A 72,089-nucleotide genomic window follows, 5' to 3' on the forward strand; every position below is an offset into this window, starting at 1 on the left:
AGAAGAATGCCAATGATCATTATAGCTAATTCACACTCATAGATCCTATATGACAAATTATTTTATTCAAGTTGTACATGCAACTTAACTGGTTATAAGTATCAGTCAAACTTTTGAGTTGTAACAACACATGCAATTACCTTTATCAACTTTTTTTTTCTCATTTGTATTTAACTTTTCCTTCCATTCATTTTTGTTGAATGTCTGTAATCTGATAACCTCTAGTAAGCAGCTCTTTTGTCGTTCCAGTGTCGCCCACACGAGCTGCCGCTAGCAACAAATTCCCTGTTTCATTGCCGAGGATTTCCATTTCTCCTTGAATAAACTTCTTCAGTGGACAGTCGCTCAGATTTTGGTCAGCAGAGCCCAAGCCTGCAGCTGACGCACACAAGAAAAGCAATTTTGTTTCATTGGATCCACACTTCTTTCAAAGTAATTTGGCCAGGGCTATTCCGTCTTCTCCAGTGTCGGCTTGGATGGGGTAATGCAGAGCCATCCTACCGTCACAATCTCTTTCAAGGAGCGGCTGCGCTCCCCAATGCAATAGAACTGTCACGGCACCGTGGTGTCTCCCTTTTGCAGGTTTATGGAGGGCCATCTGTCCCAGTTAATCAGCTCTCTTCACGTACTTCCTGTGATCCCGCGATTGATCAAGGAGAGCGTCCAATTGAAACACTTTGCCTTTTGAAGCAGCCATGTGTAGTGGGGTTAACCCTGTGCTATCTATTAAATCATCTAGGGGAATTTCTCTGAACCTCATCATAAATACGATTTGCTTGATTATATCAGCATTTCCTTCCTTTCCTTGAGTTGCATCATAAAGAGGGCTTCGACCGTCTCTATCTTTTATGCCTATTGAGTTTTCAAAGACGGCCCAGATATTTCCGTTTAACGCCGCGCAATGGACAGCTGTGTTTTCCTTCTTATCCCGCAAGGCTATAAGCTCTATACGCTCTTTCAAAGCAACATGGAGAGCTGTTAGCTTCTCTAAGTCTTCTCTCAGCACACAAGCTCCATAATCTAACGTCTTCTTGATGATAATAGTATTCCCTTCTCCGGCAGCTACTTTTAAAATCAAAACATGAAAGCCTCCGTGCCTAGTTGTTGTGATGAAGTTCTCATGGAATTTGAGGGAGACTTGAGATATATAATATAGAATGGATGAGGAAAGGATGAAACTCGTTTGGCTCACGGTTGCATGGGGACTCTTGTGTTGTAGCAGTTTATTCATCACTAATGATAGACTTGTGTGCATAGAAAATAACACATGAAATGCACAAAAGTGATCCTATACTAAATCCCAGTGCTGCAAGCAAGCTGTGATTTAATTCTTCTATCATTACAAAACATCTCAAACTCATTTGATTTAAATTCTTCACTTCTATCTGATCTTTGGAATTTTAGACTTTTACCTGCTTCTTTTTCCACTCTAGCCAAATACCACTTAAACATTTGAAATGCATCAGATTTTTGCTTTAAGAAGATAACTATCATCATCCTAGAATAGTCATTAACAAATAGTATAATGTACTCATCACCTTTATAGCTTTGTACATTAATTGGTCCACATAAATCAGTATTAATTAATTCAACTATCCCTTTTGAAGTATAAGTCTTACTCTTGAAACTTGACTTAGTCATCTTGCCTAACTGACATTGTTTGCATATTTTATTCTCAAGTTTCTTCAGTTTTGGCAAACCTCTTACTTTTTTCATCTTACTGATACTGACTAGATTTTCAAAATTAACATGATGTAACCTTTTGTGCCACAACCATACATCATCAAATTGAATAACTGAAAAAATAGCATCATTCATATCCAGATAAAATAGATTACCTCTAGTCTGATCACCATAATCAATTAAATCTCCATTAGCATCATATATCCTAACCTTTTTATTTTCAAACTCAACCTTACATCCAATACCATTCAATTGAGAAACACTTAGCAGTTTGTAATTTAGTCCTTCAACAAATAAGCATTTTCCGAAATGATATTATCTATCAACTTAATTGAACCTTTTCCTTTAATAAGACATGGCGCAGCATTCCCAAATCTAACACTATGTCCATCGTAATGTAGTACGGAATTGAACTTACTTTTGTCTCCTGTCATGTGATTTGAACATCCACTATCAATGATCCACCTCTCACTTTTGTTCACATAAGAAACAAGTGCAGTTGTCCCATCTTCATCAGATTCATCTTTCATAGCAACATAGACAACTTCATCCTCATGATTGTCAAATTCTTCATTTGATTCTTCCTCAGCAACATAGTAGACTTATTTTCCTTTGTCCTTATAGTCTTTGTTGTTCTCATCTCTTCTTTTATATTTTTCATACTTGTCTCCACTCCTATGGTTCTTCTTCTCTGGACATCTAGTAGCAATATGACAAATTTCATTATAATTAAAGCATATAATGGGCATCTTACCTTTATATTTCTCTTTGCCTCTATAGGATTTCTTAGCCAGCAGTTCTTCAAGATAATCTATATCTTCCTCATATGTACCACTATCACTAGATACATACTTTACCTTTTTTTTCTTTTTCATATCAAATTCTTTTAGTGATCTACCTTGGCTTTAAAAGAAGATTCAACACTTTCATGTTTGAAATTATCAAAGTTAGAGAGTTCAAAAGTAGTAAGCCTACCTATCAAACTTTCAAGAGTTAAAGCATTTCCAGGTACACGTCTCAACTCTTGTATAGTAGAAACTCTAATAGCATAAATAGGTAACAAAGTCCTTAATACTTTACTCAACACATTATCATCATCAATATTACTAGTAGATCATCTTATGGTATTTACAACTTCTTTTATTCTATTATAATACTGTGCAATACTCTTGCCTTCTTCTATTCTCATATCATCAAACTTACCTCTGAGACTTTCAAATTTCGCTCTCAAAACATTTTTGTTTCCTCCACAGATGGTCTGAAGTGCATCCCACATCTTCTTTACAATGTCACAAATTTTAATGTCATCAAACTCAGAATAACTTAGGGAAGATGCAATTTCCAACATTGTCTGATTGTGCTCCTGCTTCCTTTTCAAAACTTCAACAGTGAGGGATCCAACGGGATCAATATGTTCCACAGTAATAATACTCAATGCATGATCAAGTTCTCCTAGGTCTAGCTTCATCAAAAATTGCCATGCAGGAAAGTTCTCATTGTTAAGCTTGGCTACATCTCTCTTAGGCATCTTGATCTTTAACTTATAATACCTTGAAGCTATCTCTCACAAGCAACTAATGCTCTGATACCAATTGTTAGAATAATTTGGAATAACCGAGAGGGGGTGGGGTGAATTACTTATCCAAGGTCCAAAAATATTCCCAATGAAATTAATCAATGCTTAACACAACTTGTGCATATATCACCTTGTCTTAATCCTTGAATGTGACCATTAAATCAATAAAAACTTGTAGTTTAGTGTCCTATGTCAAAATCAATTAGCACAAACGTAAATATGAAACACAATAGAATCATTCACACATTTAACACTAGGATTTTATGTGGAAACCCAATTTGGAAAAAACCACCAGTAACATGCTACTAATTCTCACTCTTCTAAAGTGATGCCTTTTAAGAGGTCAACACTATTAAGGGTTACATAACACACTGTTAAATGTGATTCAGTTAAAGGATTTTAATCACCCTATTAGGAGTGATCTTTGTTAGAGGACTTTAGGCCATTCCATTAGAATACCACCTAATTAAAGGATTTGCAAATGACTGTTAGGTCAACCTTAATCTAAATAATTATACCTAGATTGATACAATTGTAAGAGAGTAATAGTAAGGCTTGATCTAATAACTAAATACAACTTACTTTGTAGATTATAGATCATTGTTTAGTCCTCGATTCTTCTTGGCTTCATTCACTTCACCTCTAATAGCTTGTTCTCCCTTCAAGAATACATTCTCTTAAACCTTCTTGCTTTGCATGCCAAATTGTAGATTCTTTCTTTACGCCACCATATGAAATAACACCCTAAACCTCTTGTCCAACTTGGGTTCTCAGACATGCCAATTGTTTCATTTGGCCTTGCATTCCCTCTTAAAAAGAATTTAAATATTTTGTCGCTCAACCACTTCCATCCATTTTATGGTTAGGTATGATTCATTGAATCTACACATCTCCTTGTTCTGCTTCCTTTAGAAGCTTCTTCAAGAATCCTCTTTGAATTTTTCTCAAAATAGTTTACCTTGAATTTTGTGCACTACCTCATCAAGCTTATCTTCCACATGGTTCACATAATCCAAGAAATTAACCTTTTCGACTTAGATTGATCAAATTCATGATAAATTACATAATGTTGTCACTTGACATCAACTGTCATTCTATTGCTTGACACACACTATCTTGCTTGGCATCCTTTATCAATTCACTTGACACATACTAAAGTTTAATGGTGCTTGCCATCAACTAAACTTCACTCAGCTTCCATTAAGTTCCACTTAGCTTGGCACTATCTATAGTTTACTCGACATACACTGAAATTCTTCTTTGCTTGGCTCCAACTAATTTTTTGCTTGGTTTGCACTGACATTACTCAGCACCTACTATGCAATTTATTAGGCTTTGCAGACTTAGTTCCTTTTAATGTGTTCTTTTGAACTTAGTCTATGTATCCATCTTTTGCAACCATAAGTAGATAGTCAATCCACTATATCATCACTATCTCAACTAATCTTTATACTTCTTTTCCATATCATAACTCAACAATTCCTCTAGGTGCTATTGTTACCTCATTTGATCAAATCCTCTTCATCAATTAGATAAATGATAGTAATGTGATCATCTAAGAAATTGTCTCTCCAACAAGTAGTAGGTTTGACATCAGTAATAAAATAATGATTGAAACACATTCTTGTACTTGTATGAATCTTGATCAACAAAGTGTATGGTATTCAATGGCCAATTGAATGAGTTAGACTTAGATAGTATAATGTTGGCTTGATTTTTTTTACATAATTTGATTTAGTATTGAGACCATGCATAAGTAAGCTAGTTTGTTAAGTGAACTAGTATTAACTGAGATACTATAGTTGTCACCAAGTACTTGATGAAGAGTGAAGGATGTGTAGTTTTCACCAAGCAAAGCTGGTGCTAACTGAGCATAGTATTGATCAAGAAAGTTATAATGTTAATTGACCATTGGAAAAGGAATAACAATTTTAAGAAGATGTATCTAAGGATGAAATTTGATGAAAATAAAGATTTTTTGAGATGTTCAAAGGATAAGGATTGAGTTATTTATGAGACCAATGGCAAGAGTAACTCAAGTAAGACCTAGTGAAGATGATTTGAAATGAAGCACAAATTTTAAGGTGAAGGCATATTAATTGAGTGTCTAGATTTAATGAACCTTAGATAGATTAAGACCTAATCATTGTGATTAAGTGGAAAAAAATAGACCTAATGGAGTGGAAAGATTTTATTTTTTTTTAAAAAGATGAGTGCATTGTTTATTAACGTTGATCAAGCCGAAGAAGAAGTTGATAGCTATAGGATATCTAAGTTGAACTATATTGTGAAAATTAGGGTAAAAGTACAAATCTGTGTCACCTTTTATGCTAACTTATCAAAATGACTAAATTTGAGTATTTATATCTAAAAATCATTTTTTTAAGCATATGATCGAGATAAATTTTATTCTAGCTAAGTTATATATTGTTTCACACTTTTCCAATTGGAAATGTCTATTAAATGTATGTTTTATACTAGTTTGTATATAATCGCTAAAGAAATAAAATTATTTTATAAAAGTGGCATTTGAATAACTCTTACTATTTTTTATGATGTTTTTTAATAACATATAAACACCATTTTATAGAGCTCAAAGTCAAGAATATTCTCATATAGAGTTTATAGTGTTTTAATTACATATACTATATTGCAATTAAAAAATTCTACAAGCATGTATTTTAACAATTGAAAAGATGTTAGTTCATATTAAAAAAAATTTAAAATTATATGAAATTCTAGAGGAGAGAGTCCTCTTCTAGAGTGTATAATTTTTCTCCTAGCTACGATAGATTTATTCTAAAAAATGTGGTGAGAGATGAAAACTATCAATTTCAGGTGAGTTGAAATTTCAATCATTGTAAAAGAGAAAATATACATCTTAATCCAATTTTTATTTCTAATTTCTCTCGATATATATGTTATCTACAACATAGTCTAAGATCAAAGGGAAATAAGTTTATTTCCATATAGTTTTGTGGTGGGAAGTACAACCCTAATTTTTAGCTTTTTTCAGCAGCTAAAAATTTATCTATAAAAATTAGTAAGATATATAATTTCTTATTCCAAATAATTATTAAAAATTATAATCCTAAAACTGATCCATTTCTACACATTTCATTAGTCAACTCCATTTTCAAATTCAAAATAATAATACCAATTTTATATCATTGAAGGTTAAGAGTTATACTTTTGTTAGCCTTTTCCATTACAAAAGGGTGACACAGGTTGGTGCTTTTACCCATCAAGAAACAAAAGTGTTAAGTGGATGACTTATTGAGTGGATTAGTCAAAAGGGATAAAAAATGATAGAGCTTAATAGAGATATGAAGAAGGCAAGGTGGTCCAGTTAGTTCATGTTTTTTAGAGTTGCCATTTTTACTCATTATTTTTAGTTTACTCTTGTTTTCATGTTTTTAGTTCGAACCATTGGTTTTGTCAATTGTCAAACTTGAAAATGAAGTTGTATTGACATTTTTGTATCCATTCAACTTTGTTTTTCACCAACCTTCCCTTTGAGATAAATTGTTGACCAAGTTCTCCATTATAGCTAGCTTTAATCGAAAGCATTTTATTTCAAAACATCATCTTGTTGTGGTTCAAAAGGTGTCTTGGTATAATAGACAAGTTCTTTTGTACTCTTTGAACCTTTTGTACCCTTTGTACCAAGTTCAAAGAGCCTAAGATGCATTCAACTTTTTGTACCAAAGGAACTAGTTCATGGGTTTGATGTTTCTTTCATTCCTCAAAGAAACTTCCCTTGGAGGATCCACTTGACATGCCACATGCACAAGTGGTGCATGAGACACACAAAAACTAGTTGCCCCATCATGATTAACATGGTTGTAGGTAACATCATGATTTGAAAAGTGAGTACAGGCAATCAATGGTCAAGTAAATTTTTTATTAATAATCGAGTCAAAGTTTTGATTTAAGGGTGTGAAAGAAAAGATTTGGTATGTGTAGAGAGGAGTAATCTTTTGAAGTACTTGCCTCCCAATTTAATGCCAGTACCCATTCTACCCTATCATCTTTCCTTCATAGCATGCCAAAAATACTTCTATCCTTTATGTAATTAATGATCATGTCCTTGTTTCCAAAATGCATTTAAAGGAAAGTTCTCTAGTTTAAAAAGAAATACATTAAGTTTCTTTTTCTACTCAAAACAAGTAGTCATAGGAGAGAAATGGAGAAAACCAGCCTTCTTTCATAGTTGAAATGGTCATCATCTTCCAGGTAGTCCTTCCATCTTCTTGTTACTTTTTCCTCTCACCCATGGGGTGAATCATATTTGTGATTGTTTCGTTACTTTTGTATTCAAAATTGAGCTCCTAAAATCATGAAGTGTACATTACACATATTTGGAAACACTCATAGTCTGTAATGTAAATTGCCCAGTATAGTTGATACAAACTTGCTAGGGGTTGATTTGGGAGGGGTTTCAGAAATATTGTGTAAAAGTCTAGCCCAACCTTTCTCCACTAATGTGTTAGACACAAACTTACTCATGGCTTCCACTTTCACCCCATCTTATCCTTGCCAAGAGTTTATTCAGGAGTCTATACATATGTACAATGTGTCTAAAAGCCATATATTGAAGGAAGATGGAAGTATTTTGTTAGATGTCAATAGAGAGACTATGCCTAGCTTGTTTCACCTAGAAGAGAAGAAATTTTCTGATCTTACCCTAGCCTTATCTGCAACTAGATTATCTAATGTCATAGAAAGAAGTTAGATAGAATCTTTCTATAAGGGTGGTTCAAGGTTGCCCAAGATTTTGAAGAAAATCCAAATGACAACTTAGGTCCAAGACATAATGGTTCTTTTACATAGAATTTGTGGTTCCCTTGATGTCTTTATTTTTGAAAATTGTTTGTACTTCTATATTCAAATTTTGTGTTAATAGGTTCACAATTTCTAGATTGGGCAAAATTAATTGATAGTTCACTTAGAAATTAGTTGAAAGGTGCTTTAAATCTAGAGAAGTATTTCTTCATGTCATCTTACTTAATGTACATGTTAGCTACCACTCAAGATTTGCAACATTTTACACACAAACCCTAGACTAAAGATATCACCATATATAGTTATTTCCCTTTGTTACATAATGATAAAGTATTAGATGATTTTAGAAGGGTTTTGACATATTAGTCAATTTTTTTATTAGTGACACACACTTACTTAGATTCTATATAGCTACCAAGCTCATTGAATAGTCTACAATGTTTGCCATATAATTTTGTAGCCATCGATCACTACAATTGCTACCAAGTCTTTTAGACTAATCCTAGTGGTTACCAATAAAATTAAGTCAGTGTGAAGTCTAGCATTTCAAATCGAGCATTATAGTATACACTAAGTTTATCAATGGTTATCAAGCATTACAGTTTCTACCAAGTTCATAGTTCATGTAATGCGAAGCTAGTGTGAACCAGGCTTATGGTGATAGTGTTTACCAAGTTCAATCATGGTAAACAAGTAATTCAGTTTATGCCAAGTTGCATAGTATCTGCCAAGTCACTATTGCAGACCGAGTTCAAGGCTACTTAGGGAAATCAGTATGGACTAATCTTCTATGTCTATCAAGTGCATGACAATGCCAACTAATGAAAGTGGATGCCATGTATCAGAACTTTACCAAGTCAGTCTTCAAAACCCAAGAGACTTTGTAGTATTAGTGTTAACTTGTATGATGGCCGACATTGAAATTCTATAATTTGGATTGCTATATATATGTAATGTAATGTATCATATCCAAGTAAGGAAGTCAGAATGCGAATGTGAAAAGTTCAAGTCAAGCAAGAGATAAAGAGCAAACTGTGAAGGCCATAGTAGTATAAGGAGCAGCAGAGACATATCTATCACATAAAGGTGATCAGTATACCAAGGAATCTCTATCAGAAAACTTAGTTGCAAGTTAGAGATCTAATGATTCATCCTAACACGTGAACCAATAAAAATCCTTTAACAAGGTAGACTTAACAGTCTTTCATAAATCTCTTTTCCGAGTGCATTTTTTATTGTGTGTTTGTGAAACCTCTAACAAGGTGGACCTAGCAATCTTAAGTGCTCCTAACAGGGAAGATCATCAGAAGTGATCAATGTAAGCCTTAGCTGGCCAACTTTATGATGCAGTATTGAATTTTATGGGTATCATCCCCACCCCAATTTTACTTTCTATTTGGAAGGTGTATGGGTCACCAAATCTGTGTTGTAGTGTTGTGGATGCTTTCATGTTTTCAATTTCTCATACATGCAATTAGATCAGATGTAATGAATTAAGTGCTAATTGATTTGTTGGATTAAGAATTGAAACTAGTAAATTTTTAGAGGTTACTAATTCACCCCTCCCCTCTAAGTAACCCAGCATAGTCTTGAATATTTCCAACAATTGGTATCAGAGCTTTGTGATTCTTAGGAGAAAGTTTGACATCTTCAGCAAAGATCAAGGATTATGGAGATATTCAAACTTGACAAAGCTATTGACAATGAAAAGTTAGATCTGGAAATGGCCATTGCCCAACTCAAGGAAGAAAAGGAGAAACTCTCCCTATCCTTGAAAAGAAGGAAGGAACTTCCAAATCAGATGAATGATTATCTCTACAATGAAGAAAAAAATGAAGACTTTTCCCTTCAAGAAGCTTAGATGAAGAAAATAATGCAATAAAAAAATTCCTAGAAAAGAATGGTTCGCTGCAAGAAGAAGTGAGGAAACTAAGAAGAGAGCAAGAAATCCAGTCCGTAAGGTTATGTGAAATCTTGGAGTAGATAAACAAGATAAAAGAAGAAATGGATGAAAAGAATAATGAAATCCAGAACCAATCCCTTCGGCAAGTAGACCTTATTAATCAACTCTCCAATGCAAATGAGGAAATCATGCACCTAAGATCTAAAAATGAAAGAATAAGGAATGATCTAAATTCTGAAAGGCAAATCAATGAAAGAATAAAAATTGATCTGAGATCTAAAAGACAAATCAATGAAAGATTGAGAAATGACCTAAGCACTAAAAATAAAATCAATGAAATAATGATGAAATCTCAAGTAGACATGAATCATCTGAATGAGAAAAACCTCCATAGAAAAAAAAGGCAAAGTAGGAATTGGATATAAAGAAGAAGGTGAATCCTCCAAACAAGGTGCTCAAAGGAATCAAAAGCTTGCTTGCAACCACTGTGGTAAGATAGGTCATCCATCAAACAAATGTTGGAGTAATGGGAAAACAAAATTCAATGGAAAATGCTACAATTGCAATCAGCATGGTCATAGGGATAATGAATGCAAAGAGAGACCAGGATTTGAAGACAACTATCATAAATGTAAGAAATATGGACACAAGGCATTGGAATGTAAAACAAAGACATTGAATCCTACAAAATAGATTGTGAAAGAAATATTTGGTTGGGATTACAGTAGCCAGTGTAGATGTCATTACTATGGATAATTTGGACACATTGGCATGAATTGTGTTAAACATCATATGAAGAGAAGAGATCAACCAAAAGATGTTTCACTTGTATAGAACTTGGTCATCTTGTGAAGAATTGCATGAATATAGGTAGAATTGAAGATGAAAAGAAGGCAAAAGAACACAACATTTGAAAGAAGATGAGACAAAAATGGATTCCTAAGTCTACCGAGGATAATAATCCAAGCAATGATGGTCAAGTCACTAAAGAATTGGGTGACTCTACCATTCCTAATTAAGTTTTCAAGGGAGAATTGGAACTAGGCTATCAAAAAAGACATCCAAAATAGTTCTAGTTAAAAGGTAGCAAAGATCCAAATCTGTATTCAAGATACAAAGGGATCACTGAGCAAGCTTGGTATTAGTTATCGCTGAGTTACCTTCTCTATCGAGTAAGGTTAGTGCATAGACTCTATTGAGTGAGGTTGGGAATAACAAGACACCTATGATTACCATATCTAGAAGACATAGCCAAGTGATCAAAATAGAATAGTGGATGACAGTCTATCAAGCATGATGTCAACTCATCTACCTTCATATTAAGCATTAATGGAGAAATTTTAATAAAAGGCATGAAATCAAATTCATTTCTTACCATGAATTTTTAAGAGCTATTGCAAAGAAGTAATTTTTAGTGCAAATAAGAGACCTGAGTGAATTTCTTGCAATTTTTTTTTTTTTAAAGTTCTCTCAGTTTAACAAGTGAAGGTGGCATCAAGTAGCAGCAAGGTCAAGAAAGGGTCTAACATGTTAGTTCAAGGAGTTGAATGGAAAGCACCAAATTTCAAGCTCACACTCACGGTTGCTAAAAACCTAGACCTAAGCAATGCTCAATCTCAAATCCCTCTCAAGGTACTTCTTGTTAACGACATTCGTACTCATTTTAAATTTATTACTCAAGAAATTGGTACACTAGAGATGGATGATACCCTATGTCAATTATGTGTTGATGGAACCCTAAAACCTAAGCATCAGCATTTGAGCAAAAGGATTGAAAAATATTCTCCATATGTCATGAGAATTTCAAATTAAATGGATTAGGTTTATTCTTAGTCAAGTGCATAATGGACAGCTGTGATTAAAGCAACCAATTCTAATAACAAAGAAAATGATTCATCAAATAATTGGCCTTCCCATGCTTGCCAAAGCCAAAATGACAAAAACCCTAGGTAGGGTAGAGTTGGAGAAGAAAACCTTAGCTGAATGGGATGGAAAAGTTATGAAGATAAGTAGTGTTATAGATGCAGAATTGAAATTTGGAATTCATGTTATAGTGCATAAGATATATAGTTCAAGCCATCTCAAGAGTGTCTCATGTGAAGTTATGGATTTGGCATATAAAGTGGTTAAAAACAACCTATCTTATGACCTTGTCGACCTATTATTGAAGCAATTCAAAAAAGATATGGAAAGTATTATAACATCAAAGAACAACCTGTGAAAGTTTGGTTCACTATTAACTTTTTTATTCTGTTATGTTTAGAAGTTCTTCCATTTCAAAGGCACAGTAGTCTGGAGAAAATATGTGTTTGTACTATATTAAATAAATGAAAATATTACAGAAATGGGTGAGAACTATGTCAGCATCATGGACAACTACTTTGATGTGTTCAAAGAGAAAATGAACAATAGGTTCAAAAATTTGAAGAATCTAGTTGAAGACTACAAGGATGATGTGTGCTTCATGGTGGACAGTGACAAGATATACATTTAGGAAGTTAGGCCTAGAATTGTGTGGGTGAAACCTCTTCCTTATGAGGTGAATATTGATGAGATGAAGGACATCATTGAAGCCCTTGTCAATGAACTTGTTGATCCCAAGGCCCCTTATTTTGGAACTTATGATGAAGCTAAGGCCAGAGTAGAGCTAGAAATAAAGCTCCTTCAGGGGGTTAACAAAGGGAAGAGAAGGATAACCAAACTAAAATCAAGTGCACCTCTCATGTTAACCGAGGGAAAAGGTGAGGATATGGAAGAAGTAGAGGATGAGGGAGAGTCTAAGAAAGAAGAAGAACCTTTGAAAAAAAAAGGAAAGGTGATCATCACCAAGCCATCCACTACAGTCTTCACAAGAAGGTTAAGGATGAAGGCTGACAAAGAAGGTAGTGATATCATATTCAGCCAACCTCCACCCACCTTCTAGGATAGGCCAAATGAATTAAGAGATGGAGCTAGTATAACCAACTTCAAAGCTTTAAAATATGACTCCATAATTGAGGATGAGCAGAAATAGATTGAAGATCTATTTATGGACAAAATGGGTCAATTGAAGTATTCATCTAACTAGCTAGCCTCACAGATTCCTAGTGTACTATTGGAGAAAATTAGACCAAGATGAGAATTTTCCAAGCAAATTTTCAAAGACATATATGCTCAAACCTTAAAGTAGCTACTACCAAGCATGACAAATGTTGAGGTGAATAAGTCATTAAAGGAAAATGGAAATAAAATGACTCTCAAATTCAATACTTATTTAATTTTGATGAAAGATATTGAATATGTTGTGAAGAATGCAACAAATAAATCAAAAAATGTCTATCATTTTCACAAGTGAAGTGAACATCTAGTTGAAATAAAAGATGATGATGATGATGAAGACAAGGATGAAGAGGATGATGAAGGATCAACTTAGTTTGTTAGAGTTGATTATGAAGAATTCAAGGAGCAAGAATCTACCAAGGAAGAAAAGAAAGATGATGAGGAGACAGACCTTGTCAAGATAGATGCAGTAGTCATTGCCTCACTTTCTCACTCCCTAAGAAAACCATTGGCTACATCAAGTATGGAGACAACTTCAGAAATTTTTTTTGTGACTACTACTGATACATCAAATGTCCAAACACTCTTTGCCCCAATTTATCTTAGCATATCATTGACAGAAGTAACTTCCACTTCATCCATTGAGCTGTAGACTCCTTCTTCAACTACTAAGTTGAGTTCCTCAGTCTATACTTCTCCAATTTTGACTTCCTTAGTTATGAGCACATCCGTGGTAAGCTCTCCAATTTTGTCTACTTTAGCTTTGGATTATACAGTTTTGACTTCCTCAATTTTGGATACCTCAAGCATTTCTATAAGTATTCCATCATTTAGTACTATATCAATTTTTACTACAAGTCCAAGTATATCTACTATTGTTTCCATTTCAGACACAAAGGCAATAAGTACAAGGATAGTTGAGCCTAAGGCTCAACTGAGTAAAATTTGGGGAAAGGAAAGGAAATAGAGGATGATATTGATCTAGATGAGGAGATAGTAATCCCCAATTGGGATATCTACAAGCTCACTCCAGACCAAATGTAGACATTTGGTTAAATTCTCTAGAAAAAGGCTAAACAACAAAGACTTAGAGATGAGAGAGATAAGGAGTATAAGATTATTGAGGAGGCCAAGAACATTTTGTCAAAGGCAATAGGAATTGAGGTTGATTTTTCTCAAACTATTTTGAACCATCTTGAAAAATAAGTTCATAAATTCAATGAGGATATAGATATACAAGATAAGTTAGTTGAAAAGGTTGAAAAGAAATTCAACAATAAAGTGTTGGAGAAAATTGCTATTCATCAAGCAGATCTTTCTACAATTTTGGTCAATCTTGAGACATCCTATTCAAATGTGTCATCACTTTTTGGGAAGCTATGTGATGTCAATGAATTCACAAAGGAAATAAAGGACAAATTGTCCAAAATTGATATAGATCTAAAGGCTAGTGCTCAATAGCTGCAACTTGACCCTAGTTCAAGCTATGCACATTTGAAGAAGAACAAATTTTTGTTAGATACATAGGCTAAACTATTAAGAGGAGAAGCAAGGACCTGATCAACATTGGTTGATATATAGAATATGATCCTTCCAAACATGGATATAATGCACAAACATATTGTCTATTCAAAAACCTTAATCCATGATAATAACTTCTCTATTGCAAATCACATGATATAGCTATCTTCAGAAGTATAAATTGCACTTCACACATGTAAGATTCTACAAGAGAATTGGAATAAAACCTTTGTAGTTATTCTCAAGGTACATTCTAAATTTTTGTCTCATTTTGGTGTCTCCATGTAAATATGTTAGAATAAATCTTTGGCATTACTGTCAAAAAGGGGGAGAGACACATAGTATGTTGTATATTATATTGTTTTGAGAAAGACACATAGTATGGGGGACAAACATGCTATGGGGGAGAATGTATATAGTAGAGAAAAATTTGCCGATATGATGTATATAATGGAAGTTGTATAGTATACCTTACAAAATCAAGTTTGAAAAATCTCAAAAAAACTATATACTCTATTGAGCTAGTATCACGTGGTGATAAATACAAGTATCCAATTTTGGGCTAATAAGCATTTTTGTCACTAATGCCAAAGGGGTAGATTGTTGACATATCAGTCAAGTTTTTTATTAGTGACACACACTTATTCAAATTTTCTATAGCTACTGAGCTCACTGAACAGCCTATAGTGTTTGCTATGTAATTTAGTAGCCATCGAGCACTATAGTTATTACTGAGTCTTTTGGACTAATCTCAATGGTTACCAGGTAGATTTAGTCAGTGTAAAGTCCAGCAGTTCAAACCAAGCATTTTAGTATACATCAAGTTTATCAATGGTTATTGAGCATTGCAATTTCTACCAGGTTCATAGTTCATGTAATGTAAAGCTAGTGTGAAACAAGCTTATGGTGACAATGTTTACCAAGTTTAGTAATTGTAAACAAGCAATTCAATTTATGCTAAGTTGCATAGTATCTATCGAGTCACCAATGCAGACCAAGTTCAAGACTAATTAAGGTGATCAATATGGACCAAGATTCTACATCTACTAAGTGCATGATGATGTTGAGTAATGACAATGGATGTCATGTATCAAAAATTTACCAAGTCAGTCTTCAGAACCCCAGTGTCTTCATGTGGACCCACTTTGTAATATTTGTGTTAACTTGTATGATGGCCAACTTTGAAATTTTGTAATTTAGATTAGTATATATATGTAATATAATTTATCATATCCAATGAACAAGTAAGAAAGTAAGAATGTGAATGTGAAAAGTTCAAGTCAAGAAGAAGATAAAGAGAAAATTGTGATGGCCATAACACTATAAAGAGCAACAGATACATATATATCACAAAAAGGTGATCATTACACCAAGGAATCTCTATCATCAAACTCAGTTGCAAGGTAGGGATCTATTGCTTCATCCTAATAGGTGAACTAGTCAGAATCCTTTAATAAGGTAGACTTAACAATCTTTCATAAATTTCTTCACTGAGTGCATACTTCATTGTGTGTTTGTAAAACCTCTAACAAGGTGGACTTAGCAGTCCTAATTGCTCCTAACAAGGAAGATCATCAGAATTGATCAATGTAAGCCTTAACTGGCCAACTTTATGTTGTAGTATTGAAGTTTGTGGGTATCATCCCCACACTAATTTTACTTTGTATTTGGAAGGTTTCTGGGTCACCAAATCTTTGTGTTCTAGTGTTGTGGATGCTTTCATATTTTTAGTTTCTCATACATGTAATTAGATTAGATGTGATGAATTAAGTGCTAATTAATTTGTTGGATTAAGAATTGAATTGGTAAAGTTTTAGAGCTTACTAATTCACCACTCCCCTCTTAGTAACCTATCATAGTCTTGAATATTTCCAATAGAGGGTTCATGATATTTTCTATGGGAAATTGTGTTTTGAGATTTTCACCTGAGTCTCAAAGACTTGTCCAATCTTTCAATAACCTTAATATTCAATTCCCAAGATTCACTTATTTGAGAGTAGGAGGTTTTGATGAAGAATCTATGCATCTTCCTAGATTTTCTCTTGATTGTTTCATCTTAGCAGAAGTAGCGCGGCAATCAATCTCTATGATAAATAAAATCTTAGTTGAAGAAGCTTGTGATATCATTTTCTCACTTAAATTAGGGAAACTAACATGTGGAAGCATGGAAGATGCAAAATGTATAAGCTCTGATCTAGTTAACTTTGGTTTTGGTATTTATCAAGCTAGGTGAAACTTTGATAGTAAAGGAATCATTCATAGCTTGTTTGACACTCAAGTGAAAATTACACATGTTCCCACTGTGGAAGATTTTTGGGAAGATTGTACAGATGAATTATAAGTGAAAAGAAGAGAGTTATCCAGGTTCTTTGTTTCTCAAATTATCCTTTTTCAATTGAAGTTGGGAGTAGATATTACAAATATAGAGGAGGATGGTACCGACACTCCAACTTCCTAGGAAATCAAACTTGTAAACCTTGTCATAGATTGGGATTCTAAGGAGGAAGATGATATTCTTGAAAAAATAGAAAATATGATTAAAAAGAAAAAGTCTTGGTTGAAATTGAAAAAGGGCATCCGTGTTAATGTCATGCTTGATTCTATTTCTAGTGTTGGTCTCCCATTGCAAGTAGCAGAAGTTCATCAAGAATTTCTGAGAAAAAGGTTCACAACCCTCCCCTTGTGCAAAAAACTCATTCCAGCAGGAAGACTAAAATGTCGACTCTAACAAGCCCTCACTAGGTTATTCATGTTGACAGCAAGCAAGGAAAATCTCAAGGTGGGGAACTCATTGATAATAGATAGAGTTCAAATGACCATGGGTTCATCTCCTCCAAGGATTCAGGCTATAGATACTACAGAGGGGGTTGTTGAATCACAATAGGATGTTGCCACTCCTAATTGGCTTGTGGCCTCAGTGAACAAGAAAAGGATTCTGGTACCAGTTTCTTTCCCTATTGTTGATATTGTGAGTAAATACACTAATAAGGTTCCCAAACCCAAAAGAACCAAAAGCACTACTAGGATAACTTTTGACAGTGAAACTAGGAGGAGCATTGCCGAAGTAATAACTTATAACCATAAAGAGGGAGTTGACAAATTAGACTTCAAAAAACTTTGAAATTACACACAAATACTTAGGGATAATGAACCATGAGAGAAAAGATCCCTAGGTAGATGTGTCCACAAAAAGAATTATACTATAATCACAAAAAGATGGAATTGAGAAGAAAAGGATGAAAGCTTAAAATAATGCAATGGATGAATATAAAAATTCATTGAAAACACAAAGCTCAGTTCCTGGGAATTAGTCACAAACTACCTTTGATTCTAATGCCCCTAAAAACCAAAAACCATTAGAAGATTTGAAAAAAGGAAAAATGATGGCGTTTGCAGTATCCAGATAGATCAACCTAGTAACAAGCCAAGTTGCCAAACTCATGTGAAATTTGCATGAGATTGTTTCCCTAGCAGGGATTGCTCTTGACAAATCCCATGTTCATTCTAGAACATGGAAAATAGATGTTGAGAAAATATTAGCCATGGTGTCTTAGTTAGTAGAAGTAGAAGAGTTTGGACTAGAAAAATTTCTCCAAGAGAACCCATTGCAACATGTGGATGCAAGTCTAATTCAGGTTCTAAGGAAAAACATATCCTAGAGAGTGTCCAAATTTACTTCTGCAATTTCAAAATGCAATCATGTGAAAGGTATTTCAAGATGTTACTATAATAGGTAGGCAAAGATTTCTATTCTATCAGTTTACCTTTGCCCAATCCCCTTAAAGAAGGAGGCTTTGATGTAGAGACAATGGTCAAGCAGCATGAAGACACACAAAATTTGTTAAAGAGAAAATGGATCTCACATCATTCGACTTCTCCAAAGTGGCCAAAAGTGAAGTGATGTCAAGAACCTGTACCCTGCAACTACCAAGTTATCTTGACACTATGAACAAAATGAAGGCAAACAAGGACATCTGGAAGCCTTCAAAGAATCAAGAATCCAAACACAACTGCCATTACTAAATTCATAAATGCATTTATGATGTGGAAGCTGGTGCATGGTCAAGGTGATGCTGAAGATGAGGAGGAGGTGGAAACCACTTGACCAATTAGCAAATATTTTATGTTTTCTGTTAAATTACTTGCAAAACTTTTTAATTATGGTTTTTAACAGTCAAACTCTAGGTCTATGTACCCTATTTTAATATTGGTTTTCATAACTAATTTTAACTATCTGAGAATTGGGTTTTTAGGGAGATTCTTGGATAGCTCTCTACTTAAGATTCAAACTTAGTAGTGCTAGGGGTTGGCATTTTTTGATAGATATCATGTTGTGACTGATTTACTTGAAACTTTATGTTTATGCAAATTTTCTACGTTTTTCCAATATCATATTTGAACAGTATTGTTCTTTTGAAAGGAAATGGTTGAATATTCAAAGATATATGCTTTGAGTTCATTCATTATTGATTTAATATTGAATCGGTATTGAATTATTCAATGATTCGCTATGTGCTAGATATTTCTTTCCTCACGGTGATTATTGTTCAAGTTTGTTTATTTTTGGGAATATGGTCGACAGAGAAACTATGTGTTCTCTCCTTTGTATGCATTTATTTTTATTATACTATTATTAATTAGATTGTTCCCCCTATCCAAGAATAAATTGGAAGCCTTATTACTTTTAGGTTAAAAGTAATCTTCTTTCGAAAAGTGGTTTTGACTAAAAACCTAATAAGGAAGTTGAACCTTACTAAAATTCAAAGAGAATTGTGAATGTGAAAATTCCTCAACTGTTGGGAAATTGTATTTGTCTTATGAACTTGGGCATAGAATCTTTTATCCTTTTTTGTTAATTTAAAAGATAAATCTATTCACCAACATATTTTGGCGACTTTACTGAGGAGTCGATTGGAGAAGACCTAGTATTTTACTATTTAAGAAGTTGATATTATGCTCTATTATGGTACTCCCTTATTATGATATCTTCCCTATCTTGCAACCCAACCTTGGATTTAATGACACCCAAGAAGATATCATATCTAATTTGAATGAAGTAGCCTAGATAGAGAACAAGCAATCAACAATATTTTCAAGTAGGTCGAGTTCTTGAAAGGGAAGAAGAGATTGGTGAACGGCTACGAGGAGTTCTCGTGGTTCAAGAAGCTACAGTAGTAAATAGATTGGCCCAAAGACTAGAGTAATCTAAATAAAGAGACCAAGAAAGCTGGCAGAAAAGAGATTTATAAGAGCTGATAGGGAAAGAGGTCTTACTAATGATGACTTCTAAGCTCTTGAATTAATTTCTTTTAAACTGGATCATACTCACAAGAGGAAAAAAGAAACTACATTGGGTTAGTAGACCTACTTCTCCACCACCACCATAACCTCCCCTTTCTTTGCAAGCTCTTGATATTCTTGGTATTTTTATATCTATTATTTTAAACATCCAACCCCTAAATATCGTCCTTCCTATTATGGCTCTCTGGGATCAACAAAATGGGCCACTCTAACTTGGAGTGATTCTTGGGGCTATTTCCAAGGTGCTAAAGATATTTTACCTAAATTTAGTGGAGATGGTAAAGTTCTCCCTGAAGATCATCTAAGCTCTTTAAAGTGGCTTGTGAAACTGTAGATGTCCCTACTAAAGATGTTGTAGTCTGACTCTTTGTTCAAACACTTGTTGATGCTACTAGTGATTGGTTTAACCACGTCCCTCATGCCTCCATAACCAATTGGGATATCATGACTCATGCCTTTGGAGAACATTTCAAAACTCCTAATGATGGGAATTCTCTCCTAATCCAATTGTCTTAACTTAAGAAAGAATAGCCCATGAGAGAATTTGTGGCTAAGTACAATAAGCGTGTAGAAAAGATTCCTACAACCTCAAGACCCAATGTAGAAAATTGGAAGGGATTATTCATAGGGGCAATTCCTCCTAACATTTCTTTTCATATGAGAAGAAATGTATCAATTGATCTGGCCCTTGCTCAAAGGTTAGCCATTGAGCTAGAAGATGATCTGATAATAGCAGGAAAATGGAGAAGAGATGTACAAACTTCCAATCCTCAAATTTCCACAAGTATAGATTATGTGGTCTATAGGTTAGTTAATGATGTTATTACACTAAAAAGGTAGCAAGGCAAACCTAGTACCTACCCAAACCAATATCAAAACTAGTCTAGGCAAAACACTATCCCCACACAACGAGGTAAAGGTGCTTATCAGTTGCTTGGTCCATAGAATAGGCTACAAATTGAAGCTTCCCCCAATAAAGAGGTGATGTGCTCCTTCCATCTCACCACTAACCATGATGGTGAAACTTGTACTGATTGGCTGAGACATTTACAAATGAAAGAGATCGAAGGTCAACATGGATTTGTTACTGAAGTTAAAAAAAACTCACTTGAAGCAAGTATCTCAACTTTCTTCCTAGAATATGAATCTCATACAGATAGAAATGAAGATTTTTTTTTACCTACAAATGACCCTACATGCTCTATGATGACTAGAGGACAAAGAGCTTCAAAGTTTCATCTAGGAAAAACTTGAATCCTCAAGGTAGAAAAATGAAAGATTCATCTCAACCTATTATAGATCCCACCAAAGGTATGGGAAATACTCCCCCTAAGAAAAGTGTTGTAAATCCTAGTTCTTCTACTTCCTTTGATATAGTTCAATTTTGTAAATCTTCCATTGTTACTATATCTACTGTTGATTATTTAAAAACAAATCCTAAAGAACTAGATAGATTAGTGAATTTTATTAAAGGTGGGTCATGTAATAATTCACAACTCATTGTACCAGTGAAACCACTAACTCTACTAAGATGCTTGTCCGAATTAATGAGCACATCTAAGAACAAGCTACAAACCTCAAAAATCCTATGGTCCTAGAGACTGATGGCCAAAACATAAAACCTTATCCTTTTTGTATTTCCTTATTACTTAATGCAAGGAAGCTCAACAATTACATTATAGATTTTGGTGAATATGATAACATAATGCCTTCCTCTATTGTGAAAGCTTTGGGCATGAATCTCACTAAAAATTATGAGAAGTCCTACTCTATGGATGGTAAGCAGGTACCTCTAATAGGCTAGGTGAAAGATGCACAAGCATTTTTAGTAGCATATCTAGACAAAAGGTAAAAATTGACTATATTAGTAGTAAAAATACCAGCAAGTTATGGGATGTTTCTCAGTAGAACCTTTTGCAAAGATATGGGTGGTGAAATAAAGATGTATTGGTCTAAGATAGTTATTCCTATCAAGAAAAAAAAAAGGTTCTCTTAACCCCTAAAGAGAAAAACAAGTACACGATTTTCCCTTTAGATGATCCTAAGTCTCATATTTTATACCAAGAGTGCCAATTTGGTAACTACTTTATTCAGTCTAAAGAAGAGGTAGAATAGTTAGAAGAAAATGAAACATGGAGTATGGAATTTGATGGAAGTTTCTCTAGTTTTGGATTAGGGATAGGTGTAGTTTTAGTCTTTTTGAAAGGAGATATCTTGACACATTCTTTCAAATTGGTTTTTCATAATACTAAAAATACTTATGAGTATGAGGCCCTTCTTCTAGGATTACATGAAGCAAAATTGAAAGGAATAAAATCACTCGTCGTGAAAGGAGATGCAGAATTAATTGTGAAGTAGGTAAGGGGTTTATATGCTATAAAAAATGAGCATCTGAAATAATACCAAAATTTAGTATGGGATAGTATTGAATCCTTTAATGCATTCAATATAAAAGCAATACTAAGAAGTGAAAATTTTATCACAAACTCCCTTGTTGTGTTAGCTGCTTTACTCCTTCCACACATAGAATTTGACCAAAAATAGTATAGAATTGAAATGATCTATCACTTGAATGTGCCAGAAAATGTATATCATTGGAAAGTCTTTGACAATGATAAATAGATTGAATAATTCTTAACTTGTGTTGGATGTTTTCTTGAGTCCTATTTTGAGGGATCTTCAAAGATATTGCATGAAGGACCATTGGTTCCCCTTAATAAACAAGAAGTGGTTCAATTAAAAGGGAATATGATTCCTTGTGGCTTAGTTTCCCTTGAAAATATGTCTTTACAAAAAAATAAAGGATTTATGATGAAGAAAGGTCTAGACCTTGGGGTGAGTAAAGAATATGATAAGATTAGCATTGGTGACAGTAAAGATCAGAAGTGGATTTCTATTGGGAAAACATGTTCTTTAGAAGAAAAGAATCAACTCAGATCATTGTTAACTGATTTTAAAGATGTTTTTTCTTGGGGTTATGATGACCTAAAAAACTTTAGGAACAAGGAATACAGACATTCTATTCCTTTGAAATCAGAAGCTGTCCATTTCAGACAAAAGTTGAGAAGTTACAACCCTAAAGTTTTAGAGGCAATTTTCAAAGAGGTAATAAAGATGCTCAAAGCATGGATTATTTATCCTATTCACCATTCTACCTAGGTGCCTAACATTGTACCAATGGATAAGAAAAATGGAGAAATAAGAATTTGTGTAGACTTCCTTAATCTGAATCAACCTAGGCTCAAGGATAACTATACTCTTCCCATTATGGAACATTTGTTACAAAAAGTAGCAAGAGTAGAAATGATGTCAATGCTTGATGGTTTTTCTAGTTATAACCAAATCAATGTAGCTGAAGCCGATCAACACAAGACAACCTTCATAACTCCCTGGGGTACATTTGCCTATAATAGGATGCATTTTGGTCTCATTAACACTGGTGCCACATTTCAGCAAGCAATGAACTCCTCTTTTAAGGATCTGAGAGATAAAATTATTGTGATTCATCTAGATGATTTAACAGTATTCTCTAAAAAAAGGAAAGAACATTGGAGAGATTTTTTATGGTTCTCCAAAGATGCAAAGAACATAGGCTATCCTTGAATCCTAAGAAGTGAATTTTCTTTATTGAAGAAGGGAAATTGTAAGGCCACATTGTGTCAAAGAAAGGAATTCAGATAGATCCTGAGAGGGTAAAGGCAATTCAATAATTAAGCCTCCCAGTGAATAGAAGTGGAGTCAAATCCTTCTTTGATCAAGTTAACTTCCTTTGAGCTTTCGTGCCAGATTTTGCTAAACTCACTAAAGACATAATCAAAATGATAAGTGAGAAAGAAATTCTCAAATGGAATGTATAGGGTAAGAAGGCATTTGATAAAACTAAGAATTCTATTGCTTTGGCTCCTACTCTAGTTACTCTTAACTTTAAAAAAGAATTTACCATATATTTTTATGCATTTGAGCATACTTTGTCAAGTATCCTAACATAGAGAAATGATCAAGGTTATGAATTTCCTATTGCATTTATAAGTGTACCTCTAAAGAAACATCAATTAAAATATTCGCTCATTGAGAAATAACCCTTTGTAGTGGTCAAGGCTGTTAAAAAATTCAGGTATTATATTCATCATTCACATTCAGTTGTTTAAGTCCCTAAAGCTACTATGAAAAGTGTCTCAACTCAACAAGATATAGGGTTGAATAAGAGGGCTACATGGGTAGTTAAGCTACAAGAATATGATATTGATATAAAATTGACAAACTTAGTGAGATGGAAGGATTTGTGTAAACTAATTGCTGAAAATGTTGTTTTTACTAATGAGAAGGAAGAATTACCCCAAGTTTTGTTGGTGGGTCTCATAGACTCATGTTTTTCCAAAGTAGCATGCTATTTAACATATGGAGATTACCCTAAAGGAATGTTACCCAGGGAAAGAAGGGATTTGAAACTAAAAGCTACAAAATATGTAATTGCTCAGGGTATGTTATATAAGAAGGGAATAGATGGAACAAATCTGAGGTGTGTTGATGAAATTCAACAAAAGAAATTACTCAAAACATTTCATGAATAAACATGTGGTGGTCACTTTTCCTCATCTGTCACCACTTCTAAAATTTTCAAAAATAGTTTCCACTAGCTTGGCATGTTTCGAGGCACTTATTTGTATGTCAAGGAGTGTGAAAAGTGTAAGTTGTTTGCTGGTAAACCTCAGTTAGCAACATTACCCCTTAGGCCAGTGGTCATTGACGAACCTTTTAAATAATGGGGTATTGATTTCATTGGACCTATAAATCTAATGTCAAATATAGGGCAAATATTCATCTTAACAACAACTAATTGTTTTACTAAATGGGTTGAAGCTATACCTACCAAGAAAGCAAATACTCAAGTAACTAGTGATTTTCTTTTAAATCATATTCTGGTAAGATTTGGGGTACCAATAAAAATTGTTGCTGACAATGCATCTTATTTTTCTTTAAAAGATATCACTCTTTTTTGTTATGGGAATAAAATCACCTCGACACATGTTTCAGATTATTTCCCATAGGGTAACAATCAAGCTGAGTCAAGCAATAAACTTTTAGTCTCCATCATGAAGAAATTAGTGAGAAATAATGGAAGATTGGCATAAAAAGTTGTATGAAGCATTATGGGAAGACAAGACTTCTCCTAAAAGGTCTATAGGTATGTCCCCTTTTGAATTGATGTATGGAATTAATGCACAAATATGTCTATCGTGAAATCTTGCAGCTGCAAAATTATAAACTATCATAGAAGATGCTTACTTTCAGTCATCTTTCGAGAAAAGAATCATATACCTGACAAAATTAGAGGAAGAGAGGAATAAAATGGTAGACAAGATAACAGAACATCAAATGAAGGTGAAGAAGATCTTTGATTAGAATACAAGATCGAGGAATTTTATGCCTGGTGATGAAGTCCTTTTCTGGGATAAGCAAAATGAGAAGAAAGGAAGTCATAGCAAATCTGAATCTTTATGGAAAGGTCCTTTCAAGGTAATTGAATTAGTTGGCCCTAATGCAGTGAAATTGTCATATCTAAGTGGAGAAATCCTGCCATATACCTACAATGGACAGCATTTGAAAATGTTCAAATTTTAGAGGAGTTCTCCTTCTTTGTACATATTTAGCTTAGGTCATTGCTTTGTTTTCCTTTTTATTTGTTTTTCTTTATTTTTTGTTTTGTTTTCCTACCTTAGGTGTGCCAACCAAATATCTAAGTTCTCTTTTTTTCATGTGAAAACTAGTCCCCAGACAGAGCCAATGTTAGTTCATGTTTTTTAGAGTTGCCATTTTTACTTATTATCTTTTGTTTACTCTTGTTTTCACATTTTTAGTTTGAACCATTGGTTATGTTAATTGTCAAACTTGAAAATGAATTTGTATTGACATTTTCGTATCCATTCAACTTTTTTTTTACCAACCTTCCCCTCGAGCTAAATTGTTGACCAAGTTCTCCCTTATAGCCAGCTTTAACCGAAAGTGTTTTATTACAAATCATCATCATATTGCAGTTCGGAAGGTATCTTGGCATAATAGAAAACTTTTCTTGTACTCTTTGAACCTTTTGTACCATTTATACCAAGTTCAAAGACTGTTTAGCCACATTGAACCTTTTGTACAAAAAGAACTAGTTCATCAGTTCAATGTTTCTTTCGTTCCTCAAAGCATCTTCCCTTGGAGGACCCACTTGACATGTTTCATGCACACATGGTGATTGAGACACACAACAATGGGTTGCCCCATCATGATTAACACGATTTTAGGTGATGTCATGATTTGAAAATGAGCACACACAATTAATGGTCAAGTAAAATTGTCATTAATAGTCAAGCTAGAGTTTTGATTTAAGGGTATAAAAGAAAAGATCTAGCATGTGTAGAGAGGAGTAATCAATTGAAGTACTTGCCTCTTAATTTAATGCTAGTACCCATTCCACACTGTCATATTTCCTTCTTTGCATGCCAAAAATTACTTCTGCCCTTTACACAATTAATGATCATGTCCTCGTTTCCAAAATGCATTTAAAGGGAAGTTTTCTAGTTTAAAAAGAAAGACATTAAGTTTCTTTTTTTTCTCAAAACAAGAAATCATAGGAGAGAAATGGAGAAAACCAGCCTTCTTTCATAGTTAAAATGATCATTGTCTTTCAGGTAATGCTTCCATTTTTTGGATATTTTTTCCTCTTGCCCATGCGGTGAACCATATTTTTGGTTGCTTCCTTACTTTTTTATTCAAAATTGAGCTCCTAAAATCACAAAGTCTACATTCCAAATATTTGGAAACACTCATAGTTCACAATGTAAGCCCCCCATTATAGCTGATATAGATTTGCTAAGGGTTGATTTGGGAGGGGTTTTAGAAAGATTGTGTGATAGACTAGCCCAACCTTTCTCCACTAAAGTGTTAGACACAAACTTTCTCATGGCTTCCACTTTCCCCCCAGCTTATCCTTGCCTAGAGTTCATTCAGGAGTGCATACATATGTACAATGTGTCCAAAGGCCATATATTAAAGAAAGATGGAAGTCATTTTGTTGAATGTCAATAGAGAGACCATGTCTAGCTTGTTTCACCTAGAAGAGTAGCAACTTGCCAATCTTTTCTTGACTTTATTTATAGCTAAATTTTTTGAGAAGGAAAGTGATTATAAGAATGTCATGGAAATAAGTTGGACAAAATCTTTCTATAAGGGTGGTTCAAGGTTGCCCAAGATTTTGAAGAAAATCCAAATGACGGTTCAAGTACAAGACATAATGGATCTTTGACACAGAATTTTTGGCTCCCCTAATGTCTCTATTTTTTAAAATTGGATCTACTTCTATATTCAAATTATGTTAATAGGTTCATAATTTCTGGATTGGGTAGAATTAATTTCCACTTCTCTTATAGATCAGTTGAAAGGTGCTTTAAATCTGTAGAAGGATTTATTGATGTCATCTTACTTAACTTACATGTTAGATACCACTCAGGATTTGGAACATTTGACACATGAACCCTGGGCTAAAGATATCACCATATATAGTTATTTCCCTTTGTTACATAAAGATAAAGTCTTAGATGATTTTAGGAGGGTTCATGATATTTTCTTTGGGAAATTATGTTTTGAGATGAAAAGTTCTTTGGAACATAAATTTTCACCCAAGTCTCAAAAACTTTTCCAATATTTTAGTAGCCTACATATTCAATTCCCAAGATTCATTTATTTGAGAGTAGGAGGTTTTCATGAAGAACCTATGCATATTCCTCAATTTTCCTTTGATTGTTTCATCTCGGTGGAAGTAGCATGACAATTAATCTCTGTAATAAATAAATTCTCAACTAAAGAAGCTTGTGATATCATTTTCTTGCTTAAATTAGGCAAACTAACATGTGGAAGCATGGAAGATGCAAAACATATAAGCTCTTATCCAATTAACTTTTTTTTTGGTCCTTATCAAGCTAGGTCAAACTTTGACAACAAAGGAATCATTCATACCTTTTTTGACACTTGAGTGAAAATTACACATGTTCCCACTATGGAATATTTCTAGGAGGATTGTACAGATGAGTTAGAAGTGAAAAGAAGAGGGTTATCTAGGTTTTCTATTTCTCAAATTATCCTTTTTTAATTGAAGTTGGAAACAGATATTATAGACATAGAGGAGAATAGGACCAACATTCCAACATCCCAAGAAATCAAACCTGTAAACCTTGTCATAGATTGGGATTCTAAAGAGGAAGACAATATTCTTGAAAAAATAACAAATGTGATTAAAAGGACAAAGTCTTGGTTGAAATTGAAAACAAGCACCCATGCTAATGTCAAGGTTGATTTTTTTTCTAATGTTGGTCTCCCCATTGTAGGTATCAAAAGGTCATCAATAATTTCTAAGGAAAAGCTCCATAACCCTCCCCTTGTGCAAAAAACTCGTTCTAGCAACAAGACTAAAATGTCAACTCTAGAAAGCCCTCACTTGATTATTCAGGTTGATAGCAAGCAAGACTAAGATCAAGGTGGGGAACTCATTGATAATAGCCAAAGAGTTCAAATGACCATGGGTTCATCTCCTCCAAGGGTGCAAGCTGCAGCTACTCTAGAGAGGGCTAGACGGCTACTGAATCACAAAGGGATGTTGTCACTCCTAACTAGCTTGTGGCCTTGGTGAATAGGAAAAGGAGTCTAGTTCCAATTTCTTTTCCTATCAATGGTATTGTGAGTAAATACACTTATAAGGCTCCCAAACCCAAAAGAATGAAAATCAATGGTAGCATAACTTTTCATAGTGCAACTGGGAGGAGCATGGTCAAAGTAGTCACTTATAACCATAAAGAGAGAGCTGGGAAATTAGACTTGAGAAACTTTGAAATTACACACATAAACTCAGGGGTTAATGAACTACGAGACAAAAAAGCATTGCATAGAGGCATTCACAAAAAAAATTGTACTGTAATTGCAAAAAGACAGAATTGAGAAGAAAAGACTGAAAGACAAAAATAATGTAATGCCTAAATACATAAATTCATTGAAAGGAAAAAACTCAGTTCATGGGAATTAGTCACAAATTTCCTTTTATTCCAATGCCCCTAAAAAACTAGCAACTGTTCAAAGATATGAAAAAAGGAAAAATGATGATGTTTGCAGTATCCAATTGGATCAGCATAGTAATGAGCCAAGTTTCCAAACTCATGCAAAATTTTCATGAGATTTTTTCCCTAGTAGGGATTTCTCTTAAAAAATCCCATGTTCAATCCGGGATATGGAAAATAGAAGTTCAAAAACTATTAGCCATGGTTTCTCAGTTAGTAGAAGTAGAAGAGTTTGGACCAAAAAAATTTCTCTAAGAGAACCCGTTGCAACATGTGGACGTAGGTATAATTCAGGTTCTGAGGAAAAACATAACTTGGAGAGTGTCCAACTATACTTCTACAATTTCAAGAATGCAATCATTTGAAAGAGATTTCAAGATGTTACTAAAATAGGTAGGTAAAGATTTCCAGTCTATCGGTTCACCTCTACCAAATCCCCTTAAATAAGGAGGCTTTGATGTAGAGACAATGGTCAAGCAACATGAGGAATGCATGAAATTTGTTAAATACAAAATGGATCTCACATCATTTGACTTCACCAAACTAGCCAAAAGTGAAGTGATGTCAGGAACCTATACCCTACGACTACCAAGTTACCTAGATACTATGAACAAAATGAAGCTAGACAAGGACATTTGGAAAAACTACCTTCAAAGCATCAAGAATCCAAACACGACCACCATGACTAGATTCATGAATGCATTTAGGACATAGAAGCTGGTGCATGGGAAATGTAATGCTGAAGAGGCTAAAGATGAGGAGGAGGAGGAAACCACTTGACCAATCAGTGGATATTTTATGTTTTATGTTAAAGTACTTGCAAAAAATTTAGTTATGGTTTTTAACAGTCAAACTCTGGGTCTATGTACTCTCTTTTAATGTTGGTTTTCATAACTACTTTTAACTATCTAAAAATTGAGTTTTTAGGGGGATTCTTGGATAGTTTGTTATTTAAGTTTGAAACTCATTAGTGCTAGTGGTTGGCATTTTTTGATGGATATCATGTTGTGACCAATTTACTTGTAACTTTTTGTTTATGCATATTTTCTAATTTTTTCTAGTATCATATCTGAATAATATTGTTCTTTTGAAAGGGATTTGTTGAATATTCAAAGATACATGCTTTGAATTCATTCATTATTGATTTAGTACTGAATCAATATTGAATTATTGAATGATTCTTTATGTGTTGGGTGTTTCTTTCTTCATGGTGGTCATCTTTCAATTTTGTTTATTTTCTGGAATATGGTTGACAAAGAAGCTATGTGTTATCTCCTTTGTATGCATTTTTTTTTTCATACTAATATTAATTAGATTGATCCTCCTATCTAAGAATAGATGGGAAGCCTTATTACTTTTGGTTTAAAAGTAATATTCTTTCAAAAAGTGGTTTTGATTGAAAATCTAATAAGGAAGCTAAACCTTACTAAAATTCATAGAAGAATTGTGAATGTGAAAATTCCTCAACTATTGGGAAATTGTATTTGTCTTATGAACTTGGGCATAGAATCTTTTATCCTTTTTCTTTAATTTAAAAGAAAAATCTATTCACCAACAAGTCCTAAACCTAACAGATGATTTTATTGTTGCATTCTAACTATTTTAGGAAAAAACCTCTTAACCGAGTAGAGCTACCAAGTATTATTTGTAAATCCATTTTACGGTGGCATTAAGTTGAATATTTTGTAAGTCCTTTAGATTATACCACTCTATAGATATTTCATTGAGTGATAATTTCTAGATGATCTTTGATAAAAATCCCCTAACAAGGTCACATTAAGAATATGTACATAACCTTTAACAAGGTTAGCACCTAACAAAGCTCACTTCAGAATACTGAAATTTTGGGTTGTCAAGTCGCATGTGGATTTTTCCTATACAGGGTTTCACATTAAATACTTGTGGGAAAATTATGTGGATGTGTACTATGTTTCATGTTTATAATTTATTATTGCAACTTAGTATAAGTTGAAATTCTACTTTGTTACACGATATATTTGAAGTTAATATTTTTCTAGATGATTAAGTTAAATGTCTTATATGTTTACCAAGTTGGTGACATGAAAGTTTAAATAAATGTGTTTTAACGCTTGTATAATTTCACTACACACACCCCCCCCCACCCACCTCCCAATTATCTAACAAATACTATACTCAGTTATCATTTTCCTTTCTTGGTTAACATTGACTTACTTTTATAACCTTCTTTCTCCTTTTATCAACCTCTATTTCCATCTTAGTGTACCTTATTGATTACTTATCTTTTCACTTCACAACTTCATTCATTTCTTTACCAACAAAAATAATTTGCTTGTGTATTATCTTAAAGCTTCATTAGGTCATGTAAAATAATAAAATCTATATTGTCTTTCCAAAGAAAATTTCAAATGTTTCCTAATTAGGTTATTATACTCAACATTAGTTATTCATCCCATCTCCTAGTATTACCACTAATTCTCCATTGAAGACCATGCTCTTTAAATGATCATAACTTACATTAATTAGTAATATGTCTTTCCTCATTGACAATGTCAATTCATATCCTAAATTATGCTAGGTTTGACATCAATGACAATATAACAACTGATCTAACTCTTCTACATACAATACATAGCTCGATGCTGATCTAGTTCCTCATCACCATCACTTATGTCTAAAAATATCTCCTTTCTTTCATTAGTATTAGTTGTGGCTCACGATAAACTATAATCATGGAATTTCCATAAAACACTCTAGAGTGTTTGATATATTCTTGTAGTCATATGAGTGTTGTAGATTAATTCGCTACAATTTTTTATAAAAAAAATTTACCCTTAAATACTATTTGTGATATGTAAACATGTGTGCTTGTTAAAATCATTTTTGGACAATACAACATTTTTATATTTTAAGTTATTTATGGTCTTCCATTTAAGATGTTCACTATTTATTAGATATTTACGAAGTTATTGTACACACATTCCTCAAGGGTTATCATTCTCAATTTTATGCCACACTAAAGTTTTTCATTTATAGGATTGTAATTCAAGTACTATACTATAATATCTCCTTTTCTAAAAATACATTTAGTATTCTTTTGACACACATTGCTAGGAGAAATAACTCCAACAAATATTATGTAATATGTTTATGCCTATGTTTTTAACCTTTTAAAAATAATAAAAACTTAAGTAGTTAAGATATCCTCTATTTCTAAATTATAATAGAAAGCTTTGTAGTTTTACTTATGTTTTTAAAGTTTTTTCTTAGATATTTAAGATAAGCATACACTATCCATTGTAACTAACTTTACAGACTCATAAACCTAAACAATACATTGAATTTAGAAGAAAAATTATTTTGTTCTGCAACCTAACTTTTAATAGGTATTGGTTTAGTATATGCATGGTAACAACACATCATATAGAATCTATTATATGTGAAATAATATAAATGCTTCATTTTAAAATACCACCTAATGTCTACTTAAAGATGCCCAAATTATATGTATTAAAAACACCATGGAAATAACCAATGGAATGAGAAGTTCTAAGTCTTATTATTGAGCATGGATACTACACAAGATTTCTTTAATCTTTAATTATGCTACCCAAAAATTTGAGGCTTGTTTAGGTAAATTATGTGAACCATATACAGTATTTAGATCTAATTGATCCATGTAATTGTCAAGCTTACTTGAAAAAAATGTAATTTGGAGCAAAAACCAAGTTCATTGTAGAAGTAATTTATATTAAAGATTGTAGTTGGAGAATTCTAAAAACTTATCTTCTTACTAGAGAGAACCAAACCTCCATAAAAGGGGGAAATGTTAACTTTTACTTGTAGGGTCTTCATTTTCATCCTATTCTGGGGAATGGACAATTCACCTTGGTCAGTTGCACAAACTGAAAGTAAAAATTCAATATTATGAAGAAAGTTACCATTTTAGCATGATCTACTATCAAAATCAATAAGCATTTTAATTTCTATGGGGATTAAATCATTACTACCCCAACATGGTACTAGGTTGCATGATGTGAATATTATTGAAGCCATGAGCTACCTTGATCCCTTTATAAAAGATATCAATTTTTTTATAATCCACTTGATTTTTAAGCATAGTAATTCTATCCAAGATTAATCTCTTGATCATCCAACCAAGGGTTTCAACACATATTAAATAATTGATAATGTTTAAAGAGTCACTTTTTAGCCATATCTAACTATCAATCCCAATCTAGGTTGTGTTTGATGTGGATGGCAGTTTGTTTTTATTCTTAAAGGTAAAAGAGAAATATATGGGCATCAATATTGATAGAAATATATCAAAAACAACTTATAGTCATTAGTAATAATATTAGCATGAGATTAATGTTTTCAATTAAATGGAAAAATTATGTTTTAAGATCAACAAGAATGCCATAAATTTGTTACAAAAGATAGAAAAATTAAATCCCCCAAAATAAATGATACTAGGAAAAAAACAACACCATAACTAAACTCAAACAGACAAAAAGAAAAACTCATCTGAACCCAATCAACAAAAGAGGTAACCAAGAATTTTAAAAAAAAAAAAAAAAACAATTAAAGAGAGCATTGAGGGACAAGCCAACTCCTTAGCAATAGTTGGCATCTCCTACTTAAGAACTATAACTTTTTTGGCAACCTTGTTTAAATCCACTAAGTCTAGACACGATTCAATGATCTGTTTCTTTTTCCCATTCAACCTCGTATGTGTCCCTAGTGAAGCCGCCTACCAAACTGTATCCCAACATGAGATTTTTGTTAGTATTTATAGTGATATGGATTTAAATGCAATATTGAGAATTAATATTAATAAGAATAATCTTATTATTAAAATTGTTATGAGATTCATTAAGAGATCTAATATTTGAGTTAATGTTAGGTGTAACACTGTTAAGCCAATAAGTGTGAGCATAATACAACAAAAAATATAATGTATATAGAATACAATATAAGAATCTATGGTAGAAGATAAAATAGAGATCCATGGAAGGGTTGTATGTTGTGCATAAACCTCTAACACATAAGAATGAGTATGTAAACTACAATCATGAAATTGAAAAACTAGCTCTCTACAATGTCTCATACATGTTTAAGTACCTATGAATGTCATTCCTAATGCTTCTTTTAAAAAGTTTATAAAAATTATTCGACTCTTATACCATTTTTCATGTTTATATGTGTGTGGGACTTACAATCTTTTTATAGCTTTACAACATATGAAGATTGTTACTTATTGATGATTCTACATTTCACATATGCTCAACTTATTAGATGTCTGTGATAGAGTTATTCCACACTTACATTTTTCAAGGGTTATCAAAGTCAATGATCCCTTCCATAAAGGTTTTCACTAATAGAATTGTAAGTCAAGTCTTACATTGTAATACCATTTAAAAATTAGTATATTTAGTATTATTTTCATATGCATTTTTCAATAAAATATCCCAAAAAATGGTACATAATCTATTTATGTTTGACTATTTAATGTTTTTGAAAGATATAAAAAAAAATTGTAGTTAATAATTTCTCTAATTCTAGATTATAACAAGAAATCTTTATATTTTTATATTTTTCTTTTAAGTATTTAAGAGAAGAATACCAATGACCATTATAGCTAATTCACACTCATAGATCCTACATGACCAATACAATAAATTTTTACAAATTATTTTATTCAAGTTGTATATGCAACTTAACTGGTTATAGGTATTAGTTAGACTTTTGAGTTGTAACAACACATGATGTGAGGTATATTGTGTGTGGAATGATAAAATAAAATTATCATTTTAAAGTATCACCCTATGCCTACTTCAATATAACCCAATCACCATGCATTAGAAACAACTTAGAAATTTCAAATTGAATAAGGAGTTTTAAATCTTGTAACTAAGAGTAGCTATTAAACAAGATTTGTTTACTTTAAAACAAATCATATAAAATTTATTAAACAAATTACGTTTAATATATTATTAAACAAATCACACTAGTTTAGATGTCACAATCTTTGATACATGATATATTATTAAACATATATTTGGCTTTTAACACAACCACACAACCTTTTGACGAAAGTACTAAGTTTCACAATATTTTAAAAATTTAAATGATAAAATTGGAATAAAATTACTCTAATCAAAGCTCTTCTCATCAGATGGAAACCTATCATCCATAATGGAGGACAATGGTCTACCATAGTGGTGGACAACACTAAACATAATGATAAATTGGAGAAGCAAGTGAGAAAAAATTAAAGAGCAACTCAGGGCTCCAAAAGAGAAAAATGATGACTTCACCCAAATGATTGACAAAATTGGCAGATATTCAAATACCTTGGCCACATTCAATACATTTTTGTGCAAAATGTTAAGACACGATTATTTATGTTCTCAATACTACTAGAAGACTTGTAGTAAATGAATTTGTTATGTAACTATTTTAAAACATGTTATTGGTAACTTGCTATCATTCTATGTCAGGCCTTGGATTCTTCCTTGTGTTATGTATCTAGTAGGCATGTTATTTGTGCTGGTGCAATCTCTTCTCCAATAATGGTCAAGTCATTTCTCTTTGTTTTGTTCGGTTCATAGATGTAAAAAGCTATTTTTAATCATGTGAACTCTAAAAGAGTACTAAAAGAAATGAAGCATTTGGTGGGAAATTGGTTTGGCAAATGTACACTAAACCTCAATCCACTTGGTGCAAAATTATGCAACAAAAGCATCTGGATAATAATGATCCTTCTAGAATTCTCTCTATTTTGGATCCTCCTAAAGGTTCAGTTATATGGGATTTCATGACAGCTTCTCGTAATATTGTGGTTAATTATGTTTCTTGGGAAGTTAATGATGGTACTAAAATTAACTTTTAGAGAGATTCTTGGAATGGTCAAATTTCACTTTCCAATAATTTGATTTCTCTAAATATTATTGATGTGTCAAAACTACACTAGGGTACTCAACTTTATCAGTATGTGACATATTTTTGTGAACTTTTAGGGAAAGTATTTTGGAAGGATCCAACAATTTTACCACTTTCATCTCAGGAAATTAGACAATTCAAAGATATTTTGTCTTCCAGGCAAGTCTTCTTTTATGGATCTCAAGATAGGATTTTATGGGCTCTAGCTAAGGATGGCAATTATTCAGTAAAAGAGGGTTATAAAATTTTTCAGCAAAATGTTTCACATAAAGTTACCTGTAGGGCATTTTCATTTTTTGGAATCATATTGTACTTCCAAAGGCAGGTTGTTTCACTTGGCTTGCACTAAAACATAGGATTTTGACCAGTGACAGATTGACTAGATTGAACATTGCCTCCTCTTTTCATTGTGTTTTTTGTGATGAGTGTGAAGAATCAATGGATCATCTTTTTGTCTCATGCTCATTTTCTTATCAATGCTAGAGTTTTGTCTTGAATAAGCTGCACTATAGTACTCCTCTCCAAAATAATTTGTGGGATCTTTTTCAAGCTTGGCCAATCCTTTATCCCAAATCATTATTTGCAAACCTTTGGAAATGTATCTTGACATTGGTTGTTTGGGCTATTTGGTGGGAACGTAACAAACACATTTTTAAAAAAGAGAGCCATTCCTTAGAAATTGTTTTGGAGGGAATTGAAAGATCTATCTCAGAGGTGACAAATTCAAGTTTGAAAAAGACAAAATTTAATCCTGTTGTTACTTCTTGGGACTCTCAAATTATTCAAAGATGGAAACATTTATTCATTCCAAATGGTTGGAAAATTGGTAATTCTTCCACTTCTTCATTATCCTGTAAGCAAACAGGATGGAGGACACCAGATGAGGGATATTGGAAATTGAATTTTGATGGCACGTCAAGAGGTAATCTTGCCCCTTCTGGTTTTGGTGCATGTATCAAAAATTTAGATGGAGATGTTGTGGCAATTATAGTATCCCCTTTGCCTACTAATACAAGTAACATGGCAGAGGCACAAGCTCTATTAGCTAGTCTTATTTTAGCAAAATAAGGTAATTTTCGGTTGCTACATATTGAAGGCAACTCCTCTATCATTATTAATCCCTGTATGCATAGGACTATCTTCTCTTGGAAGTTAAAATATATTCTTATTCAAATTTGGAGGCTCCTAGAGGAGTGCTTGGATGTTTGTATTTCACACACCTATAGGGAAGAAAACCATGTTGTGGATTTTCTTTCGAATTTGGGTTGTGATGGGTTGTTGATTTCATCACTTCAACCTTTATCCATAATTGAGAAACATGTTGCCCTCAAAAAATTTAATTTAGGAAGATAATTTTGTTGGATCATGCTCACGTATACCAGTTTGAAGGAAGGTGATATTCAGTTCTACATATACTAATGGGTGGTACTTGATTCACCCTTTGAAATTATTTGTTCAAAATATCTAAAACTATGTATACATTAGGGACGATGCTGGGTTTTCTTCACTAATTCTTTCCCGGTTGACCTTGTTGAATTAGATTAATAAAATATTATAGTGGCTTGCCACTTCTACCTTAAAAAAAAAACTCTAAAAGAGTACCTTTTGTAAACTAAGCTTGATGCCCAAATTTAAATATCAGAAAACTATTTGACCTTATTCGTTTTTATTATGGGTAACCATAAATATTTAATATTTCAAAAAGCTGAATTTAATTTGGAGTAATTTCAGGTTATAGCAGTGCAATGCAAGGTTCTACATATACCATGGGTAGACAAAAATCTTTTTTTGCTTGATTTTTCATTAACAAGATCTCATAAAATTAGATCTAATAGTGATTTCCAACTAGTCCTCAAATTCAATGTCTTGTTTTCTATATTTTCCATTTTTTAATAGTATTTGTCAAGCTTCAAATATACTGGACCGTATGAGTTGACAACTAATTATTTATAAAACTATCAATACAATACTTAAATGTATTAGTAAACCATCAAAATTCTTCTAAGTGTAGTGTCTTATTTAACAAGTGCCATGTAGTGACTAGTATTTTCCAAATAATTGATTATAGTTAAATAATTAATATATTTATAATTGAAATATTCATTATATAACTATTGTTATAATATTCAATTACATATAATTTAAATATATTAAATTTATTAATCTAATTTTAAAATAAAAATAATTATTTATTATTAACTTAAGAGTAAATGATAAATAATTTTTTTAATAATACTAGAGAGCTATATATATATATATATATATATATATATATTTATATATATATTTAATTATTTATTTTTTAATTAGAAAAATAGTATATAGAAAGTTAATTTTTTTTTAAATTTTAGTGTATATGTTGGTTTACTTACATAAAAATCTCATCTCAATATTAAAATATTGAAATTAAAAATCTCAACAATAAAATTTTATATTAACTGATTGATAATATCCAACCAATTAATAGCATATAATATTTATATACTTTTCTTAAGTGAGAGATAATGGATGTGAACAAATTGCCTTAAAAATAAAACTTTTCTGTGAAATCAATGTATAAGATCAAATCTATTCTCTAGTGAACATAAATAAATTTCATCATTTGACTATTTAAAAAAATTTACATGTTAGTTTAAAAAATATTTCAAAACTTTTAAAAATTAAAAAATAATAAGTTTTAATTGGTTGAAACTGGTTTTATTAATAACTAGTTAAAGCAAACTTATTATAATAGTATATGCCTATCATCAAATACTAACAAGTGTCACATAGTAGGGTGTACTTGTCATTATAGTTATAGTTAATAGAATTAGCTAAACCATGATAATTACAAATATCAAAATAGTTTAATGTGGTAAAGTGAGTGAAATTATACATGATAGTTTATTGTTAACTAATTTTTCTTTTAAATATCAATAGTAAAAAATGTAGATAACTCTAAACTATTATTAAACAAAAATACTTTTAAACTTTTAAAAGATTCCTTCCAAAATCAATTTTATTTGTATTCTACAATCATTATACTTTGTAAGAAAGGGAGATGTTTTTAATAAGATTCTATTCAGCCTAAACAACATTTTATTGTTGGCAAGAGCTTGAGTACAAACATAATTGACTTGTAAGATGATTTTGGAGAAAAGGCAAAAATAAGTTTAATATATTCATAGATTAACCTACCTTTAATTTAGTTTCCCTTTATAAATGATATTAGTAAATTTCATTCCTTTTTTGTTAAATTTGAGAGTCATTTATGTTTTGTTAAATTTGAGAATCACTTTTGTTAAAATTCAAAGTCATTCACTGATTTTTTTAAAAAAATTTATAAAATTTTAAGGCAAGCAAGTATTTATTTAACCAAATATATTGCACTTTAATTTTTTGGGTAATAATAATTTTTAATTTCAATATGTACATATTTATGGAGGGAGGTCCAAAAAAGGGTCCTATAACAGCCAAATAATTGAACCAATTATAACAAAGATAATTATTTTTCATGATGTAAACTTAATTAAATCATTAAAACTAAGAGATCAAAATGGCTAAAAAAGCCAAAAAAGCGAACTGTAGCTCGAAAAGCAGGAAAACAAGATATTCAAACATCTGCTCCACATCAAGACACTCCTTTTATCGATCCCAGGCAAATTCAAAACAGAGGAGGATTGCAAATTTGAGTTCACGCCCAGCCAACAAGTCTTGTGAGACCAATCCTAAAGGTAAGCAGATATCGGCAACAAGGGCAAATTTCTGTCTAGAACACTCATCTTCTGCGGTAAAGACTTCAAATCCATTTAACCTTATAGAAAACTCGCAGGCAATAGAGGCAAGAATTGACCATGATCTTGGCTCGAAATGGGAAGCATTCGATGGTAATCATCCGTTTCATCCTCCTTTTATTCATTCGGTAGCCAGCTTAGACAAGCAGATCTTTCATTAACCTAACCAAATATGCCAAATCCAACTTAAACCCTAACCTCACTAAGAAAACAAATTTGGTCTGTGCATTCCCCCACTGTATCTTCAATCCATATTCAAGGAGGCCATCAATCTAGACTCTTGGTAGCCTACGTCCCTCATCATCATAGGTAGGCTTATATTCCCCCACTAATCAGTCTTCATTTTCATCCCCTCCACCTCCGAGATGTCTTCGTACCGATCTAGATGAAAAGATTATCATTATCAACAACCAAGATAGCAAGGAATGCTGGCAGGAGTGCCAAGAAATTAGATTATTTTCTTTCTGGAATGACCCCAATCTGAGATGTACAATTTAATCAGTTGGTTGGAGGATTTGTGCGGATACAGTAGGTATTTCTCACTACTCAGATAGACTAATTTAAATGCATTTTTGTGATGAAGAAATCAAAAAGGAATTTCTTCATAATTTTGTGTGTTTTTTCAAGGGGCATGCAGTTAAATTCTTTAACTGGATACCCAATTGTAATGAAGAACATTTAGAATTTTCAATTCCTACCTGGTTCTCTATAAACCCTATCCCCCCAAAATTAAACCAAATAGGTATCATCCAAAAACTTGGAAATTCAGTGGGAGATTTGATCGGTTTAGATGCCTCTTTTGAATGTTGCAATAAAACAAAACTTCTAATTAGATGTAAAATCAATGATATGACTCTCAAACCAATCAAAATTATAACTAATAGATCTATATATAGATTAAACTTCCAAAGATTTGAAGGCATAATAACAGAGATTATCAAAATTGATGAAGAGTGCAATACTTCCTTCAGAATTCAACAAGCTACCTCATATCTCAGTATCTTCTTCCCCAAAATCAGAGTAGGGTATGAAGAACTATTGCAAGAAGAGTTCAAAAATAAGGAAGAGGAACCAAAAATCATAAGTCACCTCTCAAGCAAAGAACCAATAGATAGGTCTCACAAGGCTTCAAAGGAAACTAACCTCAGCCAAATCCAACACGCTAATGGAAATTAGAAGGAAGAAGGCATGAAGTTTCAAGAGATCAGCAAAGACAAACAACAAGTTTGCACAGTCAGAAGTAGAAGCAATGTGCTTTTAACAGAAAGGAAGTAGTAGGAAGACTATACTAAGGAAGAGGAAAAAATCTCCAAAATAGACAAGCAGCCCAAAATCCAGATTCTAATAGTGAACAGCAAAGAAGATAAAAGGAAAGAAAAGAAATCAAAGAAAAAGAAAGGACTCTCAAAAGTGTCAAATGAACAGAGGAAACCAGATTCTAGTAAGAATAAGGGGGTTGTAAAGAATACAAAAATTTCATCTAGAGTCATTGATGGAAAAGAACTACTTTCCCTACATGCAAAAGACTTAGCAGTTACTGAAAATAAACATAATACAAATGATTTGAAGAAAGTTGAAGAGGAAATCAAAGAACAATCATTGGAGGATCCTCATACTGAGAAGAAGTCTCTGAAGAGGTTGACCAAATTTTGGCAGACTCCTTCCCCAAAGAGAGAGAGTTCTCTAAAGTCTCTAACAAGGAAAAAAGTATAGAGAGGGAGATTTGTAGGGATATCCCAATGTCAGATTTTTAGGATTTTTTAAACAAGGATGTGGAGGAGAAAGAAAACATCTCAGATATAGTATTAAAAGATGATGATAAAAAGAAATTAGAAAGACTATTAGAGGAACTAAGTTGGGTATTTGACATGGAAAATGTAGACAATCATAATATATCAGAAAAAGAAGAATTGCTACAACAGGTTCTACAATTAGGAGAAGAAAATCATACCTTTGAAGATCTAAGGGACATTCTATCCTTTGAAGAGGAATATTAGTCAAACAAAGATAGTGAAAACATAGCAGTTAAGAGGCTAAGAAAGAATGGGGATAGCCCATTATTTGACATCAAAGATTTACATTATAGATTCTATAGGAATTGATTAATAAAGAAGAAGATAGTCCAGAAAACATTCAAACAAAAGTAGCCAAAGGTGCACATGAGAATTTGGAATAGCTGGGAATAAGAATGCCTTAGAAAGGCATCAAATCTCCCAATTTTGGAAAAGAAAAAGAAAAAAGAGGAAGAAGATCCCTTAAGGAACTCAGAGAAGTGGATGGGAAGGCACGTGAATAGTAGAAAATTAGTAAGCTTTTTAATGATGGGAAGGGGAAGATCCTTCCCAAGGAGCCATGAAGATCACTACATGGAATGCTAGGGGTCTAAATGCCCCTAGCAAAAAAATATTACTAAAACATAATCTTAAACAATTCGAATCAAAAATCATATTATTACAAGAAATAAAGCTAAATCAGATAGAAGGTAGTAAACTAGAAAAATAATTAGGTAATTGGAAAATTGCTTTACAAGAATCTGTAGGAGCCTTCGGGGGGTTAGGGTTTAATTGGAATCATAGGAGAGTCTCTATAAAAATCTTAAATATGAATAGTAATTGGATCTATGGAGTAGTTACAAGCCTAAAATCTTATCTTCAATTTATCTTAATTAACATATATGGCGCAATCAGCAATACAAAGAAAAAAGCTGTATGGGAAAAAATTGGTAATTTTCTGTTGTCACATCAAAATAAACTAATACTATTAGGAGGAGATTTTAATACCATTCTAAATTTGAATGAAAAGTAGGAGGTTCATTACAGATTTCCCAATCTTCTAAAGACATTAAAAAATGGTGTGACTTTCATATTTTGTTAGACATACCATGTAAGAGCAGGAATTATACTCAGAATAATAAGCGCATGGATTTTAATTATATTGCAAAAAAATTAGATAAGTTTTTTGTCAAAGGATATCTCGATGTTAATAATTTAAATATTCATTCCACAATTCTCCCGATTGTTGGCTCAGATCATCTCCTAGTTAGAATAGAATTTATTGAACCTCATAAACCTACAAGAAGCTCATTTAAATGCAAAAAAAATGTGGTCCAAAGACCTAGGTTTCTTAGATAATATCAAGAGGTGGTGGGCACAAGGCAATTTTGAAGGATCGAAGATGTTTATCTTCATTTTGAAAATGAAAATGCTTAAATAAAATATTCTTAGATGGAATAAAGAACATTTGCATAATATCTTCAAAGAAAAATTGGAAATTGAAGAAAAGCTCAAAGAATTAAACATAGAAATCATCAAAAAAGGCATGAACAATGATAGCTATCTCTTAGAAAAAGAATTTCTTGCAAAACAAGAGGATATCCTCACCAAAGAGAAAACCTTTTAGACACAAAAGTCACTAGAAAGGTGGTTAATCGAAGGGGATCAAAACACTAAATTTTTCGATAATTACACTCTTCATAATAGAGCCATGAGTAAAATATTAAGCAATAAAAACCATAAGGCTATGTCTACTGACAAACCAAATGAAATCTTGGAAATTATGGTGGAATACTTTCAAAAAATCTTGAATAATTTTGAAGGGTCAAATAGAGAGGCTCATTCATAGATACTTAAAGTGATCCCAAAACTAATTTTAGTTGAGGAAAACAAAGCATTAAATAGTCCTATTACACTAGAAGAAATTAAAACAATTATTTTAAACATGAATCCTAATAAGTCATCAAGTCTTGATGGTTTTCAAGCCCTTTTTTATCAAAAATGTTGGGACGTTATAGGGAATGAGCTTTGGAAGGCAATAGAAGCCTCTAGAAAGGGAGGATCCCTTTTAGCTAAGATTAACTACACCTTCTTGACATTGATTCCAAATAAATCAAAACTTGAGTATCCAGGTGACTTCAGGCCTATTGCACTTTCTAACAACATTTACAAAATCTTTTCAAAGATTCTTGCAAACAGATTAAAAATAATTCTTCCAAATATTATCTCTGAGGAACAAATAGGTTTCGTTCTAGGTAGATCTATTTTGGATAGTATTCTTACAATCTAGGAAACTATTCACTTAGCCCAAAATAACAAAGAGACATGTATGTTTATGAAACTAGACATCCAAAAAGCCTAGGATATGGTAGATTGGCATTTCCTTTGTAAAACCCTAGAAGCATTTGGCTTCTCCCCTCAATGGATTAATCTCATGCTCCAATGTATCTCTTCTACAAGGATATCAATTCTAGTAAATGGGTCTCCTAAAGGTTTCTTTGACATCTCTAGGGGAATTAGACAAGGTGGTCCTTTATCCCTATTCCTTTTTGAAATTATGGTAGAACCATTTAGGAGATCAATAACAAGGGCCTACAATGAACAAAAAATTAAAGGTATAATAGTGACTAGGAACATCCCTAACATAACGCATCAGTAGTATGCATATGACACTATTCTACTAGGCAAAAGCTAAGTAAAGGAAGCAAAGGAATCAAAGTCCATTATAGAAATGTATATGAAGGCATCTAGTCAAATAGTGAATAATTTAAAATCAAAAATATATTTTATCAACATGGATCCTATGATGGAAAAACAAAGCTGTTGTATAATGGGTTACAAAAAGGCTCTTTCCCTTGCAAATATTTAGGCATAGAATTAGAAAGAGGAGGTAATTCAAGCAAGGTATGGAACAACATCATGGAAAAACTTGGAACCAAGATCAGTGGTTGGAAAGACAAGTGGCTTACGAAAGAAGGAAAGAGTACCAAGATAAGAGTGGTGCTAACAGCCATTCCCACATATCCATTGTCTTGCCTCCCACTTCCCAAACACCTCAATTACAAGTTAGAAGCAAAACTTAGAGATTTCCTATGGAATGATTATGAACAATCAAAAAACTAGCCCTCATTAAATGGGATACAAATTTGCAAACCTAAAGAATGTAGAGGACTAGAAATTAAGAATTTACAATGGAAAAATTAAGCATTAGGAGTCAAATTAGTGTCGCAATTGTACACTGAAAGAGATCACAAATGGGCTAAGATCATGTATAAGAAATATTTGAAAGTAGAAGACCCCTCCTCGATATTTCAGATGAAGAGTCTACCTAAAGGATTAGAAAGCTAGAACTTTATGGTCAAATTTCACCATCTCGTGGGTAGATACCTAACTTGGGATAATGGAAAAGGTGATGAAGCCCTTTTTTGGGAAGATTATTGGGATGGGAATCCCCCTTTAGACAATAATCCAATCTTAGGAAATCTGAAAGATAAGTTAATTAATCTGTGGGGTAGTAAAGTGAGTGACTATAAAACCAAGATCATTGTTGATGGACAACCGAGATGGATATAAGCTTGTTTAGAGAGCATTAAACAATGGTAAGTATAGCATAAAAAAAGGATATAAAGCACTAATCAACTCTAAGAGATGGGAGGAGGTAGAAATCCCACTCAATCTCTGTTGGGGCCCTACATGTCTACCAAAGGTAGGATATTTTCTTTGGACAATATTTCAAAATAGGATTCTAACAACTGATAGATTACATAGACTAAGTATTGAAGGTCCCTCATGATGAGTCCTTTGTAAGAAGGAAAGTGAAGATACTAATCATCTATTTTATAGATGCTTGTATGCTCAAGCATATTGGGAGTGGCTGAGATAAAGCTTAGGTTGGTCCTCTCTGTTCCCTAAGTCATTATCCAACCTATTCAAAGGATGGCCCACTAATAAATGCAAAGGCATCTATTGCAAATTATGGAATATTAGTCCATCCATCCTCATGTGGGAAGTCTAGAAAGAAAGGAATAGATGAATTTTTTGTGAAGTTGAGATGGAAGTAGAAGAGTTAGTTTTAAAGAGAGAAGAGACTATAGTCGAAAAATCTAATGCTTACCTTAGGAGAGTGAGAATTGAAGAAGGTTCCTTCTCAAATTGGGATGGTGATATAAAGTAAGGTTGGACCAAACTGATCAATCCTCCTTGCGTTTACTTGAAGAAAAGAAATGAGGCTTAGGAAAAGTGTATGTGGTCTCCACCCCTGAAGGATTGGGTTAAGCTTAATTTTGATGGGGCAGCTAGAGAAAATCCTAGGGTAGTAAGTATTAGATGCATTATCAATGACCACATAGGCTGGTGGATTGCTAAAAAAGCCCAGTCCATTAGACCTACGTCTAATAACTTAGCAGAGTTTGAAACATTAGAAGAAGACTTGCAAATCTATCTTATGGTTACAAGTGCACCCAAATTTTTTATTGAAGGTGACTCATAGATTGTATTAAATGTAATCAGGAATAAAGTCACTCCAAACTAGATCCTCAACTTGAGGGTAGAAGAAGTCTTAAACCTATTGGATAAATTTGAAGACGTTAGAATTAGACACATATTTCAAGAAGGGAACTAGAAAGCAAACCTCCTGGCAAATAGAGGAGCAGACGGTGAAAGTATATTGATGATTAGAAACTTGATCTAATCTTCAATTCACATATTTGGTTCAAATAGGTTGAAGATTATAATCATGTCTTTTAGATTTATTCAAGATATCTTCCAAGTGGTAACAAAGATTAGGTATATTGTAAGAGGACCCTTGAACTATTTAGTCATTGGGTTCGATAACCCCCTACGAACATTAAAAGTGTTGTCTTAAAGGGGATTCATATCTCACCAATATACTTAGGAATGTTATTTTGCCTAGGTCTTTAGGCCGCTAGTGATACCTTTTAGTATTATGTTAAACCTAAGGCTAGATGTCCTGATCATTATGAATTATAGCCTATCTTTTCCATTATTAGGTGATGAAGAACAAAGCATTTGATGGCATGGATCTCTTGAGGATTTTTTAGAAGTTTTGGCTCTCAATTATTTCATTTAAACTTGGTACTTTCAAGTAGTTAGCCATATTTGATGATGGAAACTAACATCTGTGTCTACCATACATCAGAAACATGAACTATGGCCTTTTGGGGTAATGTAAAACCCAAACAATGGAATAGAATTCATAGGGTTGTCAATGGAATGACCCGAATTGCAGTAAGTAGGGCAATTGGAGAAGGAATCTTATACTATGATTATACTTGGTGGACTAATAGTGATGTTTGTTGGCATTATGGTTATTTTGTTATTAGTGACAACACTTACTCAATTTTGTATGCTTACCGAGCATCAAGTGGTTACCTTCTAAACTTAGCAGCTCAGCAGTTTACACTGAGCAAACAGTGCCTATTGAGAAAATTCAGACAATGTGAAGTCCAACAATATCTATCGAGCTTCTCAGTATCTATCATGCTTCACAGTGTCTATCAAGGAGGTAGTTTGTGTCATGAAGATTTAGTGCAAACCGAGCGATGAAAGATTCAGTGTTTACCAAGTGAAGCAAGGTAAACTCAGTGTACAACATCTACCAAGTGACACTACATATACTAAGTCACTAGTGGTTATCGAGTTCAAAACTACATAGAGTGATTAGTATGGACCGAGCCTTCACTTCTACCAAGTGAATGATGATGCTATGTAATGCAGTGGATGCCGAGTATCATAAGGTCACCAAGTTAGTTCAGTGAACCCAAGTTATTTACTATTGGGCTGACTCTATAATGTATTTGTTTACTTGTATTTTGGTCAACCTTGTAATTTTGTAAGTTTGAAAGGTATATATGTAAGATGTATTGTAAGATATCATGTATGAATGTATGTATGATGCATGTAATGAGAATGAATTGTGAATTATATGCGAGAGATCATCAATAGCAGCTCAAGGAACATAACAAGGTCAATTCAGAGACAAAAAAGTTATATCCATCACATCAGGTGATCAGTGCATGAAGGATCTTATCAAAAAAAAGTTGCAAGCAGATCCACTACTTCATCCTAATAGGTGAATCAGATTTTCTAAATCCTTTAACAAGGTAAACTTAATAGTCTTTGTACAAATCTCCTAACAGAGTGCATACTTCATTGTATGTTTTCAAATCCTCTAACAAGGTGGACCTAGCAGTCCTTTGTGCTCCTAATAGGGAAACTACCAAAAGTGGTCAATGTAAGCCTTAATAGGCCAACTTTATAGTGTAGTATTGAAGGTTTGTGGGTATCATCCCCACACCAATTTTACTTTCTATTTGGAAGATTTTTGGGTCACCAAATATTGTGTTCACTTGTGTAATGATTGTTTTATGTTTCAGAACTAAGGCATGCAGTAGCATAATTGGATGTATGGTAAATTAATAAAAGGTTTTAAGGTTACTGATTCACCCCTCCCCTCTCAATAACCTGTCATATCCTAAATATTTCCAATAATTGGTATCAGAGCTTTGTGGTTCTCAAGATAAAAGTTTAGCAGCTCGAGCAAAGATATAAGGACAGATGGAGATATTTAAACTTGACAAGGCAATTGAAAATGAAAAGCTAGATTTGGAGATGGCCATGACTTAACTCAAAGAAGCAAAGGAGCATCTCTCCCAACTCCTAAAAAGAGGGAAGGAACTTGCAAGAAAAATGAATGACCATCACTATGTTGAAGAAAAGATTGAAGACCTTTTATCATCAAGCAGCTCAGATGAAGCTAATGAGGCAATCAAGGAACTCCTAGCAAAGAATGGCTCTTTGTAGGAAGAAGTAAGAAAACTTTAAAAAGAACAAGAAATCTAATCAATCAGACTATGTGAAATTTTGGAACAAAGAAAAAAGGCAAATAAAGACTTGGAGGCAAGAAATAATCAATCCAATTAGCATGAAGACCTAATTGATCAAATCTCTGGAGCAAATGAAGAAATCAAGATTCTCAAAGCACAAAATGAAAGAATAAGAAGTGAATTAAATAGTGAAAGGCAAAATAATGAAAGAATATTGAGAGAACTGAGATGTGACAAGAAAATTGTTGAAAAATTAAAGAGTGACCTAAATAATGAAAAAAAAATCAATGAAATAATGATGAAGTCACAAGAAGACATGAATCAACTGATACAGCAAAATGAGTAGAATCTTCATAAGCAAAAAGATAAAGCAGGACTTGGATACAATGAAGAACAAGATGAATCTTCCAAGCAAGGTGCAAAAAGGAATCTAAAACCCTCATGCAATAATTGTGGAAAAATTAGTCACACATCAAACAAATGCTAGAGCAATGGAAAAGGAAAATTTAAAGGAAAGTGCTATAACTGTAATCAGCATGGTCACAAAGCCAATGAATGCAAGGAGAAGCCAAAATTTGAAGGTAATTGTCACAAATGCAAGAAGCATGGTCACAAGGCATCTCAATGTAGATCCAAAACATTCAATCCAACTGAACAACTTGTAAAGGCAATATTGGGATGAGACTACAATACCTAGTGCAGATGTCATTATTGTGGAGAATATAGACACGTTGGTATAAACTATGCAAGACATCACCTAAGGAAAAAGGACACTACTGTAAGGTGTTATACATGCACTAAACTCGGTCATATAGCTAAAAATTGCATGGATATAGATAGAATTGAAGATGAAAAGAAAGCAAGGGCTGATAACACAAGGAAAAAAATGAAGCAGCAATGGATTCCTAAATCCACTGAAGATGCAAGCTCAAATCATGGAAGTGAAGTCACTCAAGAAGTGGCTGACTCCATCCCCTCAAACTAAATTCCTAAGAATGAGTTGGAGTTGTACTCAGCAAGAAAATCATAAGCAATTCCAAGAAATGTAAGGAATGTAAGTGATCCAATCAGTATTGCAGATACATCTAGATCATAGAAAAGTTATCTTTCACCGAATGCATCAAACTCTGTCTAGCAAAGTAGTTAAAGATTTTACTAAGTGAGGTCGGGACTAAAAGAGAATTTTGTTCATCTACCAAGTTGATACTCATGCTGAGTTAGGTAAGTGGATGACAGTCTGTCACGCACTATGACAACATGGTACCTAGCATTAATGGCAAACTTTTCATCAAAATGGGTAGAATTCAACATAATTTTCATCGTATTCTCAAAGCTAAAAGATTTCCAAGTCCATTCAAGCGATTTCAAAGCAATTTCAAGTGAATTCGCAAATAAAGAAGTTTGTTTGAAGATTTCCATCACTTACTGAGCAACAATGGCTTCCGCAAGCACAAGCACTAGCAAGGCAAAACATCGTTCAAAAATGTTGGTCAAGGGCACAAAATGGAAATCACCAAACTTTAAGTTGGTTCTCACAGTTGTAGAGGCACTCGACCCTAATGGCACACAATCGCACATTCCACCAAAGGTACTTTTAATCAATGATATCCAAACTCATTTCAAATGTTTAATTCAAGAAATAGGAACCCTAGAAATGGATAGTGCATTAGAAGAAATGTGTTTTATTGGCTCTCTAAAACCTGAACATAAATATTTGGAAACTAAAGGGTTGACCCACATCTCCCATATGCCAAGAAGCTTCCAAATAAAATGGATCAGATATATCCTTAGCCATGTTCACAATTGTTAGTCATGGTTGGAGCAACCTATATTAATCACCAAGAAGATGATTCACAAGATTATTGGACTTCCCATTCTCAGCAAAGCTAAAACTACCAAAACCCTAGGTTGAGATGAACTTCAGAAGAAAATGCTAGCCGAGTGGGATAGCAGAGGCTTAAAGATTAGTATCATTACCAACATAGAACTGAGATATGGAATTTATGTAATCTCTCACAAGATTTATAGTTCCAGTCATTTGAACAGTGTGCTGTGTGAGGTCGTAGACCTAGCATTTAAGGTTGTGAAGAAGAATTTGGAATATGACGTATCTGAGCTATTGCTAAGGCAATTGAACAAGAACATGGATAGTATCAAATCATCCAAGAATAACCCCTATAAATTTGGATCATTGTTGACATGTTTATTCTTCTATGTAAAAAAATTCTTTCCCTTCAAAGGTTCTATTGTATGGAGAAAGGATGTCCCCATTCTATATCAGATTAATGAGTTTATAGTAGAAATGGATGTCAATTTTGATAGTATAATGGATAACTATTTTGAAGACTTCAAGGAGAGAATGAACAATAGGTCTAGAATCCCTCCTAAACTTGTTGAGGATTACAAAGATGATGTATGTTTCATGGTATACTACGACAGAGTATACATTCAGGCAGTCAGAGTATACATTCAGGCAGTCAGGCCCCGAATTGCATGAGTAAAACCTCTACCTTATGAGGTAAACATTGATGAAGCTAGGGATATTATTGAAGCACTAGTAAATGAACCAGTAGATCCCAAGCAATCAATTTTTGGAACCTATGATGAGGCTAAAGCCAGAATAGAATTGGAAATTAAACTTTCCCAAGCAATCAATAAAGGTAAGAGAAAGGTTGCAAAGTTGAAAACTACTACCAAGTCTTTAATTATTACTAAGGGAAAAGGTGAGGATGGAGAAGAGGAGAAAGAATAAGAAAATGAAGAGGAACAATTAGAGAAAGATGCAAAGCTAGCCAAGAAGAAAGGTAGGGTTATCATCACAAAACCCCCAAAGGTCTCCATAGCTATTTTCACTAAGAGAGGTAAAGGTAAGAATAAGGATGAAGTAGTATTCAGCAAGCCCCAACTAACCTTCCAAGAGAGATTGAAATAGATGGAAGAGGGGGCTAGCATCACAAATTTCAAAGCTCTAAAGTTTGAAACAAGGACTGATGTAGAAAAGATCCAGATTGAGGAACTGGTACTTAATAAGATGGGAAAATGGAAATACTCCCCAAACTAGCTTGCCCCTCAAATCTCCAAAGAGTTGTTGGTAAGATTGCAACCAAGGTGGGAGTCAGCCACTCAAATAGCCAAGGACATATATGAGCAATCCTTGAAGAATCTTCTACTGAATCTTACTAAGGTAGAAATAAAGGCAGCAATGAAGAACAATGAAGGTAAAATGATGATCAGATTTCATACTTGTTTGATTTTAATTAAGGACATTGAGCATGTTTTCAGAGATGCAACAAACATGTGGAAGAACATCTATCATCTGCAAAAGCCCAGTAATGATCTAGTGATACAAGGATGATGATGGCACTAGTAGTGATGAAGGAGATGATAGCACTCCAAGTGCTAGTAATGATCAGGCACTAAGGTATGATGATGAAGAAAAAGGGGAAGAAGCTGAAGAGGAAGACAAGGAGGAAGAGGATGAAGAAGATGATCTAATGAGGATTGCAGCACAAGTCATTGCTTCCCTTCCTCACTCTCCACCTAAGACGGCCATATCATCAGGGTTGGAGACAGCTTCAGCAAGATTGACCACATCAGAAACATCATTTACTCCTGCTTCCCCATAGCTCCGAGCATCATCTATGGAAGTAACCATTACTTCATCTACTGAGCTGCAGCTTTCTTCATCAGCACCCAAGCAATTAGTCACAATAGCATCAACTATGTCTACCTCCTCTGATCAATATACAATAAGTTCTACAGTTCTTTCTACAATTTTTTCTACTCTAACTGTGAATATTCCAATCTATACACTACCTATTTGTACATCATTTTTGGGAAGCACACCAATTTTGGATTTTTCCGGTACCTCTCTCAACTTTCCTCCAGTTGCACCTATTCAAGTATTTTCTGCTAGTCCATCCATGTCAACTATTGTTTCTGTTTCTAAATCCAAGGAAGTAAGCACAGAAGTAAAGCTTGAGACCCCTCTGAAACTTTTGCTTACTAGAAAGCAAATTGATGAAGACATAGACTTGGATAAAGAAATCATTATTCCAAAGATAGACTTGGACAATGCCTCAGCAAGTGAGATGGGAATGGTTAGTCAGCTTTTAGAGTAGAAAGCAAGGGAGAAGCAACTCATAGAAGAGAGATAGAGAATATACTATAATAGAAAATGCTAAAAACATAATTATTGAAGCTACTGGTGTTGATGTCGATTCATCTCAACACATTTTGTTGCAATTAGAAGAGGTTGTAAATAAGTTCAATGAGGACACCTCTGGGCAAGAGAAACTCCTTGAAAAGGCAGAAAAGAAATTTGATAATAAAGTGCTTGAGCACATTGCTCAGCACATTGCAATAAAATAGGTTAAATTATCCTCAATTTTGAGAAATCTTGAGCAAGGATTCACAAATATAACATCACTTTTTGGCAAGCTCTGTGATGTTACTGAGTTAACTAAGGAAGTCAAAGAAAAATTGAATAAATTAGATGTGGAAATGAAAGATAGTGCTCAAAAGTTGCAGGTTGACCATAATTCAAGCTCATCCCATCACACAAAGGTGATTTTTTTTGTCTAAAATGTAGGCAGAGTTACTTAGAGAAGAAGCCAGAATTCAATCTACACTGATTGACATTCAAAATATGATTCTCCCAGTCATGGATCAAATGCAAAAACATATTTCCTACTCAAAACCATTGATTCATGACAACAAATTTTCAATAGTAGATCATATGATTGAAATTTCTGTAGAAGTTCAAGTGGCTCTCTCCACCTGCAAGATTTTGCAAGACAATTGGGATAAGACATTGTCTCTTATTCTCAAGGTACACTCAAATTTTCTCTCACATTTTGGTGTCTCAATTTAAATTTATTGTATATACATTCTTTGGCATTATTGTCAAAAAGGGGGAGATGAGATTGTTGGCAGGGGGAGATAAGATTGTTGACATTGGGGATATGAGATGAATAAGGAATAAGAAAGACATTGTACAAATAAAAGCTATGCATACCATATGTATGGGGGAGATATGTGAGACATGTAAGATATGTATATAGCAGATTTACAAAGATCAATTTTGGTAAATCAGAATGTCAGTTTTGATTCATAAGTGTTTTTGTCACTAATGCCAAAGGGGGAGATTGTTGGTATTATGATTATTTTGTCTTTAGTGACAACACTTACTCAATTATGTATGCTTACCAAGCATCAAGTGGTTACCTTGTAAACTTAGCAATTCAACAATTTACACTGAGCAGACAGTGGCTACCAAGCAAATTCAGACAATGTGAAGTCCAACAATATCCATCGAGCTTCTCAGTATCTACCGTGCTTCACAGTATCTACCGAGCAGATAGTTTGTGTCATGAAGATTTAGTGCAAACTGAGCGATGAAAGATTTAGTGCAAACCGAGTGAAGCAAGGTAAACTCAGTGTATAGTATCTACCGAGTGACACTACATCTACCGAGTCACTAGTGGTTACCGAGTTCATAACTACATCAAGTGATTAGTATGGACCCAACCTTCACTTCTATCGAGTGCATGACAATGCCGAGTAATGCAATGGACACTGAGTATCAAAAGGTCATCGAGTCAGTTCAGTGAACCCAAGTTATTTACTATTAGGCCGACTCTACAATGTATTTGTTTACTTGTATTTTGGCTGACCTTGTAATTTTGTAAGTTTGAAAGGTATATATGTAAGATGTATTGTAAGATATCATGTATGAATGTATGTATGATGCATGGAATGAGAAGGAATTGTGAAGTAATGTGATGTATATGTGAAAGATCATCAGTAGCAGTTCAAGGAACATGGCAAGGTCAATTCAGAGACACAAAAGTTATATCCATCACATGAGGTGATCAATGCATGAAGGATCTTATTAGCAAACAGTTGCAAGAAAATCCACTACTTCATCCTAATAGCTAAATCAGATTTTCTAAATCCTTTAACAAGGTAGACTTAACAATCTTTATACAAATATCCTAAGAAAGTGCATACTTCATTGTATGTTTGCAAATCCTCTAATAAGGTGGACCTAGCAGTTCTTTGTGCTCCTAACAGGGCAGATCACAAGAAGTGGTCAATGTAAGCCTTAATAGGCCAACTTTATACTATAGTATTGAAGTTTTGTGGGTATCATCCCCACCCCAATTTTACTTTCTATTTGGAAGGTTTTTGGGTCACCAAATATTGTGTTCACTTGTGTAATGATTGTTTTATGGTTCAGAACTAAGGCATGCAATAGCATAGTTGGATGTATGGTAAATTAATAAAAGGTTTTAAGGTTACTGATTCACCCCTCCCCTCTTAGTAACCTGTCATATCCTAAATATTTCCAACAATTGGCACCCTCATCGGTTGCATAGCTAAAGAAGGAATCAACAAATATGCTATGATAAGATTATGCGTCAACATTTTCGATCCCACATAGTGTTTAGGTATTATGGAAGCCATAATGGGACTGGATGAAGATCTGTGTATGCCACTCCTCGCAGAGTATATGAACCACCCTCCGGGGAGTCTGATAGTGGCAAACATTCCCAGGAAATTGGCCCTAATAATCAGAGATAGGTATGCCTTTAACATGGCATGGCCTAAAATGGAAGCTTTCTACCATTTTCTTTTGGGTTAGAGAAAGATTTTAGCCAAGGTTGGAATTGCATGGCTGAGCAACTATCTCAATCTCCATAAGGTCTACATTCATTCTAGTGTGAGGTTTGACAACTTAGGCAAGCTAGATTTTGTTACCCCCAATTTAGAAAAGACCAGCAAAGAGAAATCCTCTTTCAAATTTCCACCAAATTTTCAAGCAGAAAATTTGAGGGATGTAGCGGAAGTGATTATGATATACTAGAAGAAGTAAGAGGATACAAGGTGGTATTGGGATCAAGGGTTTTTGGAAGCTTGGAGCATTTTTGACAATTGGGGACATGCAACTCTGTTTTCTTTAGAAAATATGGTGTCTAAGTTGGTTTTGTCTCTTTTTTTGTAATTGGATTATGCTAGGTTCTCTAGGGTTTTAGTAGTAATCATAGTCACAGTGACTATTAGTCTAGTTCTTTAGTGTTAGGGAGTTTTTTATTACTAGTTAAAATAAATGGTGATGTATATTGGAATGCAAGTAGTACAGATTATAAAACACATATACATACAGGGTTTTAATCATGGTTAAGGACATATTTGCATACTATCTATGTTTTTATGCAATCAATTGTGAAACTTGATATAGTTATGTTACAAAGTTTGTAATGTGGTATGGCTTTTGGATATGGTTAATCAGTTATTGGAAACCAAGGTTAATTTTATATCTGATTTGATACCCTCATACAAATTTGGAAGGGCTTCATGTATGCTTATGTCGCTACAAGATTGGATGGGCTAAGACTTAAAATCAATGCCTTTCAAATGCTAAATTTTGAGCATTTGGGTTAGAAGTAGAGTTCAGATGGGTTGTATATAGAGGAATAGGATCTCACTTAGGTTATGATGATTGTTATGTTTTTCTGGATAGAATTTTTAAAGTGGTGTTTGCATATAGTAGAGTGTAGTTTTGATTTGATATTGATGGATGCATCACTTCATATAGAAGTGTAGGAGAACTTCTATGATAAATTTGTATGGAAAGTATGGAATTGTATGACCAATTATTAGATAGTATTTTGAGATTTTTGATTGGTTCTTGCTTCTACATTTTTGTTTTATTCTTCTATTAATCCATGGCTCATCATACTATTTGAAATATTCAATGAGGTCTGAAACATAAGTTTAATCAATTTTTTAGATCATTTCTTCTCTGGGGCCATCAATTGCTACTTTTACCAAGCTCCATGCTTTCAGGCTTCCTAGCAGGATTGATTGGGTTTGAACTAAGACTCTTTGTCAGTCAAATGATAGAGGTTGAAGCTTCCTGGCCTATGGCATTTGAGTTTAAAAGAAATGATTTTATGTTAAGAAACAATTTTGAAGATGTTTTATGCATGTTATTTTGATCGAGAGTATGTAATGGAGCTTTTTGTCTACAGGCAAAGTGTGACTCTTCATTCTTATTTTGATTGGCATGTTAATATCTTGGGTTTCCCTTTTGTATATTCAATGCAGTTTAAGAGTTAGTAAAGTATAGACTAGAATGTTGGATTTATGTGATGAAGCCCTCTGTCTCTTGGTAGATTATGATTTATTCTAATATTCTGATCAGCATGATTATCCCATCGGGTTTCTATTGGCATATACGTTGTGATTTGAATCCTTTTCAAATTCTATTTTGTAGGTTTTGTTAAAGAAATATCCAATCACAATATTGATGTTTAATCTATTAATAGAGGTATAATGATAATTATATAATTGGTATATATAATTCATCTAATATAGGAAGAACAAGAATCTTTTGGTGACTTTGCCAAGGTTTCCATTAATTAATTTAGATGTCTATGATTATCACTAACCATGCTTGAATGCTAAGCCATGAAGGAAGGATGAGTGCTTTGTTCAGATTGGGAGGAATGTCAACGTAAAGGCAAGACTTGACTCTATTTCGAGCGGTCATATTTGCTCTTGATAAGGGTATTGATAAGATGTAATTAAACATGATGTAATTTGGCTAGGGTATGCCCCTTTAACGATGTAATTAAACAAGATGCAATTAAACATGATGTAATTTTGACTAGGGGATGCCCCTTTTAAGAAGTAATAATAAAGGACATATGTCCTGGGCTAGACTGGAGGTTTTCTTCTCCGTTCTTTCCTACTAGTGCTTGTTTGAATAGATAAATGTTGTTGTAATTTATTTATTTAAAGTAATAAAAATAATCAAGGCCTTGGCCATTTACCGATCAAAAAATAAATAAAATGTAAACTTAAGAAAAATCGAAATCAGATAAAAATAGTTGAATTTAATTAGTTGATATGTTCAAAACTAATTCAAAAATTGTTCAAATTGTATACAATAGTACATTCCCTATGACAAGCATAATAATATACATATATTAGTTTGTAATATGTATGACATATGTATATCATAAATATATGCTATTTCATAACATAATTATTTCTATTTTCTTGTTATATAATTTATTATTTTATAATATTTCTTAAACAAAATATATTAAATTTGGAAACTTATCTTACCAATTCAAAATATTAGTATGCAATGCATAAAATTAAAAAGATTCTTAGATAATTTGACATATATTACTACTTTATACTTTCATCTAATTTCATATTAGTTTTATTACAAATAAAAGTGTGTTATTATTATTAATTTTTTAAAAATAAAAAATAAAAAATAAAAATAAAACATAAAAAACTTATTGAAAAAAATTCAAATATTTGAAGAAAAAAATATTTATTTTCATATTATATTAACAAAATATTTAAATATAAAAACATTATTAAATTATTCTTAAGTAAGAAAAATTGTGAACCTCTCATCGGAGAAGTCTTGGGTTCAAATCTACTCACAACTAACACATAATAATAATTAATCTCAATAATAATAAAGACCTCAGCTGTTTACCTATTAAAAAGAAAGAAAGAAAAATTGACAATAGTATTCATCTTTAAACGTAAAATAAAACACATTAAAACAACCAAAGAGGGATCGTCAAATTCGGGCATCTTTCCAAGTCAGACCAGAAGAAAGCAACTTGCCTATAGTGAAAATGCAAACAAATATTGTGATAGGAAATTTTCAAATGTTTAGACTATGTTTTAACCATTCTAAAAATCAACAAATTATTTAATATCTTCTGCTGCTTGCGTAGAATGAAGACAGCCTAACGCAATACGTCTCTGCTTTGTCTAGGCAATATCCACGGGAGATAGCCAGCAACGCAGTAGAATCTAAACCTTTGGAAAGCTTGTATACCCTCCATCGAAACATCATATTTCTCCAATGCCTCTCTCATTTTCAGCCAGTTGTTTCACCTCGTTTGCTCTTCCTCATCATACTTCTTATCCTCCCAGGACTGTTGTTTCGCTTCCTTTAGGTCTCTGATTTCTTTCTTCACCTCGTCCAATTCCAGTAATGCTTTCTCCAACTTTTCTGAAATAGCTCTGTTGTTTCTTTCTGCGGCGTTCATCTGATCTTTAACAAGTAGTTTTAGTTTCTCCACTACTCTGTTGCTAATTACATCCTCATCCACTGCGTTTAAAAGATTATTTTCCTTCACACCTTCCGATTTCTCGGATGGATTGTCTCTATCCTTTAAAGGCCCTAACAGCTCACAAGTAGCCTCGATCTCGGTACTTTTCAAGACATGTCCCTGAAAATCTGGCCTTGTCACCATCTCCCCAGTTTGAATTGATTCCTATTCGCTGCTTTTGCTGCTTTCAGGATCCGCTGTTCCCTTGCAAATGCTCTTTGTTTTTATATCTTCTTTTACTTTTTCTGGTTTCATTTCCTCTCTGTTATTCTTGAAGACGTCTATCGGTTTCCCTGGCTTTATCTCTTCTTTTTCAGGTTTCTCTGAAAGCCTCCCTTTATGCTTCTCATTTCGAGTACCTGACATCTTTTTATACTTATCCTCATTTTCAATATAATGCTCTACTATGGCTCTTAATGAAGGCCCAGTAGACCCAGATGTAGCTTGAGATTTGTCAGTCTTGAGAATATCAGTTATCTCCCACTTCTGCAGCACAAAAGCATATGGTTACTTTATCGGAATCTTTCAAAGAATAAGGATTTAATGTTGAACTAATATACCTGTATGAGAATATTCATATTTTCTTCCCATTCCCAGCAAAGAAATATCCAAGAGATCAGTTGAAGCTGCTATCCATTTAAAGATCTGGCTTCATTGCTCATGGAAAAGATATACCAGATCAATCGATGATAGTAAAGTAGACATTTCCACTGTCGAGGCATTTTCCACCAATCTGTGGCCATTTTCTGAAAGTAGCTAAATGCTTCTTGTTCTCCTTCGCTATATCTCACGAACAACATCTCCCTTATTGGAATTGATTCAATAGAGCTTTGGTCGCCTGCTCAAAGACGTCAAAATTATAAGCACGGGTTACAACTGAATATAATTGATAATTGATGCTGGTGGGAAAAATAGGATTTTTTCTAAGGAAGACTTTAGTTAGTTTTTAGTTTTAATGTAAATAAAGAATGTGCTAAAATATGCATATATTTAAGATTTAATTATATTTGTTTTTAATTTTATTATTTAGCAAATAAAACTTGTCTAGATACATGTGTATCTATTTTTGTTTGTTTTTTGTGTGGGTGTAACTTCTTTATATTCAACCTTTTGTAATCTTTTATAAAAGAACTATTGTAATAAAGAATATTTTCAAAATTTGTATTTGTGTAAAATTTTCAAAAATATACCTCTGAAACTGGATATACTAAGTTATAATATCATGTGTTACGCTCTTTCTAATTTTATATGATCTATGCTAACATCACCTCTTTTAATTTTACCTATATTACTTCCGAGAGGAGCTTTTACTTTCTACACGAAGAGAGCTTTGCACCACAACTTTTGCCAAATCTCCTTTACTCTCATTTTCAATAAATTTGGCCTTCCAAAGACTTCAGTATCTTAAGATTTAAAAACCTCATGTCAGAGCAGATAATGGAATTCTAATTTATTGTTTCCATCTTTTTAAAGTCTTATATAACTTATTACATCAACATACGTGTTTGCAATTTTTCTAATCCCTTCCCTATAATTCTATACAATAACGATATGTGTCCATGTTTTCAAATGCTAGTAAATATCAAACATGTTAATGTCTTCTGCAACTTACTCTCCCCATGTCCATTGTTCACCACTATGGCAACTCTATCGCTTGCATCTGTCTAGGAATGAGCATCTCCTTCCCTTTGAGTGACTGCATTTATTTCTCCTGATACAATAGCATCTACCTTTAAAAAAATTTTCTTGTATGAATAGCATATGGAAAAAAAATATAGATGTAAAAATATCTTTCGAGACTAAAGAGATTGCTTCCTTAGCTATAATCGTACTGTTACCTGCCATCGATGTGTCTGCACTGTGTGAAAAATTTAACTATTGCAGTCACTGATTATTAATCTCCTATCATAAACGATTATTAAATTGCTGAAAATAAATTCCCAGCTAATATCGAAAAATAACACAACTGTAACTTCACTTAAAAAAATATGAAAAGAAATGCGAAACACAATGAACACAATATTTTCGGACAAATTGTCCCTAGAAAAACCCCTAGGGGAAAACCAGTTCTACAGATGAGGAATTATATTAAACTTCAGCAAATCAAGAGATACATAATTCCTTGCCTCTCACTGGCAGAACTCCGACAACCTCCTAATTTCTCCTGCTGATATTCCCCACTGCTATCCCCACGCTAACACTGTGCCCTTGCTAACACTGCAAGACTGTTTGCTAACACTGCAAACGTTTCTCCAAAACTTGTTCTATCCAAATGACCCAATGACCCCTTTTTATACTACTCCTATTGGTAAACCAATGACTGAGATTAAGACAACTCGACAGTCAATAATATAATTGGTTGCAAAGTGTCCAAAAGGGAGTCACTAAAATTAGTAAATAATAACCATTTACTAATTCTTGGCAAGTGGACAAACAGCTATCCAAACCACCCATAAATACTATTTCTATTCATAGATAAGGACGAACAACTGTCCAAGCTACCCATAAATACTACTGCTATTTTTGGGTCAGAAATAACAACTGCCCAACTAACAATAATTAACACTCTCTCTTAGCAAGGAAGTTGTTCTGCATGACACCCATCTTATCTCTGAAGAAGATAAATTTGGCCTTTCCCAAAGCCTTCGTCAGAATGTCTGCTACTTGCTCATCTATAGGTATGTATTGTAGTCGAACAATACCTCGTTGTACACAATCCCTGATGAAGTGATATCTCATATCTATATGTTTAGACCTATCATGAAACACTAGATTCTCAGACAACTTGATGCAACTCTGATTGTCACAATGTATCACAGTAGTCTCAACCTTCTGACCAAACAAGGCTACTAACAACTTCCGAAGCCATATAGCTTCACATGTCGCCATGCTAGCTGCTATGTATTCTGCTTCTGCTAAACTTAGAGCCACAGACTTTTGCTTCCTGCTGAACCAAGATACAACTCCTAATCCCGAGCTAAAACAACACCCTGAAGTGCTCTTTTTGTCTGTTGTACTTCCTGCCCAATCTGCGTCAATATAGCATATCAACTTGATACCTTCACCTCGAACATATCTGATCCCATACTCGACTATACCATGCAAGTAACATAGCACATGCTTAGCCGCTATCCAATGCATTCTCTTTGGTTCAACCATGAACTGACTAAGAGAGTTAACTGCAAATGCTATATCTGGCCTAGTGTTGACCAAATACATAAGCGAACCAATCACCTGTCTATATAAAGTGAGATCTACATCCTTCTCCTTAGATACATCGTCATGCTCTGTGCTCACCTCTGGAACACCTGTCACAGTCTCACAAAGCAATCTAAGTGCTCCATGATGAATATGGCCCATTCTCCTATGCCATAGCTCTCCAAGATCTCTAGGATTACTGTTACTCATAAGTTCCTTAGGAGTATCAAACTGCAATCTATAAAGGCGACCACTCCTAACTCCAATAGTTATTGGTGATTTCCAATCCTTGTGCTTAATCAACACATTTGTTCCTCTAAAGAGTACATTATACCCCCTATCCTAAAGAACAGATATAGAAATCAAATTCATACCTAAGCATAGCACATATAACACATCATGAAGTGGAATTATCTTTCCATTCTCCCTCTAAAATAGAAGAGTCCCTTTCCCAACAGGGTTGAGTTTGGACAAGTTTTCCATAGAAATTTGGATGTTGGTGTCCTGCTCCTTGTAACTGGAGAAGTACTCTCTAACTCCTGTCATATGAAATGACGCCCCACTATCTATATACCAAACACACTGTGAGGTTGAGCTAACCATACAAGCTATGAGTGCAAACTCATCTTCCATTCTACTGGAGAGTTCTTCCGCACTTGCTGAAGCTGCCACCTGCTTCTTACCCTTCTTCCTCTCTGGGAAATCACTGACATAGTGGCCAAACTCGTGACATCCAAAGCACTTGACCTTAGAAAGGTCCTTCTTCTTTTTTTCACTTTGTGAATTTGATCCTTTGCTAGATCCTTTCTTTGCTTTCCCTTTACCCGCTAGGGCAACATTCTCTTGTTCCACCTCATTTTTCTGACTCTTGTTGGCCCCATTGACAAGACTTAGTCTAAACTCCTCCTGAGTGAAATCAGTCCATAGTCGATCCCAACTCGATAAAGTATCTCGTCCACTGACAACTTGAACAAAGACACTCCATTGTTTAGTAAACCCATTTAGGGCTATTCTCACTAGCTCGTCATAACTAGGGCTATCTTCAACAGCTGCTAACTCGTCCTTGACAAGTCTGAGCCTGGTGAGGTAACTTGTGACGTCTTCTCCCTAATTCATTCGGGTATTCTTTAGCTCCTCTCTGAGAATCAACTTCCTATTGGTGATAGCATTCTGGTACAGATTTAGAATGGCGTCCCACATCTTCTTCGCTGTATCTAGCTCCAAGATATGTGGAACAATATGATCCTTGACACCATCAAGGATAATCCTCCTCACTTTGGCATTGTCCTTCCTATATGCTGCAAGCTGTGTTGCATCCGTTGGTACAGGTACAACACTGGTAGCATAATCCTTGATACCATTCTCTTCCAACAATAAAGAAATTTTGGTCTTCCAAACACCAAAATTTGAAGCACCATCCAATTTGTCCTGATCTCTCAAACCAGTTGAAGCCATCTCAAGGGTTTAAAGCAATAATAAATCTAAAGAGATCAAAATTTCTTTCCTAGGGCAAAACTCTTCTACCCTTAACAATGCTCTGATACCATGTGAAAAAATTAACTATTGCAGTCACTGATTATTAATCTCTTATCATAAACAATTATTAAACTGCTAAAAATAAATTTCTAGCTAATATTGAAAAATAACACAACTGCAACTTCACTGAAAAAATATGAAAAGAAATGCGCAACACAATGAACACAATATTTTCGGACAAATTGTCCCTGGAAAAACCCCTAAGGGAAAACCAGTTCTACAGATGAGGAATTATATTAAACTTCAGCAAATCAAGAGATACAAAATTCCTTGCCTCTCACTGGCAGAACTCCGACAACCTCCTAATTTCTCCCGCTGATATTTTCCGCTGCTATCCCCACGCTAACACTGCGCCCTTGCTAACACTGCAAGACTGTTTGCTAACACTGCAAATGTTTTTCCAAAACTTGTATCCAAATGACCCAATGACCCCTTTTTATACTACTCCTATTGGTAAACCAACAACCGAGATTAAATCAAACCAATGGCTGAGATTAAGACAACTCGACAGCCAATAATAGAATTGATTGCAAAGTGTCCAAAAGGAAATCACTAAAATTAGTAAATAATAACCATTTACTAATTCTTGGCAAGTGGACAAACAGCTGTCCAAACCACCCGTAAATACTACTACTATTCATAGATAAGGACGAACAACTGTCCAAGCTACCCATAAATACTACTGCTATTTTCAGATCAGAAATAACAGCTGTCCAACTAACAATAATTAACACACTGAACATTTCTTTAAGACAATCACCTAGATCTGTAAATTTAGTATTTTCTTTGGAAATAAGGGCATTATACTCTGCATCTATTCCAGATTTAGAATTATTATCATCTGCATCTGTTTCTGGTTCCCCATCCTCATCTTTAGATTCCTTACTAAACACACCCAGCTGTGTTTTCAAGAAAACCTCGAATTCATTTTCACTCGGATCAGGAAGGTCAAGCGGCAATTGCATTATCTTTTGTAGGTATCTATCCGCCAGTTTGTCATTATTTTTCAGAGATTTATCTCCATGTATTTTCTTGATTGCCTTTTGGATTAGAGCTTTGTCCATGCCTACCATTGCATTGATTTCGCACACAGCCAAGACAAGATTAATAGCTGATAGCACCTGTATCATGCATACAACTTTTGTATTAATAAACTCTAAAAGATAACTAAGTCAAGCGTTAGACGTCGAGAATCTTTTTTTGAATTTACCTGCAATATGACAGATTCTTGACATCGGTCTAAATCATCTACAAACATGATAATTCTAAGATTATCACTTGCGTATGATGTAGATGTAGATGTAGAGGCCAGAATTTTATTAGGCCTGGTCTCTCTGAACGATTTCCTTTTACAGAAAAACGAAACGATGCAACATTTAGTAATCAAGCGCCAAATGAAGCTGGAAACAGTGCACACTAAATATGGCTTTGCGCGTATCTCTTCTTTCAAAAACATAATGTCTGAGATTACTCTTTCCTGATAGCCCAGTTTTTCTGTATGGTCAGGAAATTTTACGTAATTCATCAATTGAGTACTCACTGGCTTGACGACGCCCATCACTGATTTCACCAGTGTCCAGACCATGATGACTATTGTTGCAGGTAATGAAGCATATTTTAAATTCACCCCTTTGACGTTGTACCTATCTAACAATAACCATACAATCCAAGTAAATGTTCCAGCCAAGAAAGTTGCAAGGAGGAATGGAGAAATAACTTGAATCCATATAGTCTGCTTCTGTTTTCTCCACGTGTTCCTCAAGCAAGTGCTGACCCATTGTGGTTCAGTCATTATTTCTTCCATTTCCTTTGTGATTTCGACAGCCATGCAAGCCATTGCTTCTGACTCGTTACGATATTTCCATGCATTATACTGTACAGTTATTATAGCAGGCACATTTCCCTCCGATGGAGAATCACTTCTTGATTGTGCTTGTTGAGCTTCTGGGGTGAACTGAGAAAGAGAATTACGAGAGAACGATGAGAATCAATCTTTCGATAAAAGCAAATATTGATGTATTTCTTTCTTTCAATTTATAGAATCCTAACCATGTCGCTGCTATCAATGGCAGCTAAAGATTTAAAAATCTTGTGATATCTGGGCTCATAGTTGTTCAGAAACTTGTGAAGTGAGACCAGCTCCTGTTCCTTGGAAATAATTACAAACAAAACCCAGTTATATTGGACAGTTAGTTGAGTTATAAATAACATTTTATAGTATTGTACCTTTCCTTGTGATTTACTTTTTAGAGCTCTTAACCATCTCTGAATTTCATTGCATCTCTTTTTGCCCACTTTTGTTAATTTCAACGCTTCGACTCCGGGTAAGTTTGAACTTGGCGATTGTGAAGTTGGCAATAATGCTGCTTGAGCCGCTGTCTTCAATAAAGTGATTTCGGTCTACACAAGTAAAGGTAAACTAAATTTGAAGAAATAGATACGATAAAATAGTTAACTCGTTAAAAGTATAAATTTAAAAAAACGTTGCCTGAACCATTAAACTGGACTTTCCCATGCCCCAGTTACCAGATATACCAATAGCAATTGGAGGTTTCAGATATGGATTCAATAATAATGCGGCAAGACCACGTGCGAAATCAGCTCTTCCTGTAACATTCAAAATGCTTTTACCTATTTCCTTTAACTTATAAATGATCTAATTCAAAAGGAAGAGACACTGCTGTTCTACCGAGATTGTCAGATAGAGATGGTCGGTCGTTTCCTTGCTCTGCAATCGTTTTAATTTCCTCCAAAACTGCGAGCCATATATCATTCTTCAATCAATCAGAAAATTTGACTGCAACGTAATTAAAAAAATTTACTGCTACACTCATTACCTTTATCAACTCTTTTTTTCTCATTTGTATTTAACTTTTCCTTCCATTCATTTTGTTGAATATCTGTAATCTGATAACCTCTAGCAAGCAGCTCTTTTGTCGTTCCAGTGTCGCCCACACGAGCTGCCGCTCGCAACAAACTGCCTGCTTCATTGCCGAGGGTTTCCATTTCTCCTTGAAGAAACATTTTCAGTGGACAGTCGCTCAGATTTTGGTCAGCAGAGCCCAAGCCTGCAGCTGACGCACACAAGAAAAGCAATTTTGTTTCATTGGATCCACACTTCTTTAAAAGTAATTCGGCCAGGGCCATTCCGTCTTCTCTAGTGTCGGCTTGGACGGCGTAATGCGGAGCCGTCCTACCGTCACAATCTCTTTCAAGGAGCGGCTGCACTCCCCAATGCAATAGAACTGTCACGGCACCGTGCTGTCCCCCTTTTGCAGCTTTATGGAGGGCCGTTTGTCCCAGGTAATCAGCTCTCTTCACGTACTTTCTGGGATCCCCCGATTGCTCAAGGAGAGCGTCCACTTGAAACACTTTCTCCTCCTAGGGGTATCTATCAAATTATCTATCAAATTATCTAGGGGAATTTTTCTCCTCCTCATCATATCTACGATTTGCTTGATTATATCCGCATTATCTTCCTTTCCTTGAGTTGCATCATAAAGAGGGCTCCGACCATCTCTATCTTTTATGTCTATTGAATCTTGAAAGACGAACACCATATTTCCGTTTGACGCCGCGGTATGGACAGCTGTCTTTCCCTTCTTGTCCCGCAAGGATATAAGCTCTTTCTTTTCTTTCTTTTATTTGCATTTCGAAAATATTAGGCTAATTGTCGTCCTAGCCTGAGTATTATCTTGACACATAGCAGCGTGATGCAAGGCTGTTTTTCCCTTCCAATCCACATTTACTGGACTTGCTCCCCTCTCCAACAGCTTTCGCACTACATCTAAGTTGCCTTCAGATGCATACTTACGTAAAAGCTTGCTCTTGTCTATTCTATTAAAATACGACTCCGATGGTTCCTCTAGAATGACATAAAACTTTTCCAAAAGTTTTACGTTATTTTGGTCTACAGCTATTTGCAAAGGGCTTCTCCCATTAATGTCTGTGCTGGTCAGCGCCCTAGCCGATTCTAGATGAGAGGCATTAAAGAGCACATCTATAGCTTTATCATCGACTGCATAGTGCAAGGGCAGTCCACCACTCTTGTCTTTTGCATCAGGTTTTGCTTCGTAATCAAGAAGCAATCTGCACAGTTTTGCGTTCCCCTTAGAAGACGCCAAATAAAGAACCGTTTTTCCATTTTTATCTGGTAAATTGACCAATTGTGTTTTTTCATCACACCTGTCCAGGTAAATGTGTACTACCTTTATAACTTCATCAATGTCTCTATCGAACATCCAAGACAATATGCTCTCAACAGCACAGTGCAACGGCAGTTGACCATGCTTCTCTTTGGCATCCGGTTTTGCTCCATAATCAAGAAGCAATTCGCACATTTCTGCGCTCCTTATAGAAGATGCCAAATGAAGAAGAGTTTTTCCATCCTTATTGGGCAAATTGACTGACAGTTCTTTGGCATCACACCTGTCCAGCAAATTTTGTACCACCTTTATAGCTTCACCTATAGTTTCATTATTTTTTCTACGGAACCAAAACTTGAACCCTGGCTCTACTATTCCCTCGACTGCATAGTACAAGGGCAGTAAACCACTGTTGTCTTTGGCATTGGGATTCGCTCCGTAATCGAGAAGCAATTTGCACATCTCTGCACTCCTTTTAGAAGACGCCACATGAAGAACAGTTCGTCCATCTTCATATGGTAAATTTACTAACTGTTCTTCTGTAATACCCCTGCCAAGCAAAACTTTTACGACCTCTAAATCTTCTTTAATGTATGTATCCATGTTTCTCTTGGACGGAGAGCTGAACCCAGCCTCGACTGCATCGTGCAAAGGCTGTAGACCACGCTTGCCTTTGGTATTAGGATTTGCGCCGTGCTCAATAAGAAATCTGCAAATTTCTGCATTCCTTTTAGAAGATGCCAAGTGAAGAACAGTTTCTCCATCTTCGTATGGCAAATTGACCAACTCTTCTTTTGCAGCACGCCTGTTCACCAAAATTTTAACCACCTCCTCTAACGTGTCCTTCTTCTTGATACGCTTGAAAGCAACATGGAGAGCTGTTTGCTTCTCTAGGTCTTCTCTCAGTACATAAGCTCCACAATCTAACGTCTTCTTGATGATAATAGTATTCCCTTCTCCGGCAGCTACTTTTAAAATCTCGTCAAGAACATTAAAGCCTCCATCGCTGGTTATTGTGATGAATTTTTCATGGAATTTGAGGGAGACTTGAGTTGTATAATATAGAATGCATGAGGAAAGGATGAAACTCCTTTGGCTCGTGGTCGCCTGGGGACTCCTGTGTTGTAGCAGTTTATTCATCACTAATGATAGACTTGTGTGCATAGAAAATAACACATGAAATGCACAAAAGTGATCCCATACTAATTCCCAGTTGTGATTCTGAGCTTCAAGCAAGCTGTGATTTTTTTCATAAAATTCTTTGCACGTTTGAAATGTATCGTGCAAAAAAAATTTGTCAGCTACCTGCAACGTCGCTAAAATGGAACTCCCAACATCACCTAACACATATCTAATAGAAGATTGTGTAAACTTTTTATTTCTTACTTTCTGATCATCAAATGTCTGCACAAACTTTCTTGCCAGGTCATTAATCAGGCCGTTCAATCGGACCGTCTCTTTGACAACTGAGTCATTCTTGACGGGAATCTTGCCACCTCTCACATCTAGTGTGTCCATGATGTGAAAAATCTAACTATTGCAGTCACTGATTATTAATCTCCTATCATAAATGATTATTAAACTGCTGAAAATAAATTTTCAGCTAATATCGAAAAATAACACAACTGCAACTTCACTTATAAAATACGGAAATAAATGTGCAACATAATGAACACAATATTTTTGGACAAATTGTCCCTGGAAAAACCCCTAAGGGAAAACCAGTTCTACAGATGAGAAATTATATTAAACTTCAGCAAATCAAGAGATACAAAATTCCTTGCCTCTCACTGGCAGAACTCCGACAACCTCCTAATTTCTCCCGCTGATATTCCTCACTGCTATCCCTGCGCTAACACTGCACCCTTGCTTACACTGCAAGACTATTTGCTAACATTGCAAACTGCTTCTCCAAAGCTTCTTATCCAAATGACCCAATGACCCCTTTCTATACTACTCCTGTTGGTAAACCAACGACCAAGATTAAATCTAACCAACGGCTGAGATTAAGACAACTTGACAGCCAATAATAGAATTGGTTGCAAAGTGTCCAAAAGGAATCACTAAAATTAGTAAATAATAACCATTTACTAATTTTTGGCAAGTGGACTTACTAATTTTTGGCAAGTGGACAAACAGGTGTCCAGACCACCCATAAATACAACCGCTATTCATAGATAAGGACGAACAGCTGTCCAAGCTACCCATAAATAGTGCTGCTATTTTTGGGCTAGAAATAATAGCTATCGAACTAACAATAATTAACACATGATAGCTTGTGTTCTGTCCCATGAGTTAAGAAGCCAGTATACTACTTCATAATTCCAGTCACATGCACATAGAAGTAATGTTGCTTGTTTACCTTCCTCACTGAGCTTGACACCATCGTAAAGTCCCTTTTCTAAATTACCTGATTTTGCACCTCGAAGATTTGTTAAATCGATCATGAAAACCATTCTATCATTTTATTTTTAATTCAGTAAGGAAAAATTTACAATACATACTTGATGAATCATGTGCTTCTGTTTGGACTTGAATAACAAGCATGTAGTCCATACAAACTTTGAAAGTATTTCCTATTTTGTGATAAAAATAAAAGATCTAAGATTTACTAAGATCTGAAATAAACACAAATACTTGGCAATGGAAAAATCAGAAATAAACACTTAAGAGAGACGCAAATTTGATTCATCAAACTGATTGCTTACAACCTATACAATGACCGCTATATAGAGAGAGCCTATGAGATGAGGGCATTAATAGAAGATGTTTCTAGAGGCTAAGATGATAAGGCTGTATGACCTAGTATCAAGGACAACATCCATATCTATTAGCAACATAATAGGAAATGTGTGATAGACAGACAATTCAGTTATAATAGCCCGAGTGTATTTGTTGACTGTTTCTAACATCCTCCCTAAATTTCTACCACTAATGATAATGTGTGGAAGAAATTACAATATATATATATAGAGAGAGAGAGAGAGAGGATAGGTCCCAACATTAAGCCTTGTTAGGTACCTATTTACAAAAAAAGAAAGAGGGGGGAACATGATATGACTATCCCCCCTTAATGTTCACCTCAATCATACCTAGCATGCCCCGTAGTTTCAGAAATTTGGCCTCAAGCATACTTTTAGTAAATATGTCTGCAGCTTGGTCTTCACTTGGACAGAATTGGAGATTAACAAAATTTTCTTGAACAAGATCCTGAATATAGTGAACATCAATCTCAATGTGTTTTGTTTTAGCATGAAAAAAAAGATTATTTGCAACTTGGATAGCACTTTGATTATCACAATACAAAGTAGTAGCTGAACTCTGTGCAAAACCAAGCTCAAATAAAAGGTTGTGAATCCAAACTGCTTCCTTTCCAGCTTCTTTTGCTGCTCTATATTCTGCTTCACATGAGGACAATAATGTAGTAGTTTGTTTTTTGCTACTCCATGTAATTGGACCTGACCTGAGCTGAAAAATATAACCACCAGTAGATTTTCTATCATCTATGTCACCTCCCCAGTCTGAATCTGTGAAGTCAGTCAAAGAAATTGAGGACTTGTAACTATAATGTATGCCATAGTAAATGGTTCCACAAATGTAGCATAAAATCCTTTTGGCAGCCAACCAATGAGTTTCTTTTGGTTCCTGCATAAATCTAGATACCAAATTGACTGCAAAACAAATGTTTGGTCTAGACTATGTTAGATAAACCAAGCTACCAACAAGCTGTCTATATAAAGTAGCATCCACCTTCTTGGAAATGCATTCTTTAGTTAGCTTAATTCTAGATTGAAAAGGAGTAGGGGTTGGCTTACATTCAAGCATGTTAAATTTTTCTAAAAGATCCAAAGCATATTTTGATTGAAAGATAAATAACCCATCATGAAGTCTACTAATTTGCAAGCCAAGAAAATAATTCAGTTCACCCAAATCACTCATATGAAATGCCCCTTTAAGATCTGGTTTCAAATCACTAATTAATCCAATATTTGGTCCAACTATGAGTAGATCATCCACATAAACTGCAACAAGAATAATTTTATTTTGCACTCTCTTCACATAAAGATTTGGATCTGATTTGCATAAACCCATGAAGCTGAAAATACCTATCAATCTTCTCATTCCATGCTCTTGGTGCTTGTTTAAGCCCATAAAGTGACTTCTTTAATCTGCAAACAAGATTAGTATGTTGTTGATCTACAAAACCTGGTGGCTGATCCATATATATTTCTTCATTTAAATCTCCATTTAAGAAAGAATTTTTTACATCCATTTGATGAATATGCCACCCAAGACTTGCACCCAAAGAAAGAATAATTCTAACTGTATTCATTTTAATGACAGGAGCAAAAGTTTTTTCATAATCAACACCCTCTTTTTGATTAAATCCCTTAGCAACCAATCTAGCTTTAAATTGTTTTATAGCACCATCAGATTTAAATTTTGTTTTATAAACCCATTTGCATCCAATGACATTCTTACCTTTGGGAAGTGGCACAAGTTTGCAAGTTTTATTTTTCACCAAAGCATCATATTCTTCTTCCATAGCTTGCTCCCATTCTTTCTTCCCTCTAGCTTCTTCATATGATCTTGGGTCATTTACTTGTAATACTTTGGCCTTGAGAGCACTACCATTCCTCCCTTGGATCTTTGAGCCTTGCCTATATATTTCTTCAACACTCCTTGTCTTTTGTCTAGCTGAAAGGTTATCTTCTTCATCATTACTACCTGCAGAAAATGTCTAATTAAAAGCATTAGTTGTGTTGTTTTCACTAGTATTTTCATCATTTGTAGAAATGCACAACTCATCCTTATCAATGTAGTCTCCATTTCCTCCTAAAATAT

Source organism: Cupressus sempervirens, chromosome 7 (genome assembly GCF_028749045.1).
Source record: "Cupressus sempervirens isolate cs-2001-9-10 chromosome 7, ASM2874904v1, whole genome shotgun sequence".
In the NCBI taxonomy this organism is placed as follows: domain Eukaryota; kingdom Viridiplantae; phylum Streptophyta; class Pinopsida; order Cupressales; family Cupressaceae; genus Cupressus; species Cupressus sempervirens.